At 42.6% G+C, this 63,466-nt stretch overlaps 2 protein-coding genes across 9 annotated transcripts; both read left to right on the forward strand.

Moving 5' to 3' along the window:
* The first annotated feature begins 4,088 nt into the window (after positions 1 to 4,088).
* LOC110504650 (MORC family CW-type zinc finger protein 3) lies at positions 4,089 to 17,608 on the forward strand. Of its 5 annotated transcripts, none has more exons than XM_021583415.2 (16): positions 4,096 to 4,317; positions 4,465 to 4,537; positions 6,912 to 7,044; positions 7,452 to 7,672; positions 8,057 to 8,204; positions 8,630 to 8,792; positions 9,060 to 9,188; positions 9,411 to 9,530; positions 9,795 to 9,898; positions 10,013 to 10,147; positions 10,369 to 10,485; positions 10,862 to 10,939; positions 13,216 to 13,578; positions 15,813 to 16,338; positions 16,560 to 16,720; positions 16,823 to 17,608. In XM_021583415.2, exons 1-16 carry the CDS (start codon positions 4,279 to 4,281, stop codon positions 16,980 to 16,982), a joined length of 2,670 nt encoding a protein of 889 aa, XP_021439090.2. In that variant the 5' UTR covers positions 4,096 to 4,278; the 3' UTR covers positions 16,983 to 17,608. The 5 variants fall into 5 exon arrangements, 4 of the variants coding, with proteins under 4 accessions (XP_021439090.2, XP_036826294.1, XP_036826295.1 ...); XM_036970399.1 differs by having other exon boundaries at positions 13,216 to 13,533; XM_036970400.1 differs by having other exon boundaries at positions 13,216 to 13,533; positions 15,816 to 16,338.
* Positions 17,609 to 17,743: 135 nt separating this feature from the next.
* Positions 17,744 to 57,604, forward strand: f8 (coagulation factor VIII, procoagulant component). 4 transcript variants are annotated; one of them, XM_036970395.1, is made up of 27 exons: positions 17,744 to 18,262; positions 18,501 to 18,601; positions 19,364 to 19,486; positions 24,860 to 25,072; positions 26,095 to 26,271; positions 26,351 to 26,454; positions 26,623 to 26,743; positions 26,958 to 27,219; positions 31,753 to 31,918; positions 32,011 to 32,098; positions 32,354 to 32,571; positions 32,826 to 32,976; positions 33,095 to 33,304; positions 33,496 to 34,436; positions 34,488 to 34,801; positions 35,458 to 35,623; positions 35,945 to 36,175; positions 36,363 to 36,591; positions 36,768 to 36,950; positions 37,204 to 37,320; positions 39,147 to 39,218; positions 39,607 to 39,692; positions 39,875 to 40,036; positions 40,274 to 40,418; positions 40,674 to 40,822; positions 56,509 to 56,691; positions 56,924 to 57,604. In XM_036970395.1, exons 1-27 carry the CDS (start codon positions 18,099 to 18,101, stop codon positions 57,077 to 57,079), a joined length of 5,232 nt encoding a protein of 1,743 aa, XP_036826290.1. In that variant the 5' UTR covers positions 17,744 to 18,098; the 3' UTR covers positions 57,080 to 57,604. The 4 variants fall into 4 exon arrangements, with proteins under 4 accessions (XP_036826290.1, XP_036826289.1, XP_021439089.2 ...); XM_036970394.1 differs by having other exon boundaries at positions 33,496 to 34,385; positions 34,437 to 34,801; XM_021583414.2 differs by having other exon boundaries at positions 33,496 to 34,801.
* Positions 57,605 to 63,466: the final 5,862 nt, after the last annotated feature.

Genomic DNA, 63,466 nt, shown 5'->3' on the forward strand with positions numbered 1-63,466 from the left:
AATACGCGCAAGGGTGGACCTTGTCGTCAGAGAAGGAGCGCTGAGAAAGAATGGCTCCCACGCCCACCTCTGACGCGTCAACCTCGACAATGAACTGTCTAGAGACGTCAGGTGTAACAAGGATAGGTGCGGATGTAAAACGATTCTTGAGGAGATCAAAAGCTCCCTGGGCGGAAACGGACCACTTAAAGCACGTCTTGACAGAAGTAAGGGCTGTGAGAGGGGCTGCCACCTGACCGAAATTACGGATGAAACGACGATAGAAGTTCGCGAAGCCGAGAAAGCGCTGCAACTCGACGCGTGACTTAGGGACGGGCCAATCAATGACAGCTTGGACCTTAGCGGGATCCATCTTAATGCCTTCAGCGGAAATAACAGAACCGAGAAATGTGACGGAGGAGGCATGAAAAGAGCACTTCTCAGCCTTCACAAAAAGACAATTCTCTAAAAGGCGCTGGAGGACACGTCGAACGTGCTGAACATGAATCTGGAGTGACGGTGAAAAAATCAGGATATCGTCAAGGTAAACGAAAACAAAGATGTTCAGCATGTCTCTCAGGACATCATTGACTAATGCCTGAAAGACAGCTGGAGCGTTAGCGAGACCGAAAGGAAGAACCCGGTATTCAAAGTGCCCTAACGGAGTGTTAAACGCCGTCTTCCACTCGTCCCCCTCCCTGATGCGCACGAGATGGTAAGCGTTACGAAGGTCCAACTTAGTGAAAAACCTGGCTCCCTGCAGGATCTCGAAGGCTGAAGACATAAGAGGAAGCGGATAACGATTCTTCACTGTTATGTCATTCAGCCCTCGATAATCTATGCAGGGGCGCAGGGACCCGTCCTTCTTCTTAACAAAAAAAACCCCGCTCCGGCGGGAGAGGAGGAGGGGACTATGGTACCGGCGGCAAGAGCTACAGACAAATAATCTTCGAGAGCCTTACGTTCGGGAGCCGACAGAGAGTATAGTCTACCCCGGGGGGGAGTGGTTCCCGGAAGGAGATCAATACTACAATCATACGACCGGTGTGGAGGAAGAGAGGTGGCCCTGGACCGACTGAACACCGTGCGCAGATCGTGATATTCCTCCGGCACCCCTGTCAAATCACCAGGCTCCTCCTGTGAAGAAGAGACAGAGGAAACAGGAGGGATAGCAGACATTAAACATTTCACATGACAAGAGACGTTCCAGGAGAGGATAGAATTACTAGACCAATTAATGGAAGGATTATGACAAACTAGCCAGGGATGGCCCAAAACAACAGGTGTAAAAGGTGAACGAAAAATTAAAAAAGAAATGGTTTCGCTATGATTACCAGAAACAGTGAGGGTTAAAGGTAGCGTCTCACGCTGAATCCTGGGGAGAGGACTACCATCCAGGGCGAACAAGGCCGTGGACTCCCTTAACTGTCTGAGAGGAATGTCATGTTCCCGAGCCCAGGTCTCGTCCATAAAACAGCCCTCCGCCCCAGAGTCTATTAAGGCACTGCAGGAAGCTGACGAACCGGTCCAGCGTAGATGGACCGACAAGGTAGTGCAGGATCTTGAAGGAGAGACAGGAGTAGTAGCGCTCACCAGTAGCCCTCCGCTTACTGATGAGCTCTGGCTTTTACTGGACATGAAGTGACAAAATGACCAGCAGAACCGCAATAGAGACAGAGGCGGTTGGTGATTCTCCGTTCCCTCTCCTTAGTCGAGATGCGGATACCTCCCAGCTGCATAGGCTCAGCACCCGAGCCGGCAGAGGAAGATGGTAGTGATGCGGAGAGGGGGGCAACGGAGAACGCGAGCTCCTTTCCACGAGCTCGGTGACGAAGATCAACCTGTCGCTCAATGCGAATAGCGAGTTCAATCAAGGAATCCACGCTGGAAGGAACCTCCCGGGAGAGAATCTCATCCTTTACCTCTGCGCGGAGACCCTCCAGAAAACGAGCGAGCAAAGCCGGCTCGTTCCAGCCACTGGAGGCAGCAAGAGTGCGAAACTCAATAGAGTAGTCTGTTATGGATCGATTACCCTGACATAGGGAAGACAGGGCCCTGGAAGCCTCCTCCCCAAAAACAGATCGATCAAAAACCCGTATCATCTCCTCCTTAAAGTCCTGATACTGGTTAGTACACTCAGCCCTTGCCTCCCAGATTGCCGTGCCCCACTCACGAGCCCGTCCAGTAAGGAGAGATATGACGTAGGCGACACGAGCAGTGCTCCTGGAGTAAGTGTTGGGCTGGAGAGAAAACACAATATCACACTGGGTGAGGAACGAGCGGCATTCAGTGGGCTCCCCAGAGTAACACGGCGGGTTATTGATTCTGGGCTCCGGAGATTCGAAAGCCCTGGAAGTGGCCGGTGGATCGAGGCGGAGATGGTGAACCTGTTCTGTGAGGTTGGAGACTTGGGTGGCCAGGGTCTCAACGGCATGTCGAGCAGCAGACAATTCCTGCTTGTGTCTGCCTAGCATCGCTCCCTGGATCTCGACGGCTGAGTGGAGAGGATCCGAAGTCGCTGGGTCCATTCTTGGTCGGATTCTTCTGTTACGGTGCGTGAATGAGGACCCAAAAGCGAATTAACGTAAACAGAGCTTCTTTAATAACAAAACAAAACGTAGGCTCAGATGGACCGGCAGGTTCCGACAGGACAGGACAAGGTTGCAGCAAACATGACGATAGTCTGGTTCAGGCATGAACAACACAAACAAGAATCCGACAAAGACAGGAGCAGAAACAGAGAGAGATATAGAGGACTAATCAGAGGGAAAAAGGGAACAGGTGGGAAAAGGGGTGACGAGGTAGTTAGGAGGAGACAAGGCACAGCTGGGGGAAAGAGGGGGAGAAAAGGTAACCTAACAACGACCAGCAGAGGGAGACAGGGTGAAGGGAAAGGACAGAAACAAGACACAACATGACAGTACATGACACCAAGAGTCAAGACTAAACCAATTCACCTTGGTGGTGGGCAGACTGGTTTTATACTATTCTTAACGATTTAGCACAAACCAGAAAAAAATGCAACAACATGTCTGTGAAACTATATATTCACAGTATTGTGAAAGATTTGTGGTTTATTTGGTAGCATGTAGTAGTGTGAGTCATTTGACTAATTGCAGTAGTACAGTACAGAATTAGAGGTGCACTATTTGATAGATTCCCCTGCTCACCCTACCTCGGGATCTCAAGCAGCAGCTCAAATCTGCAGGATGGGGGGTCTTGTTATTAGGAAGGATGTCTACCATGGATAGCTAAAATAATTATTATGATCACACTTCATCAATTGAAATATTATAGGGACACCTATATGTAACAGTATAACTTTAGACCGTCCCCTCGCCCATACCCGAGCGGGAACCAGGGACCCTCTGCACACGTCAACACAGTCACCCAAGAAGCATCGTTACCCATCGCTCCACAAAAGCCGCGGCTCTTGCAGAGCAAGAGGAACAACTACTTCAATGTCTCAGAGCAAGTGAAGTCACCGATTGAAACGCTATTTAGCGTGTGAATCGTCCTCAGAAATACCCACATGCCTGAATAATAATTGCATAACCAACGTCTGTAATAAGACATGTCCGAATAGGGCTATAACATGGAAAATAACAGGTTGAACCATTTAGAATGCGCCCCATAATCCCATGGGATCCGTCATGGGTGCACACAGCATAAATATGACATAAACAATTATAGTGCCTACACATCACATTCTAGATGCAAACCAAATAGGTTTTTATAGGTTAAGTTGATAAGCAAATTGGCCGCATCATGCTCATGTTAGTCCTCTAGAACGCAGGTGTAGACTTCCTAGTATGACTCTGAAATAATGAGGTGGCGTGTACGTGTGCGCGCATCCGTTTCAGCGTGTTTGGGAGTCTTCGACTCCAACCACGGGAGTCTGAGTCTACTCCAAAAACCATGGAGTCGTGCACCACTAGGGGTTGGCAGTGTGGTTACGGTTAGCGTTTGTTTAACATAATACATATATTGTAGAAATGGGCGGGGTTTGTGACTGTGGTATATAAACTAGCAGATGCGGCGTTTAAGTGCTAGTCGGAACTAGGAAACTCTGAATTTTCGGACTCGCTAACTGTTCGATTGCGTCACGTGTATAACTAGGCTACAATCATTTAGCGAGTCGAACATTTCAGAGTTTCCTAGTTTCGACTAATGCGTGAACGCGACAAGACAGACCTGTGCGAGCGGCCTGTTGCTACTCACTACGTAGACACAGTTTAAACTCTGTACTGTCTTTGACGTAGGTGTCGTTTGCCTGCTAGTGGTTTTCACTGTAAAAACATGGCGAGGTTTAGCGAGCATGGGATTCGCCTCAGTTCCGTATGTATTTTTCAAATAAGTTATTTATTGTGTGTTGTAAGCTATTTCGTTTGTAATTTGCATTCGTTCTTATATGCTAGATGTGTTGTTGACGTTTAGTTTTTATTATAAAGGAAAATAGTAAATATCGAAGTTGTTTTTTTGCAGATGAGTCCGTCCTTCCTGAATAGTAATTCAACAAGTCATACGTGGCCTTTCAGCGCAGTTGCAGAACTAATAGGTAACAACAGTCAACTTTCATTTTGATATTCTGTGTTTTCATTTCCCTTTCCGCTGAAGGCAGGAAAGTTGCAAATGTTTGTGCCTAAAAATGTACTGGTGGCATGGCTTCCGCATAAGAAAATACAATAGACGCCTTGTCTGTGTGTGTGTGTTGCCCGCACTTCATCGAGAGTCTACCATCCACCTGTTCTTTTCTCATCGCAATATGTGTCACATGTGACAGTATAAGTTATACTTTAGTTATAACATGTTAGTATATTCAAATGAAGTTCCATATTTTACAGAGGAGAAAATGTTATGCCTACAGTAACTTCATTATGACGTCGCTTGCCAGGCATTCACATCATATTTTTCTCGCGCTACTAAGTTTTTTTTTAGGTGGAAATTAGTTCCTCATTCATATCAACGCAGTAACACTACTTGCGATGCGGGTAAAATATGTTTTATATTCATGTTCGTTGTTTATTCTCATCTAAATTCGGTATATGTTTCAAGTTGTCAGAGTTGAGAAGCCTCCCCTCTGTGCATGCATAGGCCCTGGAAGTAAGGGTGCTGATCGAGAGTACTTCAGCAACCCCTGAAAAATCTGAATTAAAAAATATATCTATATTTTTTTATTATTATTATTTTAATGTAGTGCACTGGGCCTTTAATAGTCCTGTATAAGAGGACAATCTGCAGCTCGGGCAAACCCCAGCAACAAAAATATTGCAGCACCTCCACCCCTAAACTACTTCCCGCAGCTATGTGTGCATGATTATTGGTTGGAATAGACCAGTTGGTTGGTGCCGTGTGCATTGTCTGTTGGTCACCTTCAAATTTGTGAAAGCCTGCGATTTGCATACTTGGAATAACCCCGAGTGTGGTGCACACTGTAGACTTGCATTTGGTTAAGATACGCAGTGCTTAACTTGGGCAGGAACTCACCTTAGCTGAGTACCAGCACCCTAAATGTTGAGCTCCTGTTCCCCTTACAGAATATTAACTCAAAAGTATTGTGGAGCTCCTGCACCTAAATATAAACAGTACCTGCACCCAACTTGAGTACCAGCACCTATTTTAGTCCAAGTCAAGCACTGAAGATACATACTGGGCGCGTTCGAGCAGATCACTTTTGTCAACCTTACAAAGTGTGTTGCATTATGGGGATAAAAAATTGTCCGACTTGACAACTGCATGAGCTTTACAAAAACCATGTGATCAAAGGTCATGAAGTTTAGACTCTAGTCGACTGCAAATTTCTGAAGTTGCTATTCACCAACTTCATCCTGCAGCCATCACTGCATTGTGGGAGGCTGTCAACCAATCGTTAGGGTGCATTTGTTTGACCCACGTGAACGTGACCAAAGATGTGACTAAAACAGAAACCAACCTTTCTGCAGTTCATGTATAATTGAATGTGATATTTGAGGCTCTCTTTCACCAATTGATAGTACAATGTACACACCCATATTTACAACTTGTGACTGTGTGATATGGGGTTGGAGACATGTTTATTTTGACATTAAAAATACACTTTTATAAACAATGGCAACACTGCCATGTTGCACTGAGCCTTCCTGTTGGAAAACCACATTCATGTCCGGCTTTCGGCTGTTGCAGATGCACCTCCCCCGACTTCACTCCTGGACTCAAACAAGACCATTGTTTTGTAACTTTTTTTAAAGGCCCAATGCAGTCATTTTATATCAATATCAAATCCTTTCTGGGTAACAGTACCTTACTGTAACAGATTTCCATTAAAATGGGCAAAATAGCTTTTTAGAATTTTGCTAGGACTGTGTGGTAGTGAAAACTGAAAACTAGCTGTTATTGGCAGAGGTTTGGAGCTCAATTTGTTATTGGTCTATTAAGGAATTTACCGCATGGTGATGTCACCATGGAAAGCCTAAACTCCAGCCCATGCAAACCTGCTGATTAGAACGTCCCGTGTAGATTTCATGTTCAAACAGCAACTATCAGGAAATAACACTGATCAAGTTGTTTAACACTTTTACAGTGTTAGTTTCCTCAACTGTTGTACAATATGATATAAAACACAGGACATGGTTTGGAAACGTGGGGTCATTTTTCATTGGAGCAGACATTTGGTCTGAAAAAACATCTGTTCAAACCAGTCCAGTTAATCTCACGTGTGCTAGTCTGTCACAAGGGACCACTTTTACATTATGCAGGATAAGTTGGTCAACTGATTTTAATAATTACAGTACACCCCCTGTCTAGACACAGTTAATGTGAAGCACTGTGTGACTTTTTCAACTTGTTCTACAATAGTTTTTACAACCATTTTTCATGTAAAATGGGCTTTATAGATTCATTTAATGATTGATTGATTGATTGATTGATTGACTGACTGACTTTGTGCTGTGTAGATAATGCGTCAGACCCGGGCGTGACAGCCAGGCAGATCTGGATAGATGTGGTCGAGGAACAGCAACAGCTCTGTCTGGCCTTCACTGACAACGGCAGCGGCATGACCCCCAACAAACTGCACAAAATGCTCAGGTGAGAAACACAGGCTTACGTACGTTTGGCTACACACACATACACACACACTGCTGTTTGATCATCCATGTTGCAGCCTCTACACACACACACACACACTGCTATGTGAAAGGTTATACTGTAATTACCCATACATAAACAACTGAGTTGAATTACTAACATTTTGTCTTTGTTCCACACCCTTTTTTGTCTCACTATGCGACATGCCCACTCTCTCTCTCACGTAAACCCGTGAACACACAATCGCTCTCTTTTCTCCCCCTCATTCTCACATACACACATCCTACACACAAACTATCTCTCTGCACACAAATACAGACCCACTTCTCTCACTTCCACACCAATACAGACACATGTCTCCAACTAACGCTGCAATCTCACCCCACTCTTTCTCTTTGTCTGTTCAGTTTTGGTTTCACAGAGAAAGGGTCTGGTAAGGGCAGCCACCAGGCCATCGGTGTCTATGGAAACGGCTTTAAGTCTGGCTCCATGCGTCTTGGTCGTGACGCTCTGATCTTCACTAAGAACGGAGGCTGTCTGACCGTCGGCATGCTGTCTCAGAGCTACTTACAGGCTATAAAGGCACAGGCTGTCATCGTCCCCATCGTGCCCTTCAACCAACAGACCAATATCCTTACACAGAGAGAGATAGGACCCAATGCAGTATCATTGATGCTTTGGAAATGTTTCCTAAATGTTTGTCATGCCAATAAAGCAATTGAATTTGAGAGAGAGGAAAACAGACAGAGAGGAAGAAAGACAGAGAGGAAGACAGACAGAGAGGAAGACAGACGGAGAGGAAGACAGACAGAGAGGAAGACAGACAGAGAGGAAGACTGACAGAGAGGAAGACTGACAGAGAGGAAGACTGACAGAGAGGAAGACTGACAGAGAGGAAGACAAGAGTACATGCATGTGTGTGTTCAAAGGATTGATTGAAAAACTGTGTGTGTATGCGTCCGTGTGCTTGCCTGTATGTGTATCCTGGTTGCTCTCCTTAACTATGTCTTACAGGTGCTGGTAGTGACTGAGGACTCTGAGGCCAGTCTGAATGCCATCCTGACCCACTCTCTGATCCACACCCAGAAGGAGCTGCTACAGCACTTTGACTCCATCCTCTCCAAGAAGGGCACTAAGATCCTCATCTGGAACATACGCAGGTCAGGAAACACACCCACGTAATCGCTGTGAGATGGCTAGCTAGTTTGCGGTGCGAGCTATTAGTGTTTCCATCGGTGACGTATCTCGCTCTGAGACCTCAAAATAGAAGTTTCCTTTGCTCTGCAAGGGCCGCTGCTTTTGTGGAGCGATAGGTAATGGATGCTTTGAGGGTGACTGTTGTCGATGTTTTCAAAGGGTCCCTGATTCGAGTCCAGGTTGGGGCAAGGAGAGGGACGGAAGCAAAACTGTTACACACAAACACATTCTGCTTATTTGTTAGTAATGACACAGTATTGGGTATCATCTCTGAAAGCAGAAAGGATCAGTGGCCAATTAATGATTCATTACAGGCAAGTGGGATATTTTATAATTCTATGAAGAATGAAGCTGACACAAGTAATGAGTTCTACAATATCACGTACAGGAACAAAGATGGTAAGCCGGAGCTGGATTTCGAGACAGATGAGTTTGACATCCGGATGCCAGAGATCCACTCAGAGGAGACCAAGACTAGAGGCAGGAAGAAGAGCTTCCCCGGACCGCAGAGGACTGACCACACCATCCCAGAGATGGACTACTCCCTGAGAGTGAGTGATAAAAAAGATGAGTGATGATGTGTTACAATGAGAGTGAGTGTTGAGTGAGTGATGAGAGACATGTCAGGGTGGTTAAGAGAAAGTTCACTGTAAACATTTCAGTCACCTTGGAACTCTATTCAACAACTGTATACACCAGAGGATTGTGACCTTGAATGCAGCATAGCCAAACAGAGTGATAAAAAGGAAGGTGAGAAGGTCTGATGGTTTGAATATGATTCTGAACAGGAAGTCTCATTCATTCACATTCTCTCACAGGCCTACCTCAGCATCTTGTACCTGAAGCCTCGGACTCAGATCATCCTGCGACAGAAGAAGGTTCAGACCAAGCTGGTCGCCAAGAGCCTGTCGCAGATTGAGAACGATGTTTATAAACCCCAATTCAATGTATCCTTCTGTAGAACTAGAATCGGTTTGTCCATTCATTTCTATCCAAAAACGATTATTGCGTTTATCAAAGTATTCTGTAAGTAATAGAACTTAACCTTAACATACCTTAACCTAACTTAACTTACATAGCAACGATGCAAAGTACTGTGGTCACTTGTACAGGCTTCAGTCTGGGCGTATGCCCAGAAAACTTAACTTAAACTTAACCATTTCTATCAGAAAGACAGAGTTAAGGTCACCTTTGGGTTCAACCGTAAGAACAAAGACCACTATGGCATCATGATGTACCACAAGAACCGCCTCATCAAGTCCTATGAGAAGGTTGGCTACCAGATCAAGGTACATATGAATTAAAGACTGTAATGTTGAGTTTATCTGTCAACACCTGGGGCCACAAACAAGATATATTATATGAGAGATTGTGTGAGGTTTTGGTGTAATAGTTATACTATACTTCTCTCTCCCTCTAAATCTCCATCTCTCACTCCTATATACCTCACCCTCTTCCCACCTCTCCCTCTACTTCTCCTTTACTACTTTACTACTTCTCCTTTACCTCTATATCTCTCTCTTCTTCTTTTTTCCCCCCTCTCCCTGTTTCAGTCGTCAGGTCAGAGGGCAGGGGTTGGGGTTATTGGAGTCATTGAGTGCAACTTCCTGAAGCCGGCTCACAACAAGCAAGACTTTGAATACACCAAAGAGTACAGGTACAACACACACACAAATGAATCAGTATTATCATGAACCAGATGAGCAGATTGACATGCTATTTATAGTTCAGGATGTGAACATCCTCTCTGTATTTGTGTGGTTTGAAACAGGCTGACCCTGTCGTCCCTGGGGCTGAAGCTCAACGACTACTGGAATGAGATGATGGAGAAAAAGGCGAGAGAACGAGAGTTCCTGGCAGCGGAGAAGAAGAATGAAGAGGAAGATGAGGAGGAGGAAGAGGAGGAGTGAGTTTTTATGTTTGTTTAGTTTGATTTATTTTGGATGATTGTTGCTACAGACTGTCAAATATTACCGTGACATCACAGTGCAAGTACAGGGCTAACATGGATGGCTTGTGGTTAAGAAACAGGAAATGAAAAGTGTGTGTTTTGTTTAACTTGTGTGCCCACTGGTGTGTGTGTATGTGTGCGTGCGTGCGTGTCTTTGTACACTCCTACGTGTGTAGGAGTCCAGTGTGGCTGCAGTGTGAGGACTGTCTGAGGTGGAGGCGTGTCCCAGAAGGCCACTACAGCTCCACCCCTGAACACTGGAGCTGCAGCCAGAACCCCAACACCATGCTCAGGTACCAGAGAGAGACAGAGAGAGAGGGCTCTATTTTAACAAACCTAACCTGGCGTTATGGCTGGAAAATGTCAGTGCGCTGGTTTTTACATGACGCCTTAGCGCCGCCTTAACGGCAGACAAAAATAGAGCCCAGAGAGAGAGAGTAAGAGAGCGAGAGAGAGAGAGATAGCAAGTGTGCATGCATTCAAGCTTTCAGGAGTGTATTTGCATGTTAGGTTGTCTTTGTTCTCATCAACTGTACTTAATCATCTGACCTGGGGTGTGTATTTCAGGACTTTCTCATCTGACCTGTGGTGTGTATTTCAGGAGTTCCTCATCTGACCTGTGGTGTGTATTTCAGGAGTTCCTCATCTGACCTGTGGTGTGTATTTCAGGAGCTGCTCTCTGCCAGAGGAAGCAGAGGAGAGTGAAGAAGAGTTAACGCCAAGCTACCAGAAGAAGACCTACAAGAAGTAAATATACCACCACCCACCCCTACTCTCTCCTCCACCCTACTCTCACTCCCTCTCTCCTCCACCCTACTCTCTCCTCCACCCTACTCTCTCCTCCACCCTACTCTCTCCTCCACCCTACTCTCACTCCCTCTCTCCTCCACCCCTACTCTCTCCTCCACCCTACTCTTACTCCCTCTCTCCTCCACCCTACTCTCACCTCCACCCTACTCTCACTCCCTCTCTCCTCCACCTTACTCTTACTCCCTCTCTCCTCCACCCTACTCTCTCCTCCACCCTACTCTCACTCCCTCTCTCCTCCACCCTACTCTTACTCCCTCTCTCCTCCACCCTACTCTCACCTCCACCCCACTCTCACTCCCTCTCTCCTCCACCCTACTCTTACTCCCTCTCTCCTCCACCCTACTCTCACCTCCACCCCACTCTCACTCCCTCTCTCCTCCACCCTACTCTCACTCCCTCTCTCCTCCACCCTACTCTTACTCCCTCTCTCCTCCACCCTACTCTCACCTCCACCCCACTCTCACTCCCTCTCTCCTCCACGCTACTCTTACTCCCTCTCTCCTCCACCCTACTCTCACCTCCACCCCACTCTCACTCCCTCTCTCCTCCACCCTACTCTTACTCCCTCTCTCCTCCACCCTACTCTCACCTCCACCCCACTCTCACTCCCTCTCTCCTCCACCCTACTCTTACTCCCTCTCTCCTCCACCCTACTCTTACTCCCTCTCACCTCCACCCCACTCTCACTCCCTCTCTCCTCCACCCTACTCTTACTCCCTCTCTCCTCCACCCTACTCTCACCTCCACCCCACTCTCACTCCCTCTCTCCTCCACCCTACTCTTACTCCCTCTCTCCTCCACCCTACTCTCACCTCCACCCCACTCTCACTCCCTCTCTCCTCCACCCTACTCTTACTCCCTCTCTCCTCCACCCTACTCTCACCTCCACCCCACTCTCACTCCCTCTCTCCTCCACCCTACTCTCACCTCCACCCCACTCTTACTCCCTCTCTCCTCTACCCTACTCTCACCTCCACCCCACTCTTACTCCCTCTCTCCTCTACCCTACTCTCACTCCCTCTCTCCTCCACCCTACTCTTACTCCCTCTCTCCTCCACCCTACTCTTACTCCCTCTCTCCTCCACCCCACTCTCACCCCTTCTCCTCCACCCTACTCTCACCTTCACCCCACTCTCACTCCCTCTCCTCCACCCTATTCTCTCCTCTACCCTACTCTCCTCCACCCTACTCTCACTCCCTCTCTCCTCCACCCTACTCTCACTCCCTCTCTTTTCCACCCTACTCTCTCCTCCTCCCTACTCTCACTCCCTCTCTCCTTCACCCTACTCTCACCTCCACCCTACTCTCTCCTCCACCCTACTCTCACCTCCACTCCACTCTACTCTCAACTCCACTCTACTCTCACCTCCACCCTACTCTCACCTCCACCCTACTCTCACCTCCACCCTACTCTCTCCTCCACCCTACTCTCTCCTCCACCCTACTCTCACCTCCACCCTACTCTCTCCTCCACTCTACTCTCACCTCCACTCCACTCTACTCTCAACTCCACTCTACTCTCACCTCCACACTACTCTCACCTCCACCCTACTCTCACCTCCACCCTACTCTCTCCTCCACCCTACTCTCTCCTCCACCCTACTCTCACCTCCACCCTACTCTCTCCTCCATTCTACTCTCACTCCCTCTCTCCTCCACCATACTCTCTCCTCCAGTCTACTCTTACTCCCTCTCTCCTCCACTCTACTCTCACTCCCTCTCTCCTCCACCCTACTCTCTCCTCCACTCTACTCACTCCCTCTCTCCTCCACCCTACTCTCTCCTCCACTCTACTCTCACTCCCTCTCTCCTCCACCCTACTCTCACCTCCACCCTACTCTGCTCTTCATGCACGCCAGATGCACAGCCAATTAATATCTGTACTGACACTTTGTTTGATGTGTGTGTGCATGGCTGTGTGTGTGGCTAGTGGCTACGCATGTGTGGGTGTGTGGGTGTGTGTGTGTATATGCAATGCCATGTATTTGCACTCTCTGTGTGCATGTGTCAGTTTGTGGTTTGCCGCCTGTGAGTTTTACGTTGTTATTCTCAGTAAAAACCACAGTGTCAGAGCAAACCTGACTTCCTCCTTCAGTTGAATATTTTCTTCATATTTATACTTTAGGCCTACTCTACTGTGCCTATCTATACTGTACTGAGCCATGTATCTCGGTTGTTCCATTCACTGCTGTTTCCATTCTGTGTCTAAAAAGGGACCAAGGCCTGGTCAGAAAACGAGGCCGTCCGCGGAAGCACCATGTACTCCCCCAAGGCCTGTCTGAGCCGGTCCTCCTCCGCCCTCTACCCCGTGATGCCCCCCTGCCTCTGACTGAACCGGTCCTCCTTCGCCCCCTACCCCCTGATGCCCCCCTCCCTCTGACTGAACCGGTCCTCCTCCGCCCTCTACCCCCTGATGCCCCCCTCCATCTGCTCACAGAGGAGACTGAGAACAGCGAGCAGAATAAGCCAGTGGCTCCACTGGTGGCCACTTTAGAGGATGACGAGGACAACATGGCACCGTCCAAGTCTGGGTCAGAGACATGCGCACCCACACGCGCATGCAAACGCTCATACAGGTAACTGCCAAAATAAAGGAAACACCAACATAAAGCATCTTAATAGGGCGTTGGACCTCCACGAGCCAGAACAGCTTCAATGCACCTTGGCATAGATTCTACAAGTGTCTGGAACTCTAGTGGAGGGATGCAACACCGTTGTTCTATGAGAAATTACCATTATTTGGTATTTTGTTGGTGTTGGAAAACACTGTTTCTGGCACTGCTCCAGAATCTTCCAGATTTTGGGTTGAGATCTGGTGACTGAGACACACACACACACACACACACACACCCTTTAAACTCTCTATGCTCCTTTGAGACCCCTCTTTCCAAGTCACTGCGATCTCTTCTTCTAGCCATGATAGCCAAAATTATGGGCAACTGGGCATTTTTATACACCCTACGCATGATGCTATTGCTTAATTAACTCAGGAACCACACCTGTGTGGAAGTATCGGCTTTCAATATATTTTGTATCCCTCATTTACTCAAGTGTTTCCTTCATTTTGGCAGTTACATGTACATATACACTCACTCTTATTCGAACACACACACTCTTACACACACACACAAATGCACATATACAGTGCCTTGCGAAAGTATTCGGCCCCCTTGAACTTTGTGACCTTTTGCCACATTTCAGGCTTCAAACATAAAGATATAAAACTGTATTTTTTTGTGAAGAATCAACAACAAGTGGGACACAATCATGAAGTGGAACGACATTTATTGGATATTTCAAACTTTTTTAACATATCAAAAACTGAAAAATTGGGCGTGCGAAATTATTCGGCCCCCTTAAGTTAATACTTTGTAGCGCCACCTTTTGCTGCGATTACAGCTGTAAGTCGCTTGGGGTATGTCTCTATCAGTTTTGCACATCGAGAGACTGACATTTTTTCCCATTCCTCCTTGCAAAACAGCTCGAGCTCAGTGATGTTAGATGGAGAACATTTGTGAACAGCAGTTTTCAGTTCTTTCCACAGATTCTCGATTGGATTCAGGTCTGGACTTTGACTTGGCCATTCTAACACCTGGATATGTTTATTTTTGAACCATTCCATTGTAGATTTTGCTTTATGTTTTGGATCATTGTCTTGTTGGAAGACAAATCTCCGTCCCAGTCTCAGGTCTTTTGCAGACTCCATCAGGTTTTCTTCCAGAATGGTCCTGTATTTGGCTCCATCCATCTTCCCATCAATTTTAACCATCTTCCCTGTCCCTGCTGAAGAAAAGCAGGCCCAAACCATGATGCTGCCACCACTATGTTTGACAGTGGGGATGGTGTGTTCAGCTGTGTTGCTTTTACGCCAAACATAACGTTTTGCATTGTTGCCAAAAAGTTCAATTTTGGTTTCATCTGACCAGAGCACCTTCTTCCACATGTTTGGTGTGTCTCCCAGGTGGCTTGTGGCAAACTTTAACTGACACTTTTTATGGATATCTTTAAGAAATGGCTTTCTTCTTGCCACTCTTCCATAAAGGCCAGATTTGTGCAATATACGACTGATTGTTGTCCTATGGACAGAGTCTCCCACCTCAGCTGTAGATCTCTGCAGTTCATCCAGAGTGATCATGGGCCTCTTGGCTGCATCTCTGATCAGTCTTCTCCTTGTATGAGCTGAAAATTTAGAGGGACGGCCAGGTCTTGGTAGATTTGCAGTGGTCTGATACTCCTTCCATTTCAATATTATCGCTTGCACAGTGCTCCTTGGGATGTTTAAAGCTTGGGAAATCTTTTTGTATCCAAATCCGGCTTTAAACTTCTTCACAACAGTATCTCGGACCTGCCTGGTGTGTTCCTTGTTCTTCATGATGCTCTCTGCGCTTTTAACGGACCTCTGAGACTATCACAGTGCAGGTGCATTTATACGGAGACTTGATTACACACAGGTGGATTGTATTTATTATCATTAGTCATTTAGGTCAACATTGGATCATTCAGAGATCCTCACTGAACTTCTGGAGAGAGTTTGCTACACTAAAAGTAAATGGGCTGAATAATTTTGCACGCCCAATTTTTAAGTTTTTGATTTGTTAAAAAAGTTTGAAATATCCAATAAATGTCGTTCCACTTCATGATTGTGTCCCACTTGTTGTTGATTCTTCACAAAAAAATACAGTTTTATATCTTTATGTTTGAAGCCTGAAATGTGGCAAAAGGTCGCAAAGTTCAAGGGGTCCGAATACTTTCGCAAGGCACTGTGGATAGATACAGACACAAACACACACTCAGTCTCTCTCTGTCTCAGCAGAAACAAGCGGAAGTCAATATGGCCGCCCAGGGACATGGAAAAGAGACCACAACCATGGGCGGGTCCACACCCATTCGCTGACGAGATCCAAGATGTGCAACAACCTGGGAAAGACTGCAACGAACCACAGACACTGATTGGGCAGACAGAGAAGACCAAGGGGGAAAAGGCACCACTCGGGGCCACCAGAGGAGGCCTTTCCCAGCCCAGCTCCAGCCTTGCCTGGCCTCCCTCCCTCACTTCAGCCCAGACGGTGGTGGTGTCCCCCCTGAGTCGTCCGGAGGGCCCCTGGCCCCGGGCTCTGACCCTGGAGGGAGCTGGTTCAGAAAGGGGAGCCCTGGTCCAGAGACTGGCTGGACTGGAGAAGGAGGCTCAGAGGCTGAGGAGGATACTGGGTTCCAACGCACCCCCAGCAACGCAGGACACTGTGGTGATGACAGAGGCTGCCTCTGGGGATAAGGCATCTGGTGGGGTGGGGGCGGAGACAACAGTGGCCATGGTAACCAAACAGGACCAAAGGGAGGTCAGTAGGGTTAACTGTGAATTTAGTAAAGTTCTGAATGTTTTTCAAGATTAGTGAAATCAAAAGACCTACTATCCCCATTAGGAGGATACATGAAGAACATTATAAAATGGTTAGTTCCAAGCTTTCTTATTAGTTCAAACTGGTATTCTAGCTGTCAATTCTTCTGAATTTAAACTTTTATAGAGACATATATCCCATTACCTCTTTTCTCACTACAGTGTGAGAGCTCAGCTTCCCCTGGCACACCAGGGCTGGTTGTGGATGGCATCCAGTCCCAGAGAGAGCAGCCTGAGCTGGGCAGGCTGAGGAGGGAGAAGGCTGACCCCCAGAGCAGGCTGAGACAGACTGACAGCCCAGTGACCAGGGACCAGAGCTCCCGGTGTGTTTACCCACGCAGAGACAGAAACACACACACCCTATAATCCATCGCTTCTTTAGATTTGCATTCTCTCTATAACTTTCTGCTCTCTGTATTTCCCAGCATTGTGCAGGAGAACCTCCTCAAAATCCGAGGGAACGTGGTGGCTCTGCTGTCAGCCATCCTGCCCCACCTGGACCTGCAGGGCATCAGCCTGGATACGCCAGACGTAGACAGCATCCTGCAGCAGATCATAGACGCCAACTCACTGTCTCCACTCTAGAACCCACTCTCAGTGCTCTAGAACCCGCTCTCAGCACTCTAGAACTCACTCTCACCACTAGTACTTATGCTCACCACTCTACTGTAGGTAACATATCGTTTATTTTTCCATACCAACCTGGAACCCCTATGTCCACAACACATTATCCACACACTGACTCACATTGTAATGGCTGACCCATCTTAATAGTCATAATAATGACTATCACATTGTAAATACTTTATCCCCAATTGACCCTGCCTAAGTTCAGATGCGTTGTACTGTACTCATTGAGTGTGAGATGTTGTAATACTGTACTCAGATCAGCTTGCTATGCTGTATGTTTTACCTTCACCATATGGGAAGGATCCACATAAGTAACCAGCAGTCTGCTTCATTTAATATCATGTGTTATTACTTGTCAATCAGAGACCCTGGCTTGTGTGAGAGAAGCTGAGAAGCCTATTACTGTTTGCTTTTCATCCTTGCTACTGTTTTTAATACGTTTGTTAATTATTTTGTCATTTTAATGTATGAACATGTTCCTTGATAGTGTTAGGGCTGGACTTAAACAACCCTGTCATTACAATGTTTTATAGTTTCACCGTTTGTTTGCTTGCATATCTTTTTAAAGAAAATCAACCAGGTATCATGATTTTGTGATCTTTTGTCTGACGTTTAACAGGCACCACTTTTGTTCTAAACACCATACCCCTCGTCTTGTCTGAAGCATGTTGTTATGTGTGTTTTGAGTTCAACCAATGAGAAATACCTAACAAAAGTTTATAAAATTCGGCAGTAGACAGTATTGACCACAGGGAGGCAGAGTGGCCATCATCATTTTTCCTATATTTTACTGTGAGCAGCACTGAAACGGACACGTCTAACTTCACTATTTCCAACTCACTACAAGCTCTACACATACACACACTCACTCCCCCTGTCTCTCACATTCATACACACTGTCTTTCTCTCTCTCTCCCCCTGTGACTATCTCTAGTTTTGAACGTTCCCTTTAAATACCCTCCCTAACGGGAAATAACGGTAGTAAGCTGCCTGCTACCGTCCGGTCAGGCTATCCGATTTCTCTACGGTCAGTGAATTTACGTGCAGGCGGACAGGTGCTCGTGCTTTGCGATGAGAACGCTGTTGATATCACTCCTCTGGGTCCTCGGCGGGGTGGAGGAGACGGTGGCCGTACCTGCCGTAGGCCGACATGCCACGAGAGAGTTCTACATCGCCGCGGTTGAGATTGGTTGGGACTATCTTTACTGGGGCAGCGCTGACTCGTCGGAACAAAGGTGAAGTTCTATCAAGTCATTACCTAACATCTATCCCTTATTTGTTTTTCTGCTTTGAAGACTAGGTTTTTTATGTCTGTCGGGTTAAACGTCAATATTGTAGTATACTGTTCTATGCAATTAAAAGTTGAAGATGTATATAACCTTGTAGGACATTTGATTTGTTTTCATGTTTAAATCATTGCATTATACATTCTTTAAAAACATTTAAATATCCATGTTGATTATGAACTTCTAGGAGGAGGACCAAGGATCCCCCTCAGAAATACATAAAAGCTGTTTATAGAGAATACACTGATTCCACATATTCAGTCCCCAAACCTACATCAACATGGGCAGGTATGTGTACTCATTTTATGTATTAATTATTAATTACTTTAAGTAGGTATATCTTTGAAATAAAATATATGCTACCACACACAGTGGTGTGAAGTACTTAAGTAAAACTACTTTAAAGTACTACTTAAGTAGTTTATAGGGGTATCTGTACTTTATTATTTATATTTTTGCAAACTTTTATGTTTACTTCACTACATTCTTAAAGGAATTATGTACTTTTTACTTCATACATTTTCCCTGACAGCAAAAAGTATTCGTTACATTTTAATGGGAAAATGGTCCAATTCACACACTTATCAAGAGAACATCCCTGGTCATCCTACTGCCTCTGATCTGACGGACTCACTAAACACATGCTTCGTTTGTAAATTATGTCTGAGTGTTGGAGTGTGCCCCTTGCTATCCGTCAATAAAAATAACAAAAATTAAATGGTGCCGTCTGGTTTGCTTAATAAAAGGAATTGGAAATGGTTTATACTTTTACTTTTGATACTTAAGTATATTTTAGCAATTCCATTTACTTTTGATCCTTATATTTAAAACCAAACACTTTTAGACTTTTACTCAAGTAGGATTTTACTTTTACTTGAGTCATTTTCTATTAAGGTTTCTTTACTTTTACTCCAGTATGACAAGTGAGTTATTTTTCCACCGCTGACCACCACACACACACACACACACACACACACACACACACACACACACACACACACACACACACACACACACACAGAGAGAGAAACAGAGTGCTTTGTGTTGCAGGTATCCAGGGTCCGGTGATCCATGCCCAGGCCAGTGACAGGGTGGTGGTGCACTTTAAGAACCTGGCGTCCCAGCCCTACAGCATCAGCCCTGTGGGGGTCAGCTACTGGAAACAGTCTGAGGGTAATGTCTTTATGTCTACCTACTAACTTACTACTGGAAACAGTCTGAGGGTAATGTCTTTATGTCTACCTACTAGCTTACTACTGGAAACAGTCTGAGGGTAATGTCTTTATGCCTACCTACTAGCTTACTACTGGAAACAGTCTGAGGATAATGTCTTTATGTCTACCTACTAACTTACTACTGGAAACAGTCTGAGGGTAATGTCTTTATGTCTACCTACTAACTTACTACTGGAAACAGTCTGAGGGTAATGTCTTTATGTCTACCTACTAACTTACTACTGGAAACAGTCTGAGGGTAATGTCTCTATGTCTTTATGTCTACCTACTAACTTACTACTGGAAACAGTCTGAGGGTAATGTCTTTATGCCTACCTACTAGCTTACTACTGGAAACAGTCTGAGGGTAATGTCTTTATGTCTACCTACTAGCTTACTACTGGAAACAGTCTGAGGGTAATGTCTTTATGCCTACCTACTAACTTACTACTGGAAACAGTCTGAGGATAATGTCTTTATGCCTACCTACTAACTTACTACTGGAAACAGTCTGAGGGTAATGTCTTTATGTCTACCTACTAACTTACTACTGGAAACAGTCTGAGGGTAATGTCTTTATGCCTACCTACTAGCTTACTACTGGAAACAGTCTGAGGGTAATGTCTTTATGTCTACCTACTAGCTTACTACTGGAAACAGTCTGAGGGTAATGTCTTTATGCCTACCTACTAACTTACTACTGGAAACAGTCTGAGGATAATGTCTTTATGTCTACCTACTAACTTACTACTGGAAACAGTCTGAGGGTAATGTCTTTATGTCTACCTACTAACTTACTACTGGAAACAGTCTGAGGGTAATGTCTCTATGTCTTTATGTTTACCTACTAGCTTACTACTGGAAACAGTCTGAGGGTAATGTCTTTATGTTTACCTACTAACTTACTACTGGAAACAGTCTGAGGGTAATGTCTTTATGTCTACCTACTAACTTACTACTGGAAACAGTCTGAGGGTAATGTCTATGTTTTTATGTCTACCTACTAACTTACTACTGGAAACAGTCTGAGCGTAATGTCTTTATGTCTTTATGTCTACCTACCAACTTACTACTGGAAACAGTCTGAGGGTAATGTCTTTATGTCTTTATGTTTACCTACTAACTTACTACTGGAAACCGTCTGAGGGTAATGTCTTTATGCCTACCTACTAGCTTACTACTGGAAACAGTCTGAGGATAATGTCTTTATGTCTACCTACTAACTTACTACTGGAAACAGTCTGAGGGTAATGTCTTTATGTCTACCTACTAACTTACTACTGGAAACAGTCTGAGGGTAATGTCTTTATGTCTACCTACTAACTTACTACTGGAAACAGTCTGAGGGTAATGTCTCTATGTCTTTATGTCTACCTACTAACTTACTACTGGAAACAGTCTGAGGGTAATGTCTTTATGCCTACCTACTAGCTTACTACTGGAAACAGTCTGAGGGTAATGTCTTTATGTCTACCTACTAGCTTACTACTGGAAACAGTCTGAGGGTAATGTCTTTATGCCTACCTACTAACTTACTACTGGAAACAGTCTGAGGATAATGTCTTTATGCCTACCTACTAACTTACTACTGGAAACAGTCTGAGGGTAATGTCTTTATGTCTACCTACTAACTTACTACTGGAAACAGTCTGAGGGTAATGTCTTTATGCCTACCTACTAGCTTACTACTGGAAACAGTCTGAGGGTAATGTCTTTATGTCTACCTACTAGCTTACTACTGGAAACAGTCTGAGGGTAATGTCTTTATGCCTACCTACTAACTTACTACTGGAAACAGTCTGAGGATAATGTCTTTATGTCTACCTACTAACTTACTACTGGAAACAGTCTGAGGGTAATGTCTTTATGTCTACCTACTAACTTACTACTGGAAACAGTCTGAGGGTAATGTCTCTATGTCTTTATGTTTACCTACTAGCTTACTACTGGAAACAGTCTGAGGGTAATATCTTTATGTTTACCTACTAACTTACTACTGGAAACAGTCTGAGGGTAATGTCTTTATGTCTACCTACTAACTTACTACTGGAAACAGTCTGAGGGTAATGTCTATGTTTTTATGTCTACCTACTAACTTACTACTGGAAACAGTCTGAGGGTAATGTCTTTATGTCTTTATGTCTACCTACCAACTTACTACTGGAAACAGTCTGAGGGTAATGTCTTTATGTCTTTATGTTTACCTACTAACTTACTACTGGAAACCGTCTGAGGGTAATGTCTTTATGCCTACCTACTAGCTTACTACTGGAAACAGTCTGAGGGTTATGTCTTTATGTCTACCTACTAACTTACTACTGGAAACAGTCTGAGGGTAATGTCTCTATGCCTACCTACTAGCTTACTACTGGAAACAGTCTGAGGGTAATGTCTTTATGCCTACCTACTAGCTTACTACTGGAAACAATCAGAGGGTAATGTCTTTATGTCTACCTACTAGCTTACTACTGGAAACAGTCTGAGGGTAATGCCTTTATGTTCCCCTTTCTAACTTTCTGCTGGAAACAGTCTGAGGGTAATGTCTTTATGCCTACCTACTAGCTTACTACTGGAAACAGTCTGAGGGTATTGTCTGTATGTCTACCTACTAACTTACCATAAATACTAAATCTGCGTGTCTACCTACTAACTTACAGTAAATACTAAATCTGCGTGTCCATCTACTAACTTACCGTAAACACTAAATGTGTGTGTCTACCTACTAACTTACCGTAAATACTAAATATGTGTGTCTATCTACTAACTTACCGTAAATACTAAATCTGTATGTCTATCTACTAATTTGCCGTAAATTGTAAGCCACTGTCACATCTTAGAACTAGTGTTATAAAGTATACTGAACCCAATAAAGGGCTTCCCCACTGTTGTACACTTGAATTAAGTGTGTGTGTGTGTGTGTGTGTGTGTGTGTGTGTGTATCAAATCAAAGCAAATTTTATTTGCCACACGCTCCGACTACAACAGGCTTACTTACAAGCCCTTAACCAACAACGCAGTTTCAAGATTTTTTTTTTTAAGTAAGAAAGAAAAGTAACAAATAATTAAAGAGCAGCAGTAAATTACAATAGCGGGGCTCCATACAGGGGGTACCGTGACAGAATCAATGTGCGGAGGTACCGGTGTCGAGGTAATTGAGGTAATATGTACATGTAGGTAGAGTTATTAAAGTGACTATGCATAGATAATAATAGAGAGTAGCAGCAGCGTAGAAGGGGGGGAGGCAATGCAAATAGTCTGGGTAGCCATTTGATTAGATGTTCAGGAGTCTTATAGCTTGGGGGTAGAAGCTATCTAGAAGCCTCTTGGACCTAGACTTGGTTCTCCGGCACCGCCTGCCGTGAGGTAGCAGAGAGAACAGTCTATGACTAGGGTGGCTGGAGTATTTAACAATTTTTAGGGCCTTCCTCTGGCACCGTCTGGTATAGAGGTCCTAGATGGCAGGAGGCTTGGCCCCAGTGATGTACTGGGCCGTACGCTCTACCCTCTGTAGTGCCTTGCGGTCGGAGGCCGAGCAGTTGCCATACCAGGCAGTGATGGAACCAGTCAGGATGCTCTCGATTGTGCAGCTGTAGAACCTTTTAAGGATCTGAGGACCCATGGCAAATTTTTTCAGTCACCTGAAGGGGAATAGGTTTTGTCGTGCTCTCTTGACGCTTGTCTTGGTGTGTTTGGACCATGTTAGTTTGTTGGTGATGTGGACGTCTAGGAACTTGAAGCTCTCAACCTGCTCCACTACAGCACCGTCAATGAGAATGAGGTCATGCTCGGTCCTCCTTTTCCTGTAGTCCACAATCATCTCCTTGTCTTGATCAATCAAATCAAATCAAAATCAAATTTATTTATATAGCCCTTCGTACATCAGCTGATATCTCAAAGTGCTGTACAGAAACCCAGCCTAAAACCCCAAACAGCAAGCAATGCAGGTGTAGAAGCACAGTGGCTAGGAAAAACTTTGAGGGAGAGGTTGTTGTCCTTGTACCACACGGCCAGGTCTTTGACCTCCTCCCTATAGGCTGTCTCGTCGTTGTCAGTGATCAGGCCTACCACTGTTGTGTCATCGGCAAACTTAATAATAGTGTTGGAGTCGTGCCTGGCCGTGCAGTCATAAGTGAACAGGGAGTACAGGAGGGGATGAGCACGCACCCCTGAGGGTCTCCTGTGTTGAGGATCAGTGTGGAGGATGTGTTGTTACCTACCCTTACCACCTGGGGGCGGCACGTCAGGAAGTCCAGGATCCAGTTGCAGAGGGAGGTGTTTAGTCCCAGGGTCCTTAGCTTATTGATGAGCTTTGAGGACACTATGGTGTTGTACACTGAGCTGTAGTCAATGAATAGTATTCTCACATAGGTGCTCCTTTTGTCCAGGTGGGAAAGGGCAGTGTGGAGTGCAATAGAGATTACATCATCTGTAGATCTGTTGGGGCGGTATGCAAATTGGAGTGGGTCTAGGGTTCTGGGATAATGGTGTTGATGTGAGCCATGACCAGCCTTTCAAAGCACTTCATGGCTACAGATGTGAGTGCCACCGGTCGGTAGTCATTTAGGCAGGTTACGTTAGTGATCTTGGGCACAGGGACAATGGTGGTCTGCTTAAAACATGTTGGTATTACAGACTCGGTCAGGAACAGGTTGAAAATGTCAGTGAAGACACTCCAGTTGGTCAGCGTATGCTTGGAGTACACGTCCTGGTAATCCGTCTGGCCCTGCGGCCTTGTGAATGTTGACCCGTTTAAAGGTCTTACTAACATCGGCTGAGGAGAGCGTGATTACACAGTTGTCCGGAACAGCTGATGCTCTAATGCCTGTTTTAGTGTTACTTGCCTGGAAGTTATTGAGTTTGTCTCGTAGGCTTGTGTCTCTGTGCAGCTCTCGGCTGTGCTTCCCTTTGTAGTCTGTAATAGTTTGCAAGCCCTGCCACATCTGACGAGCGTTGGAGCCGGTGTAGTATGATTCAATCTTATTCCTGTATTGACGCTTTGCCTGTTTGATGGTTCGTCGGAGGGAATAGCAGGATTTCTTATAAGCTTCCGGGTTTGAGTCCCGCTCCTTGAAAAATGATTTGTTCAATTTGAGGTGAGTAATCGCTGTTCTGATGTCCAGAAGCTCTTTTCGGTCATAAGATACGGTAACAGCAACATTATGTACAAAATAAGTTACAAACAATGCGGAAAAACAAACAAAACAGCACAGTTGGTTAAGAGCCAATAAAACAGCAGCCATCCTCTCCGGCGCCAAATGTATCAAATGAGTGTGTTCCCGCAAGCATGTATCTGCACACGTATATTCATAGCAGTATATCTCTTTCTCTCTAGGGGCCGGATACGATGACGCCACTTCTAGCCAGGAGAAGGAGGATGATGCGGTTGCTCCAGGAGGATACTACAAGTACGTCTGGGACATCAACCCTAATGACGGTCCGACCGTGGGAGACCCAGAATGCCTCACCTACTCCTACTCCTCCCAGGTGGACACTGTACAAGACTTCAACTCTGGGCTCATCGGGGCTCTGCTCATCTGCAAATCAAGTTAGAGACACAACTTTATTCCTGCTATGTTGATCCCACATACCTTACATCCAGATACATCACAACTTTATTCCTGATATGTTGATCCCATATACCTTACGTCCAGATACATCACAACTTTATTCCTGATATGTTGATCCCACATACCTTACGGTCAGATACACCACAACTTTATTCCTGATATGTTGATCCCACATACCTTACATCCAGATACATCACAACTTTATTCCTGATATGTTGATCCCATATACCTTACGGTCAGATACACCACAACTTTATTCCTGATATGTTGATCCCACATACCTTACGGTCAGATACACCACAACTTTATTCCTGATATGTTGATCCCACATACCTTACATCCAGATACATCACAACTTTATTCCTGATATGTTGATCCCACATACCTTACGGTCAGATACACCACAACTTTATTCCTGATATGTTGATCCCACATACCTTACATCCAGATACATCACAACTTTATTCCTGATATGTTGATCCCACATACCTTACGTCCAGATTACATCACAACTTTATTCCTGATATGTTGATCTCACACACCTTCCACAACTTTCTCTCTACGTATCACACTCCCCTTACAGTACAGTCAGACCCACTGTGACACATATCTGCCTGGTAAAGGAGGAAATGAATGTGGCTGCTGGACTCATAGCTGACTGGGACTTATTATGTGCTCTGCTCTCAGTCATACAGTGATCCTATCCTACCTAATGGAAAGACTATGTGAACAGAAGGAGGTCTGAATCATGTAAACGCCGTACTAAGTAGGGATTGTCAATAGTTTACTGCACATTATGAAGCTTAATACCCAGACTACCACATGGCCTGACTATTAAACAAATGAGTAATCTGACCAAATAAGTCATTTGAACAAATGAGTAATTTCACCAAATGCATCATTTCACCAAATGCGTAAATTCACCAAATGTACCCTGTGATATTCAGATCAATCAACTAATGTGTTATCTGTATTCTCTGCTTCCCTTGGGTTCTCACAGCTGCATTTACAGATAATGGAGTTCGGAAAAGCAGAGAGTTTATTCTGCTCTTTGCTGTTTTTGATGAGAGTAAGAGCTGGTACGGAGAGGTGGGGAGTTTCCGGGAAAGATTTAAGAAGGCCAGTGCAAGAAAACAGTACCACACTATCAATGGATACGTCAACTCAACTCTACCAGGTCAGGAGCTAGTTTAACATGTTACTGTATAGAGTCAACAGTTTAGTCCTGTTGTCAACTATGTTTGGTATGTGTGTAGGTCTGACGATGTGCCAGGGACGAGATCATGTGTTCTGGCATCTCATTGGAATGGAAACGTCTCCAGAGATCCACTCTATACAGTTCCAGGATCACACTCTGCAGGTACAGCAGATAATTCAAGTTTAAATCAGGGTTTACTTAAAGCTGTCAACAAATCATTACTAATTTCAGAAGGTTTTGACAATGAAGTTGTTATAAAACATTTGTAAGAATGTGTAACCAGTTCAGCAGCATTTCAGTCTGAGCCTAACTCTACCCTTGTCATTCCAGGTGATGGCCCACCGTAAGGTTACTGTGGAGATGACCCCTATGACCTTTACCACGGCGGAGATGAAGCCCAGCACTCAGGGGAAGTTCCTCATCAGCTGTCAGATCCAAGCAAACAGCCACGGTAAGAGTATGTTCTTGCAAAGTTGTGAAATAAAGTTTTGATAAATTTGAAAGTTCCCAATTTGATTTGACACTCCTGTGTGAGGTACCAGAGTGAGACTTATACATTTGAGCCCGAGTTGCATGAATAATTATGTTGTTGAGAATGTGCTCTAAGGTGTTCATAAGGTGTCTTATGAGGTGCTATAAGATGTCTTTGTATATTTTTGTTCCAGTGGGCATGAGTGCAGTCTTTGAGGTGGAGGACTGCCCAGAGCCTGTGACGGTGCCCGGTCCTGATGTGCGTCGGGTCCAGCAGTCTGAGAATGAGGAGGACTATGAATATGGAGATGACATGTTTGAGTTATTTGTGTTTAAGCCTGTGAAAAGTCGGGCTGTGGGGCGCTCTCGAGGGGGGAAGAACAAAGTCTGGGTCCATTACATTGCTGCTGAGGAGATCAGTTGGGATTACGCACCCCACCTCAGCCAGGGAGACAGGTACGAAACCTCACTTTAAGGAGACAGGTACAAAACCCCAACTCAGTTAAGGAGACATGTACGAAACCCCACCTCAGTTAAGGAGACAGGTACAAAACCCCACCTCAGTTAAGGAGCAAGGTACGAAATCCCACCTCAGTTAAGGAAACAGGTACAAAACGCCACCTCAGTTAAGGAGACAGGTATGAAACCCCACCTCAGTTAAGGAGACAGGTACAAAACCCCACCTTAGTTAAGGAGCAAGGTACGAAATCCCACCTCAGTTAAGGAAACAGGTACAAAACCCCACCTCAGTTAAGGAGACAGGTACAAAACCCCACCTTAGTTAAGGAGCAAGGTACGAAATCCCACCTCAGTTAAGGAGACAGGTATGAAACCCCACCTCAGTTAAGGAGACAGGTACGAAATCCCACCTCAGTTAAGGAGACAGGTGTGAAACCCCACCTCAGTTAAGGAGACAGGTACAAAACCCCACCTTAGTTAAGGAGACAGGTACGAGATCCCACCTCAGTTAAGGAAACAGGTACAAAACCCCACTTTAGTTAAGGAGCAAGGTACGAAATCCCACCTCAGTTAAGGAAACAGGTACAAAACCCCACCTCAGTTAAGGAGACAGGTAAGAAACCCCACCTCAGTTAAGGAGACAGGTACAAAACCCCACCTTAGTTAAGGAGCAAGGTACGAAACCCCACCTCAGTTAAGGAGACAGGTATGAAACCCCACCTCAGTTAAGGAGACAGGTATGAAACCCCACATTAGTTAAGGAGACTGGTACGAAATCCCACCTCAGTTAAGGAAACAGGTACAAAACGCCACCTCAGTGAGGGAGACAGGTACAAAACTCCACCTCAGTGAGGGAGACAGGTACAATACCCCACCTCAGTTAAGGAGTCAGGTACGAAACCCCACCTCAGTTAAGGAAACAGGTACAAAACGCCACCTCAGTGAGGGAGACAGGTACAAAACTCCACCTCAGTGAGGGAGACAGGTACAATACCCCACCTCAGTTAAGGAGTCAGGTACGAAACCCCACCTCAGTTAAGGAGCTAGGTACAAAACCCCACCTCGGTGAGGGAGACAGGTACAAATAAAATTGTATTTGTTACATGCGCCGAATACAACAGGCGTAGAACTTACCGTGAAATGTTTACTTACAAGCCCTTAACCAACAATGCAGTTTAAGAAATAGAGTTAAGAAAATATTTACTGAATAAACTTAAGTAAAAAATGTAATAAAATTGGGGGTAGAAGCTGTTAAGGAGTCTTTTGGTCCTAGACTTGGCGCTCCGGTACTGCCTGCCCTGCGGTAGCAGAAAGAACAGTCTATGACTTGGGCGACTGGAGTCTTTGACAATTGTTTGGGTATGTCTCTGACACTGCCTAGTAATATGGGTCCTGGATGTCAGGAAACTTGGCTCCAGTGATGTACTGGGCCGTATGCACTACCCTCTGTAGCGCCTTACGGTCAGATACCGAGCAGTTGTACCAGGCGGTGATGCAACCGGTCAGGATGCTCTCGATGGTGCAGCTTTAGAACTTTTTCACTTTTTCAGGATCTGGGGAGCCATGTCAAATCTTTTCAGTCTCCTGAGGGGGAAAAGGTGTTGTCGTGCCCTCATCAAAATTGTCTTAGTGTGTTTGGACCATGGTACTTCGTTGGTGATGTGGACACCAAGGAACTTGAAACTCTCGACACTTCAGCCCTGTCAATGTTAATGGGGCCCTGTTCAGCCCTCCTTTTCCTATAGTCCACGATCAACTCCTTTGTCTTGCTCACATTGAGGGAGAGGTTGTTGTCCTGGCACCACACTGCCAGGTCTCTGACCTCCTCCCTATAGGCTGTCTCATCGTTGTCGGTGATCAGGCCTACCACTGTTGTGTCGTCAGTAAACTTAATGGTGATGTTGGAGGCGTGCCCGGCCACACAGTTGTGTCTGAACAGGGAGTACAGGAGGGGATGAGCACGCACCCCTGAGGGGCCCCAGTGTTGAGGATCAATATGGCAGATTTGTTGTTGCCTACCCTTGCCTACCCAAGTCCGGGATCCAGTTGCAGAGGGAGGTGTTTAGTCTCAGGGTCCTTAGCTTAGTGATGAGCTTTGTGGGTAATGTGGTGTTGAATGCTGAGCTGTAGTGAATGAACAGCATTTTCACATAGGTGTTCCTTTCATCCAGGTCGTAAAGAGCAGTGTGGAATGCGATTGAGATTGCATCATCTGTGGATCTGTTGGGGCGGTATGCAAGTTGGAGTGGGTTTAGGGTTTCCAGCATGATGGTGTTGTTGTGAGCCATGACCAGCCTTTCAAAGCACTTCATGGCTACCGGCGTGAGTGCTACGGGGCGGTAATCATTTAGGCAGGTTGCCTTCGCTTTCTTGGGCACATGCTGGTCTGTTTAAAACATGTAGGTATTACAGACTGGGTCAGGGAGAGGTTGAAAACGTCAGTGGAGACACCACACATGCTCTGAGTACACGTCCTGGTAATCCGTCTGGCCCCGCGGCTTTGTAAATGTTCACCTGTTTAAAAGTCCTGCTCACATCGGCTACGGAGAGCGTAATCACACAGTCGTCTGGAATAGCTGGTGCTCTCATGCATGCTTCAGTGTTTCTTGCCTTGAAGCGAGCATAAAACGCATTTAGCCCGTCTGGTAGGCTTGCGTCACTGGACAGCTATCGACTTGATTTCCCTTTGTGGTCCATAATAGATTTCAAGCCTTGCCACATCTGATGAGCGTCAGAGCTGGTGTAGTAAGATTCAATCTTACTCCTGTATTGATGCTTTGCCTGTTTGATGGTTCTTCTGAGGGCATGATTGGATTTCTTATATTAGTGTCCTGCTCCTTGAAAGCGGCAGCTCTGCCTTTAGCTCAGTGCAGATGTTGTAATCCATGGCTTCTGGTTGGGATATGTATGTGTGGTCACTGTGGCGACGACGTCGTTGATGCACTTATATTGATGAAACTGGTGACTGAGGTGGTATACTCCTCAATGCCATTGGATGAATCCTGGAAAATATTCTGGTCTGTGTTAGCAAAAACAGTGCTGTGGCGTCGCATCTGTGTCATCTGACCACTTCCGTACTGAGGGAGTCACTGTAACTTACTGCTTTAATTTTAGCATGTAAACAGGAATCAGGAGGATAGATTTATGGTCAGATTTGCCAAATGGAGGGGGTGGGAGAGCATGCTTCTCTGTGTGTGGTCTAGAATTTATTTTCCTCTTGTTGCACATGTGACATGCTGGTAGAAATGAGGTAAAACAGATTTAAGTTTACATTAAAGTCCCTGGACACTAGGAGCGTCGCTTCTGGATGAGCATGTTCTTGTGTGCTTATGGCTGAATACAGCTCGTTGAGTGCGGTCTTAGTGCCAGCATCGGTTTGTGGTGGTAAATAGATGGCTACGAATAATATAGATGAGAACTCTTTTGGTAGATCGTGTGGTCTACAGCTTATCATGAGGTATTCTACCTCAGGCGAGCAATACCTTGACACTTTAATATTAGACATCGCTCACCAGCAGTTATACGTCTTACCAGACGTAGCTGCTCTGTCCTGCCGATGCACGGAAAAGCCAGCCAGCTCTATACTATCCGTATCATTGTTGAGCCACATCTTGGTGAAACATAAGATATATACAGTTTTTTACTGTCCCATTGGTAGGATAGTCTTAATTGTCCAGTTTGTTTTCCAATGAATACATGTTGGCCAATAATACGGAGGGTAGTGGTGGTTTACCTACACTTCGGCAAACTCTTACAAGGCACCCCGCCTTCCACCCCCTTTTTCTCCGTCTTTTCTTCACACAAATTATGGGGATTTGGGCCTTGTCTCTACAAAGCAGTATATGCTTCACGTCGGCCTCATTAAAGAAAAAATATTTGTCCAGTTTAAGGTGAGTAATCGCTGTTCTAATGTCCAGCAGCTCTTTTCGGTCATAAGAGACGGAAGCAGCAACATTATGTACAAAATGAGTTACAAACAATGCAAAAAAAAAACATTATCACAAAACCCCACCTCAGTGAGCGAGACAGGTACAAAAACCCACCTCAGTGAGCGAGACAGGTACAATACCCCACCTCAGTGAGCGAGACAGGTACGAAACCCCACCTCAGTGAGCGAGACAGGTACGAAATCCCACCTCAGCCAGGGTGACAGGTAGGAAACCCCACCTCAGCCAGGGTGACAGGTAGGAGACCCCACCTCAACGAGGGAGACATGTACGAAATCACACCTCAGCCAGGGTGACAGGTAGGAAACCCCACCTCAGCCAGGGTGACAGGTAGGAAACCCCACCTCAGCCAGGGTGACAGGTAGGAAAGAGGGTACAGGGGCGACAGAGTGGGGTGAGAGAAAGGAAGACTGGGAGTGAAATGGAAAAAATAAGAGTTCAGATAGGAGGGAGGGAGGACCGAGAAAGGGAGAGGGTCAGAGAGAGTGTGTATAGCCAGAAAAAGACTAGGACAGGAAAGGGAGAGAGTTCATGATCCTAAAAATACTGATACTACCCTCCTACTACTGTCTCTGTGTTCCAGTCAACTGTTATCGGAATACTTTCCCAGGGGGCCTCATCAGCTGGGTCATGAATATAAGAAGGTGGTGTATGTAGAATACACTGACCAGACCTTCACCAAGAGGAAATCACCTGTTAAAAGACTGCTGGGACCACTGCTCAGAGGACAGGTGGACGAACACTTCCAGGTGTGTACCACAATCAACAAAACAAACAAGCAAAAAATATGTATCTGAATAGATAGTAAAGAAAGTAAAGATCATTCTAATTGTTTCTTCAGATAGTGTTCAAGAACCTGGCAAGTCGTCCTTTCAACATGTATCCAACCGGCCTCACCAGGATTTCTCCACTGAGGAAAACAGAGAACGGTAAGAACTGGCATTATGATAATATTACTGACTATGCATTTAGGTTTGGAATCATAAGTAAATCCTTTATGGAATAGTCATCATATCCGGTGTGTTAATATGTTGAGGTCTGGAGAAACTCATAAAACGTTTTATTAGTCTAATAGTCATTCTAATAGTCATAATAGTCATTCTGTTAGACTAATAAAATCTCTTAGTCATTCCTAAGTCATTAGTCATCAGTGTTCCCCCCGGTGTCTATGTGTGTGTGTGTAGAGGGTGAAAAAGACCTACGCTCCCTGGCTGTACCCCCCAACGGGACATATGGGTATGTGTGGAAACTAACAGCAGAGGATGGGCCCCTGGAGGGAGACCCCCAGTGTCTGACCCGTCTGTACCAGAGTACCATCAACCCTGAGAGAGATCTGGCCACTGGCCTCATAGGACCCCTCCTCATCTGCAAGAAGGACTCCATGGACACCAGGGGGCGGCTGGTGAGAATCGACACTTAATATGTCCATAATGACACACAGGGTTGGTTTTTCAGACACAGATTAAGTCTAGTCTTGGAATAAGAATAACTTTCATTGAAGAATAGAGATGTGTCCCTGAAACTGGCCCAATATGACATATCAGTGCATTATTTCTCTTGCAGCTTGATCAAGTCATACACTGATAACTTAGATGTTGTTGTTTGTAGCAGTGTGAGTTCTTGTGGTTATCATAACCTAAGATGTCCAACTTGCAGGTGGGCCCAGATAAAGTGAAGCAGTTGATGTTCGCTGTGTTTGATGAGAACAAGAGTTGGTACATCAATGACAACATTCAGAAGTACAGCAAAGACCCCTCCATGGTCAACCCTACAGACCCTGACTTCTACAACTCCAATGTCATCTACAGTAAGTAAGGTTTTCCTGCCTGGTTATCTTGGTTCTTGATGAAAGTGGTGACACATGTCTGCTCTGTCACCCTTTTTGTGTGCTATGTTTTTTATCTTGATCTCATTTTTGTTTACAGACGTGAACGGGATTATGTTCAACGAGCAGAGGGTCCAGGTGTGTAAGGATGACGTGACCTTCTGGCACCTGTCCAACGTGGGGACGCAGAGCGACTTCTTGTCCGTCTACTTCACAGGAAACCCCTTCATGAAGGACAATGTGTACGAGTCCGTCCTCACACTCTTCCCAATGTCCGGGGAGACCGTTACCATGGAGTCTCAGCTAATCGGTAAGGTCAAAGGTCAAATGATCCTACTGCAGTTGTATTCAGTAGGCATCAAATGGAAGAACATATTTTAAACAGGGAGGTGCTACAGGTCCATTAAGAACACAGGTTTTCACTACGGTGCGTCCTACTAAAACCTGACCCTGAGAGGTGTTTTCTGGAGCGTTGTGAGCTGATGTTTTTTTCATCCTAAGGTGAGTGGGAGATCAGTGCGTTCGACAGCCGCCTGAAAAGCCGTGGCATGAGCGCCCGTTACTCCGTCCTGTCTTGTAACATTGAACTGCTGGTGGACAACGAAGATGTAGAGTATGGCCTGGAGGACGTCCTGCCTGACTACGTAGACCACTTCTTCAAACCCAGATCCCTCCACCCCCAGCCACAGAACAGGACCGTAGCTGTCAGAGTCTGCAGGAAGCAACCTGGCTTAAACCAGAACACAACAACACCGCAAACAGGAAATGACACAGATAACGAAGTCGCCATCGGAGAATCAGGGGACCACGGGTCTGATAACAATGTCACATTTAAGGCAGGGGACCAGAGGTCAATTTGTGAGGTCAGGTATGTGACGGTGTCGTCTGCTGATGAGGAGGCCAACCTGCTTTCCCAGGGAGGGATCCCCACAGATGTTCTGGAGCAACTGGAGAAGGATGGGGAGTGGAAGGCTTCAGAGAACCAGGAGGGAGGGGACCTGGGTGGGGAGCAGGGGGGGAACGGGAGACAGAGACGCCAGGCCGAGTTGGAGGGTGGAGAGAATGGAGAGCGCAACAAGCTGGTGGATAACTGTGAGGAGGAGGTGCTGAAGGAGTGGAAGGGTCGGGTGTATGGGGAGGCACTAGAGCAGGAGCAGAGAGAGGAGCAGAAGGTGGAGGTGTTGGATCAGCAGGAGGAGCAGGAAGCACAGGGTGAGGGGTTCTTAAAGGTGCAGGAGCAGAGGGAGAGGCAAAAGGGGGAGCTGGATCGAGATTCACATCCCCTAACCACCAATCATGCAGATAAGGACCCTCTACTCTTGGAGTTAGACGGATGGATGGATCTAGACCCCCTGAACAAAACTTTGGAAGCTCTCCCGGATCAGCTGAAGGTGCAGCAGCAGAGGGAGGAGCAGAAGGTGGAGGTGTTGGATCAGCTGAAGGTGCAGCAGCAGAGGGAGGAGCAGAAGGTGGAGGTGTTGGATCAGCTGAAGGTGGAGGAGCAGAAAGCTGGGGATGTGCATCCCCTAAGCAACAACACTCACACAGAGCTGGACACACCTCTACTGGATTTGTTGGATCTAGACTTCTCCAATGTCTCCAATGACAACAAAACGGCTCCCAGGAACGCAGTGTCTCTGGAGTATGATGACTATAGTGAGGAAGACACTGGGACAGCCTACATAGGGACAGAGGACAACCTGGACCTGAGGACCACAGATGGACAATACCGCAGCTACTACATCGCTGCACAGGAGATCACATGGGACTATGGGATCAGGAAACCACATCAGCTCATAAAAACAAGGTAGTGTTTGGCTTTTGTAAGTATCTGGTTTCTTGGACACTTATGCTTAGTCTTTGGGGAGCACTTCAATGGAGAATCTCAATTGAATATGCTCTTTAGTCCAGAACTAGGCTTAATCTGTGTTTGGCCCCATCTCTTTGACTATTCATTTTAGATAGATTTCTAAATAAATCCGGTTTCTGATTGATCAGCTCAGTTTAAAAGTAAAGGAAAAGCTGCTCTCTAGTAGCTCCAATGCAATCATATATTTACCAACGTTTCAACGGCAAGCTGTCTTTTATCAGGGTATTGATTAACGGGAAGCGGTCTTTTATTAGGATATTGATCAACGACAAGCTGTCTTTTATTAGGATATTGATCAACGGAAAGCTGTCTTTTATCAGGGTATTGATCAACGGCAAGCTGTCTTTTATCAGGGTATTGATCAACGGCAAGCTGTCTTTTATCAGGGTATTGATTAACGACAAGCTGTCTTTTATCAGGGTATTGGTTAACTGCAAGCTGTCTTTTATCAGGGTATTGATTAACGGCAAGCTGTCTTTTATCAGGGTATTGATTAACGGCAAGCTGTCTTTTATTAGGGTATTGATTAACGGCAAGCTGTCTTTTATCAGGGTATTGATCAGCTAATCAACTGTCAACTGTTCACTCCCCAGAGAGAGGCGTAGGGGAATGAGGAAGTTCCTGGCGGAATATAAGAAGGTGGTGTTCAGGGCCTTCAGTGATAGAGACTTCCAGATCCCCGTCACCAGAGGAGAGCTGCAGGAACATCTGGGACTCATGGGCCCTATCATTAAAGCTGAGGTCAACGACCTCCTTACCGTGAGTGGAGATCAATGATCATCTTATTAATTCACAGATGTTTCAAATCAATTCATATTTTAGTGGCCTTAGCTCAACTACTACTAACCTCGTCAAGGTGTTTCGGAGTTCTTGGTGTAGTGGCTAAGGTTCTGGACAGTTGCAGGAACCCTGGTTTTAATCCCGGTTGTGTTACCCCCTGAATTCACTGCAATATTATTTTCATGGCATCTCATCAGATTCTGTGTGTTCTGCTGTTAAACATTCACCCGATCTTAATCTTGATCCTGTTTTTAATCTTGATCCTGATCTTGATCTTGATCCTGATCTTGATCTTGACAGGTGACCTTCAAGAACATGGCGTCCAGGCCGTACTCCCTGCACCTTCATGGGGTGTATGATAAGAGCCAGGGTGATGGTCAGTCCTCCGGGGCTGGGGTGGCGGGGGTCCCTGGGGAGGCGGTCCAGCCTGGAGAGGTCAGGGTCTACACCTGGAGGATCACCAGGAAGCAGGGGCCCACCGCTGCAGAGTTTGACTGTAAGGCCGGGGCCTACTATTCTACACAGAATAAGGCAGGTGGCACTGTCAACACTTACTGTATATTACAAAGCTAGCTCATAGTTAGGCCTCATAAGTGTCTTTTATTTTCCTTAGATAGCTTATCAGTGTTTTGACATGCTTTTCCCTGCATGCACGTATTGTTCTGGCGTGGCGTATTTGACTGTGTGGCTTTGTGTTCTGTTCTCACCCCTGCAACAGGAGAAGGACCTCCACTCTGGTCTGATTGGCCCCTTAGTAATCTGTAAACCAGGCACCCTCCACCCCCAACTGAATCTACAGCCCAACCTACAGGAGTACGCCCTCCTCTTCCACACCTTCGACGAGACCAAGAGCTGGTACCTGGACGAGAACATCCGTCGGTACTGCACCCCACCCTGCCAGGCCCAGAAAGATGACCCCTGGTTTCAGCTCAGCAACAAGTTCGCAGGTACAGTAGAGTTATTCAGACTCCCTCCTAATGTCAATAATAGTTTCATGATAAATTTATAAAAATTGATTTCTAGTGAATTTCTCTGTTTGTTTAGGTTCATACTCATACAGTATCTGATCGATTGTTTGTGTTTGAGATTACTTTATCTGGAAAATCTTTCCATGTTACCTTAGCCATAAACGGCTACGTGGCAGAGACACTTCCTGGTCTGATGGTTGCCCAGCACCAGCAAGTCAGGTGGCACCTGCTGAACGTCGGGGGTGACGGGGAGTATCACACCGCCCACTTCCACGGTCTGCCCTTCAGCATTCACAAGGAGCAGGAGCATCGCATGGGGGTGTACAACCTCTATCCTGGTAAACACACACACTAAGAAACACACACACAACCACACAACCACAGTTACCACACACACACACAACCACACAACCACAGTTACCACACGCACACGCACGCACACACACACACACACACACACACACACACACACACACACACACACACACACACACACACACACACACACACACACACACACACACACACAATAAAATAATAGTCAATCAAGAATGTCACCTGTCACACCTTGGTCTCTGCCCCCCTCTCCAGGTGTGTTTGGAACAGTGGAGATGAGGCCGGCCACGGTGGGGACCTGGATGGTGGAGTGTACAGTAGGAGAGCACCAGCTGGCCGGCATGAGGGCTAAACTACTGGTCTACAACCCACGTAAGTAGCCTACCACACCTCACAACCCATGTAGGAACCACAAATCCCAACTTATGTAGGTACCACAACTCCCAATTTATGTAGGTACCACAACTCCCAACTTATGTAGGTACCACAACTCCCAACTTATGTAGGTACCACAACTCCCAACTTATGTAGGTACCACATCTCCCAACTTATGTAAGTACCATATCTCCCAACTTATGTAGGTACCCCAACTCCCAACTTATGTAAGTACCCTAACTCCCAACTTACAGTATGTAGGTACCACAACTCCCAACTTATGTATATACTACAACTCCCAACTTATGTATATACTACAACTCCCAACTTATGTAGGTACCACATCTCCCAACTTATGTAGGTACCACAACTCCCAACTTATGTAGGTACCACAACTCCCAACTTATGTAGATACTACAACTCCCAACTTATGTATATACTACAACTCCCAACTTATGTAGGTACCACATCTCCCAACTTATGTAGGTACCACATCTCCCAACTTATGTAGGTACCACAACTCCCAACTTATGTAGGTACCACAACTCCCAACTTATGTAGCTACTACAACTCCCAACTTATGTAGATACTACAACTCCCAACTTATGTAGATACCACAACTCCCAACTTATGTAGAGACCACAACTCCAAAATTATGTAGATACCACAACTCCCAACTTATGTAGATACCACAACTCCCAACTTATGTAGATACCACAACTCCCATTTGTGTAGAGACCACAACTCACAATTTATGTAGATACCACAACTCCCAACTTATGTAGATACCACAACTCCTAACTTATGTAGATACCACAACTCCCAACTTATGTAGATACCACAACTCCCAACTTATGTAGATACCACAACTCCCAACTTATGTAGAGACCACAACTCCCAACTTATGTAGAGACCACAACTCCCAACTTATGTAGATACCACAACTCCCAACTTATGTAGATACCACAACTCCCAACTTATGTAGATACCACAACTCCCATTTGTGTAGAGACCACAACTCACAATTTATGTAGATACCACAACTCCCAACTTATGTAGATACCACAACTCCTAACTTATGTAGATACCACAACTCCCAACTTATGTAGATACCACAACTCCCAACTTATGTAGATACCACAACTCCCAACTTATGTAGAGACCACAACTCCCAACTTATGTAGAGACCACAACTCCCAACTTATGTAGATACCACAACTCCCAACTTATGTAGATACCACAACTCCCAACTTATGTAGATACCACAACTCCCAACTTATGTAGATACCACAACTCCCAACTTATGTAGAGACCACAACTCACAACTTATGTAGGTACCACAACTCACAACTTATGTAGATACCACAACTCACAACTTATGTAGATACCACAACTCACAACTTATGTAGATACCACAACTCCCAACTTATGTAGGTACCACAACTCCCAACTTATGTAGGTACCACAACTCCCAACTTATGTAGGTACCACATCTCCCAACTTATGTAGGTACCACATCTCCCAACTTATGTAGGTACCACAACTCACAACTTATGTAGATACCACAACTCCCAACTTATGTAGGTACCACATCTCCCAACTTATGTAGGTACCACAACTCACAACTTATGTAGATACCACATCTCCCAACATATGTAGGTACCACACATAGTTACCTCACAAGAGCCTTACTCAGTAGACTGAAGAGACAGAAGTGTGAAATGTGTTCTTTGAAATGTCTTAGAATGACATTGTTGGCTATTCTTTTGTGAAATGTGGACAATAGAAATAATGGAATGTAATTTCCTGTGATTGCCTGGCAGGATGCATCCAGCCTCTGGGGTTGAGGTCAGGAAGAATAGACGATTCCCAGATCACTGCATCAGACCACATAGGTAAGCAAGCTTCAGCAATGCAAGAATGTAACCACAAGAATGTTACTACACACCTCTCAATCATTATAGCTGATGTGTGGTGAGCGTTTTGACAGAAAAAAGTTTACCATGCATTACCTTAGGGTGTTTCACATCGGTGGTAGAACAGGTGAGTTTCCCTCCTTACTATGGAAAAGCGTTGTGTAAATCCAATAAATTATTATTATTAATTATTAAGTTATTTCACGTCAGAAAGTAGGCTCGTACACAGTAAACGCATAAGTGAGCCTCTAGAATGGAGAAATATTGCCGTGATGAATCAGTGACTTACTGTTTATGAAAACTTTACTCTGTGTTAGGCCTGCATACAGTTAGCCAGTGTGATTGAATGCATATATGTGTTTTCCAGGTAACTGGGAGGCCAGGCTGGCAAGGCTGGAGCTATCTGGTTCTGTCAACGCCTGGATGGGCGCGGATCAGAAATCATGGATCCAGGTTCAACAATAAAATTCCTGTTCTCCTGTGAAAGATCTTGTAGATTGAAATGCCCTCTGATTTAGCTGCCCAATTATACTCATGAGAAAAATTGGAATTGGGATTTCAGTTCACTTCCTGAATTGACTGAATTGAAATGGAACTGGCCCCAACCCTGGTCTCCTGTTATGTCTTATATGCAGGTGGACCTCCAAAGACCCACACTGATCCATGGGATCCAGACCCAGGGTGCAAGAGCCTCTCTGGGCCTGAAGGACTACTTCATCATGTACTTCACCCTCTCCTACAGCCTAGACCAGGAGACCTGGACTAACTACAGGGGGAACAGCACCACACCAACTTACGTCAGTACCTTACATGTACCTTAACCATCTGTACCAGTACCTACTGGCTAGTACTGTACCCACAAAGCATGAGCTTAATTGTTTACCATACAAACCAGCAGTCAGAGAGCAGATGCATTTATCTTTTTGTTACTGTAAATGTCATCAATGCCTAAAATATCTCAGGGTAGTTCTATGCAATACTACCATGCTACCTCTTGTACTTACTGTTAATGATATAACTTTTGTTTAATTCAGATATTTAACGGTAATCTGGATGGCTCCAAGGTGAAGGAGAACCATCTGTCTCCCCCCATCCTGGGGCGCTACATCAGACTGCAGCCTGTCACCATCCAGAGGAACCCTGCTCTTCGCATGGAGCTGCTGGGCTGTGACGTCAACAGTGAGTCCCTGTGGCAGTTAGGAACACCTTTGTAACAGTTTGTAACAGCTCAGATCACATTTAGTGGTGGTGTATGTTGTGATTAGATGTTGTAGCTGAGGTTGAGAGGTACATAATCAGGTAGTCCGTGATCGGGGTCAGGGGCCGGGGGAAGGGAGGAGGTGCAGGGACGGACAGATCTCAGGTGCTGGTGAATAGAATCCCTGAGAGAAGGAAGAAGGGAAATAAAAATGTCTGTCTGTCTGTCTGTCTCAGGCTGCTCCTTCCCCCTGGGTCTCCAGAGGAGGTTGGTTCCAGACAGCAGCTTCAGAGCCTCCTCCTTCCTACAGACTTGGAGGCTCTCCTGGGGCCCCGCCCTCGCACGCCTCCACCAGGATGGCAGCGCCAATGCATGGCGCCCCAAGGTACACACACACATATACAACAACACATAAGCTCACAAGAAACACACACACAAAGTCAAACCACACACACCTTCACCTCCCTCTGTTACCGGCACTTCTATTTTTTCATGATGTGTCAAGTCTCTCTCTCTCTCTCTCTCTCTCTCTCTCTCTCTCTCTCTCTCTTATCGCTCTCTCTCTCTCTCTCTCAATTCAATTAAATTCAAAGTGGCTTTATTGGGAAACGTGTTTACATTGCCAAAGCAAGTGAAATAAACAATAAACAAAGTGAGAAGAATTTAACAGTAAATATTGCACTCAAAAAGGTTTAAAAAATATTTCAAGTATTATATTATCAGTTATATAGCAGATATGATCAGTTATATAGCAGATATGATCAGTTATATAGCAGATATGATCAGTTATATAGCAGATATTATCAGTTATATAGCAGATATTATCAGTTATATAGCAGATATTATCAGTTATATAGCAGATATGATCAGTTATATAGCAGATATTATCAGTTATATAGCAGATATTATCAGTTATATAGCAGATATGATCAGTTATATAGCAGATATTATCAGTTATATAGCAGATATTATCAGTTATATAGCAGATATTATCAGTTATATAGCAGATATTATCAGTTATATAGCATATATTATCAGTTATATAGCAGATATGGTCAGTTATATAGCAGATATTATCAGTTATATAGCAGATATGGTCAGTTATATACCAGATATTATCAGTTATATAGCAGATATTATCAGTTATATACCAGATATGGTCAGTTATATAGCAGATATTATCAGTTATATAGCAGATATGGTCAGTTATATACCAGATATTATCAGTTATATAGCAGATATGATCAGTTATATACCATATATGATCAGTTATATACCAGATATGGTCAGTTATATACCAGATATTATCAGTTATATAGCAGATATGGTCAGTTATATACCAGATATGGTCAGTTATATACCAGATATGATCAGTTATATACCATATATGATCAGTTATATTGCAGATATTATCAGTTATATACCAGATATTATCAGTTATATACCATATATTATCAGTTATATACCAGATATGGTCAGTTATATACCAGATATGGTCAGTTATATACCATATATTATCAGTTATATACCATATATGATCAGTTATATACCAGATATGATCAGTTATATACCAGATATGGTCAGTTATATACCAGATATGATCAGTTATATACCAGATATGATCAGTTATATACCAGATATGATCAGTTATATACCAGATATGATCAGTTATATAGCAGATATGGTCAGTTATATACCAGATATTATCAGTTATATACCAGATATTATCAGTTATATACCAGATATGATCAGTTATATACCAGATATGGTCAGTTATATACCAGATATGATCAGTTATATACCAGATATGATCAGTTATATACCAGATATGATCAGTTATATACCAGATATGATCAGTTATATACCAGATATGGTCAGTTATATAGCAGATATTATCAGTTATATACCAGATATTATCAGTTATATACCAGATACGATCAGTTATATACCAGATATGATCAGTTATATACCAGATATGATCAGTTATATACCAGATATGATCAGTTATATAGCAGATATGGTCAGTTATATACCAGATATTATCAGTTATATAGCAGATATTATCAGGTATATAGCAGATATTATCAGTTATATAGCAGATATGATCAGTTATATACCATATATGATCAGTTATATAGCAGATATGGTCAGTTATATACCAGATATGGTCAGTTATATACCAGATATTATCAGTTATATAGCAGATATTATCAGTTATATAGCAGATATGATCAGTTATATACCATATATGATCAGTTATATAGCAGATATGGTCAGTTATATACCAGATATTATCAGTTATATAGCAGATATTATCAGTTATATAGCAGATATGATCAGTTATATACCAGATATGATCAGTTATATAGCAGATATGATCAGTTATATAGCAGATATGATCAGTTATATACCAGATATGATCAGTTATATACCAGATATGGTCAGTTATATACCAGATATGGTCAGTTATATACCAGATATGGTCAGTTATATACCAGATATGGTCAGTTATATAGCAGATATGGTCAGTTATATAGCAGATATGATCAGTTATATACCAGATATGGTCAGTTATATAGCAGATATTATCAGTTATATAGCAGATATTATCAGTTATATACTAGATATGATCAGTTATATAGCAGATATGATCAGTTATATAGCAGATATTATCAGTTATATACCAGATATTATCAGTTATATAGCAGATATGGTCAGTTATATAGCAGATATGGTCAGTTATATAGCAGATATTATCAGTTATATACCAGATATGGTCAGTTATATAGCAGATATTATCAGTTATATAGCAGATATTATCAGTTATATAGCAGATATGGTCAGTTATATACCAGATGTTATCAGTTATATAGCAGATATGATCAGTTATATAGCAGATATGGTCAGTTATATAGCAGATATTATCAGTTATATACCAGATATGGTCAGTTATATAGCAGATATTATCAGTTATATACCAGATATTATCAGTTATATAGCAGATATGGTCAGTTATATACCAGATGTTATCAGTTATATAGCAGATATGATCAGTTATATACCATATATGATCAGTTATATACCAGATATGGTCAGTTATATACCAGATATTATCAGTTATATAGCAGATATGATCAGTTATATACCAGATATTATCAGTTATATAGCAGATATGATCAGTTATATACCATATATGATCAGTTATATAGCAGATATTATCAGTTATATAGCAGATATTATCAGTTATATAGCAGATATGATCAGTTATATAGCAGATATTATCAGTTATATAGCAGATATTATCAGTTATATAGCAGATATGATCAGTTATATAGCAGATATTATCAGTTATATAGCAGATATTATCAGTTATATAGCAGATATTATCAGTTATATAGCAGATATTATCAGTTATATAGCAGATATTATCAGTTATATAGCAGATATGATCAGTTATATAGCAGATATGATCAGTTATATACCAGATATTATCAGTTATATACCAGATATTATCAGTTATATACCAGATATGATCAGTTATATACCAGATATGGTCAGTTATATACCAGATATGATCAGTTATATACCAGATATGATCAGTTATATACCAGATATGATCAGTTATATACCAGATATGATCAGTTATATACCAGATATGGTCAGTTATATAGCAGATATTATCAGTTATATAGCAGATATGATCAGTTATATACCAGATATGATCAGTTATATACCAGATATGATCAGTTATATACCAGATATGATCAGTTATATACCAGATATGATCAGTTATATAGCAGATATGGTCAGTCATATACCAGATATTATCAGTTATATAGCAGATATTATCAGTTATATACCAGATATTATCAGTTATATAGCAGATATTATCAGTTATATAGCAGATATGATCAGTTATATAGCAGATATGATCAGTTATATAGCAGATATGGTCAGTTATATACCAGATATTATCAGTTATATAGCAGATATGATCAGTTATATAGCAGATATGATCAGTTATATACCAGATATGATCAGTTATATACCAGATATGGTCAGTTATATACCAGATATGGTCAGTTATATACCAGATATGGTCAGTTATATACCAGATATTATCAGTTATATAGCAGATATTATCAGTTATATAGCAGATATGATCAGTTATATACCATATATGATCAGTTATATAGCAGATATGGTCAGTTATATACCAGATATTATCAGTTATATAGCAGATATTATCAGTTATATATTAGATATGATCAGTTATATAGCAGATATGATCAGTTATATACCAGATATGATCAGTTATATACCAGATATGGTCAGTTATATACCAGATATGGTCAGTTATATACCAGATATGGTCAGTTATATACCAGATATGGTCAGTTGTATAGCAGATATGGTCAGTTATATAGCAGATATGATCAGTTATATACCAGATATGGTCAGTTATATAGCAGATATTATCAGTTATATAGCAGATATTATCAGTTATATACTAGATATGATCAGTTATATACCAGATATGATCAGTTATATACCAGATATGGTCAGTTATATACCAGATATGGTCAGTTATATACCAGATATGGTCAGTTATATACCAGATATTATCAGTTATATAGCAGATATTATCAGTTATATAGCAGATATGATCAGTTATATACCATATATGATCAGTTATATAGCAGATATGGTCAGTTATATACCAGATATTATCAGTTATATAGCAGATATTATCAGTTATATAGCAGATATGATCAGTTATATAGCAGATATGATCAGTTATATACCAGATATGATCAGTTATATACCAGATATGGTCAGTTATATACCAGATATGGTCAGTTATATACCAGATATGGTCAGTTATATACCAGATATGGTCAGTTATATAGCAGATATGATCAGTTATATACCAGATATGGTCAGTTATATAGCAGATATTATCAGTTATATAGCAGATATTATCAGTTATATACTAGATATGATCAGTTATATACCAGATATGATCAGTTATATACCAGATATGGTCAGTTATATACCAGATATGGTCAGTTATATACCAGATATGGTCAGTTATATACCAGATATTATCAGTTATATAGCAGATATTATCAGTTATATAGCAGATATGATCAGTTATATACCATATATGATCAGTTATATAGCAGATATGGTCAGTTATATACCAGATATTATCAGTTATATAGCAGATATTATCAGTTATATAGCAGATATGATCAGTTATATACCAGATATGATCAGTTATATAGCAGATATGATCAGTTATATAGCAGATATGATCAGTTATATACCAGATATGATCAGTTATATACCAGATATGGTCAGTTATATACCAGATATGGTCAGTTATATACCAGATATGGTCAGTTATATACCAGATATGGTCAGTTATATAGCAGATATGGTCAGTTATATAGCAGATATGATCAGTTATATACCAGATATGGTCAGTTATATAGCAGATATTATCAGTTATATAGCAGATATTATCAGTTATATACTAGATATGATCAGTTATATAGCAGATATGATCAGTTATATAGCAGATATTATCAGTTATATACCAGATATTATCAGTTATATAGCAGATATGGTCAGTTATATAGCAGATATGGTCAGTTATATAGCAGATATGATCAGTTATATACCAGATATGATCAGTTATATACCAGATATGATCAGTTATATAGCAGATATTATCAGTTATATAGCAGATATGGTCAGTTATATACCAGATGTTATCAGTTATATACCAGATATTATCAGTTATATACCAGATACGATCAGTTATATACCAGATATGATCAGTTATATACCAGATATGATCAGTTATATACCAGATATGATCAGTTATATAGCAGATATGGTCAGTCATATACCAGATATTATCAGTTATATAGCAGATATTATCAGTTATATACCAGATATTATCAGTTATATAGCAGATATTATCAGTTATATAGCAGATATGATCAGTTATATACCAGATATGATCAGTTATATAGCAGATATGGTCAGTTATATACCAGATATTATCAGTTATATAGCAGATATGATCAGTTATATAGCAGATATGATCAGTTATATACCAGATATGATCAGTTATATACCAGATATGTTCAGTTATATACCAGATATGGTCAGTTATATACCAGATATGGTCAGTTATATACCAGATATTATCAGTTATATAGCAGATATTATCAGTTATATAGCAGATATGATCAGTTATATACCATATATGATCAGTTATATAGCAGATATGGTCAGTTATATACCAGATATTATCAGTTATATAGCAGATATTATCAGTTATATAGCAGATATGATCAGTTATATAGCAGATATGATCAGTTATATACCAGATATGATCAGTTATATACCAGATATGGTCAGTTATATACCAGATATGGTCAGTTATATACCAGATATGGTCAGTTATATACCAGATATGGTCAGTTATATAGCAGATATGGTCAGTTATATAGCAGATATGATCAGTTATATACCAGATATGGTCAGTTATATAGCAGATATTATCAGTTATATAGCAGATATTATCAGTTATATACTAGATATGATCAGTTATATACCAGATATGATCAGTTATATACCAGATATGGTCAGTTATATACCAGATATGGTCAGTTATATACCAGATATGGTCAGTTATATACCAGATATTATCAGTTATATAGCAGATATTATCAGTTATATAGCAGATATGATCAGTTATATACCATATATGATCAGTTATATAGCAGATATGGTCAGTTATATACCAGATATTATCAGTTATATAGCAGATATTATCAGTTATATAGCAGATATGATCAGTTATATACCAGATATGATCAGTTATATAGCAGATATGATCAGTTATATAGCAGATATGATCAGTTATATACCAGATATGATCAGTTATATACCAGATATGGTCAGTTATATACCAGATATGGTCAGTTATATACCAGATATGGTCAGTTATATACCAGATATGGTCAGTTATATAGCAGATATGGTCAGTTATATAGCAGATATGATCAGTTATATACCAGATATGGTCAGTTATATAGCAGATATTATCAGTTATATAGCAGATATTATCAGTTATATACTAGATATGATCAGTTATATAGCAGATATGATCAGTTATATAGCAGATATTATCAGTTATATACCAGATATTATCAGTTATATAGCAGATATGGTCAGTTATATAGCAGATATGGTCAGTTATATAGCAGATATTATCAGTTATATACCAGATATGGTCAGTTATATAGCAGATATTATCAGTTATATAGCAGATATTATCAGTTATATAGCAGATATGGTCAGTTATATACCAGATGTTATCAGTTATATAGCAGATATGATCAGTTATATAGCAGATATGGTCAGTTATATAGCATATATTATCAGTTATATACCAGATATGGTCAGTTATATAGCAGATATTATCAGTTATATACCAGATATTATCAGTTATATAGCACATATGGTCAGTTATATACCAGATGTTATCAGTTATATAGCAGATATGATCAGTTATATACCATATATGATCAGTTATATACCAGATATGGTCAGTTATATACCAGATATTATCAGTTATATAGCAGATATGATCAGTTATATACCAGATATTATCAGTTATATAGCAGATATGATCAGTTATATACCATATATGATCAGTTATATAGCAGATATTATCAGTTATATAGCAGATATTATCAGTTATATAGCAGATATGATCAGTTATATAGCAGATATTATCAGTTATATAGCAGATATTATCAGTTATATAGCAGATATTATCAGTTATATAGCAGATATTATCAGTTATATAGCAGATATTATCAGTTATATAGCAGATATTATCAGTTATATAGCAGATATTATCAGTTATATAGCAGATATTATCAGTTATATAGCAGATATGATCAGTTATATAGCAGATATGATCAGTTATATACCAGATATGATCAGTTATATACCAGATATGGTCAGTTATATACCAGATATTATCAGTTATATAGCAGATATGATCAGTTATATACCAGATATTATCAGTTATATAGCAGATATGATCAGTTATATACCAGATATGATCAGTTATATACCAGATATGATCAGTTATATACCAGATATGATCAGTTATATACCAGATATGATCAGTTATATACCAGATATGGTCAGTTATATACCAGATATGGTCAGTTATATACCAGATGTGGTCAGTTATATACCAGATATGATCAGTTATATACCAGATATGATCAGTTATATACCAGATATGATCAGTTATATACCAGACATGATCAGTTATATACCAGATATGGTCAGTTATATACCAGATATGGTCAGTTATATACCAGATATGATCAGTTATATAGCAGATATGATCAGTTATATACCAGATATGATCAGTTATATACCAGATATGATCAGTTATATACCAGATATGATCAGTTATATACCAGATATGATCAGTTATATACCAGATATGGTCAGTTATATACCAGATATGGTCAGTTATATACCAGATATGGTCAGTTATATAGCAGATATGGTCAGTTATATACCAGATATGGTCAGTTATATACCAGATATGGTCAGTTATATAGCAGATATGGTCAGTTATATACCAGATATGGTCAGTTATATACCAGATATGGTCAGTTATATACCAGATATGGTCAGTTATATACCAGATATGATCAGTTATATACCAGATATGGTCAGTTATATACCAGATATGGTCAGTTATATACCAGATATGGTCAGTTATATAGCAGATATGGTCAGTTATATACCAGATATGGTCAGTTATATACCAGATATGGTCAGTTATATACCAGATATGGTCAGTTATATACCAGATATGATCAGTTATATACCAGATATGGTCAGTTATATACCAGATATGATCAGTTATATACCAGATATGGTCAGTTATATACCAGATATGATCAGTTATATACCAGATATGATCAGTTATATACCAGATATGGTCAGTTATATACCAGATATGATCAGTTATATACCAGATATGATCAGTTATATACCAGATATGGTCAGTTATATACCAGATATGGTCAGTTATATACCAGATATGGTCAGTTATATAGCAGATATGGTCAGTTATATACCAGATATGATCAGTTATATACCAGATATGGTCAGTTATATACCAGATATGGTCAGTTATATACCAGATATGGTCAATTATATAGCAGATATGGTCAGTTATATACCAGATATTATCAGTTATATAGCAGATATGGTCAGTTATATAGCAGATATGATCAGTTATATACCATATATGGTCAGTTATATACCAGATATGATCAGCTATATAGCAGATATGGTCAGTTATATAGCAGATATGGTCAATTATATAGCAGATATGGTCAGTTATATACCAGATATGGTCAGTTATATAGCAGATATTATCAGTTATATAGCAGATATTATCAGTTATATACCATATATTATCAGTTATATACCAGATATGGTCAGTTATATACCAGATATGGTCAGTTATATACCAGATATGGTCAGTTATATACCAGATATGGTCAGTTATATACCAGATATGGTCAGTTATATACCAGATATGGTCAGTTACATACCATATATTATCAGTTATATAGCAGATATGGTCAATTATATACCATATATGATCAGTTATATACCAGATATGATCAGTTATATACCAGATATGATCAGTTATATACCAGATATGGTCAGTTATATACCATATATGGTCAGTTATATACCAGATATGGTCAATTATATACCATATATGGTCAGTTATATACCAGATATGGTCAGTTATATACCAGATATGGTCAGTTATATACCAGATATGGTCAGTTATATACCAGATATGATCAGTTATATACCAGATATGATCAGTTATATAGCAGATACGATCAGTTATATACCAGATATGATCAGTTATATACCAGATATGATCAGTTATATACCAGATATGATCAGTTATATAGCAGATACGATCAGTTATATACCATATATGATCAGTTATATAGCAGATATGATCAGTTATATACCATATATGATCAGTTATATAGCAGATATGATCAGTTATATACCAGATACGATCAGTTATATAGCAGATACGATCAGTTATATACCAGATATAATCAGTTATATACCATATATGGTCAGTTATATACCAGATATGATCAGCTATATAGCAGATACGATCAGTTATATACCAGATATGATCAGTTATATACCAGATATGATCAGTTATATAGCAGATACGATCAGTTATATACCAGATATGATCAGTTATATACCAGATATGATCAGTTATATAGCAGATACGATCAGTTATATACCATATATGATCAGTTATATAGCAGATATGATCAGTTATATACCATATATGATCAGTTATATAGCAGATATGATCAGTTATATACCAGATACGATCAGTTATATAGCAGATACGATCAGTTATATACCAGATATGATCAGTTATATACCATATATGGTCAGTTATATAGCAGATACGATCAGTTATATAGCAGATATGATCAGTTATATACCATATATGATCAGCTATATACCAGATATGGTCAGTTATATACCAGATATGATCAGTTATATACCAGATATGATCAGTTATATACCAGATACGATCAGTTATATTAGCTATGTTGCCTTCTTCAAAATACTAGTGGAAAGTCCTTAATCCTATCGAATTTTTTACACTTTGCAAATATTTGTGATACGAATACTATGGGAAGATAAATAAACAGATAAATATTGGTGGTATTTAAAATGTTGTTTGTTCTTCACTGGTTGCCCTTTTCACATGGCATTAGGTCACAAATATTGCTGCTGTAATGGCACACTGTGGTATTTTACCCATTAGAAATGGAAGTTTAATGGGAGCTAAAACAAGAAGCTCCCACGCTGAGGTCTGTTCAACGCTGGTCCGACCAATCTGATTCCACGCTCCAAGACTGTTTCCATCACGTGGACTGGGATATGTTTCATATTGCGTCAGACAACAACATTGACGAATACGCTGATTCGGTGAGCTCATTAGAACGTGCGTTGAAGATGTCGTTCCCATAGCAACGATTAAAACATTCCCAAACCAGAAACCGTGGATTGATGGCAGCATTCGCGTGAAACTGAAAGCGCGAACCATTGCTTTTAATCAGGGCATGGTGACCGGAAACATGACCGAATACAAACAGTGTAGCTATTCCCTCCGCAAGGCAATCAAACAAGCTAAGCGTCAGTATAGAGACAAAGTAGAATCGCAATTCAACGGCTCAGACACAAGAGGTATGTGGCAGGGTCTACAGTCAATCACGGATTACAAAAAGAAAACCAGCCCAGTCACGGACCAGGATGCCTTGCTCCCAGGCAGACTAAATAACTTTTTTGCCCGCTTTGAGGACAATACAGTGCCACTGACACGACCCGCAACCAAAACATGCGGACTCTCCTTTACTGCAGCCGAGGTAAGTAAAACATTTAAACGTGTTAACCCTCGCAAGGCTGCAGGCCCAGACGGCATCCCCAGCCGCGCCCTCAGAGCATGCGCAGACCAGCTGGCTGGTGTGTTTACGGACATATTCAATCGATCCCTATCCCAGTCTGCTGTTCCCACATGCTTCAAGAGGGCCACCATTGTTCCTGTTCCCAAGAAAGCTAAGGTAACTGAGCTAAACGACTACCGCCCCGTAGCACTCACCTCCGTCATCATGAAGTGCTTTGAGAGACTAGTCAAGGACCATAGCACCTCCACCCTACCTGACACCCTAGACCCACTCCAATTTGCTTACCGCCCAAATAGGTCCACAGACGATGCAATCTCAACCACACTGCACACTGCCCTAACCCATCTGGAGAAGAGGAATACCTATGTGAGAATGCTGTTCATCGACTACAGCTCAGCATTTAACACCATAGTACCCTCCAAACTCGTTCCTGGGTCTCGACCCCGCCCTGTGCAACTGGGTACTGGACTTCCTGACGGGCCGCCCCCAGGTGGTGACGGTAGGTAACAACATCTCCACCCCGCTGATCCTCAACACTGGGGCCCCACAAGGGTGTGTTCTGAGCCCTCTCCTGTACTCCCTGTTCACCCATGACTGCATGGCCACGCACGCCTCCAACTCAATCATCAAGTTTGCGGACGACACAACAGTGGTAGGCTTGAATACCAACAACGACGAGACGGCCTACAGGGAGGAGGTGAGGGCCCTCGGAGTGTGGTGTCAGGAAAATAACCTCACACTCAACGTCAACAAAACTAAGGAGATGATTGTGGACTTCAGGAAACAGCAGAGGGAACACCCCCCTATCCACATCGATGGAACAGTAGTGGAGAGGGTAGTAAGTTTTATGTTCCTCGGCGTACACATCACAGACAAACTGAATTGGTCCACCCACACAGACAGCATCGTGAAGAAGGCGCAGCAGCGCCTCTTCAACCTCAGGAGGCTGAAGAAATTCGGCTTGTCACCAAAAGCAAACACAAACTTCTACAGATGCACAATCGAGAGCATCCTGTTGGGCTGTATCACCGCCTGGTACGGCAACTGCTCCGCCCACAACCGTAAGGCTCTCCAGAGGGTAGTGAGGTCTGCACAACGCATCACCGGGGGCAAACTACCTGCCCTCCAGGACACCTACACCACCCGATGTCACAGGAAGGCCATAAAGATCATCAAGGACAACAACCACCTGAGCCACTGCCTGTTCACCCCGCTATCATCCAGAAGGCGAGCTCAGTACAGGTGCATCAAAGCTGGGACCGAGAGACTGAAAAACAGCTTCTATCTCAAGGCCATCAGACTGTTAAACAGCCACCACTAACTTTGAGTGGCTGCTGCCAACACACTGACTCAACTCCAGCCACTTTAATAATGGGAATTGATGGGAATTGATGTAAAATATATCACTAGCCACTTTAAACAATGCTACTTAATATAATGTTTACATACCCTACATTATTTATCTCATATGTATACGTATATACTGTACTCTATATCATCTACTGCATCTTTATGTAATACATGTATCACTAGCCACTTTAAACTATGCCACTTTGTTTACATACTCATCTCATATGTATATACTGTACTCGATACCATCTACTGCATCTTGCCTATGCCGCTCTGTACCATCACTCATTCATATATCTTTATCCCTTTACACTTGTGTGTATAAGGTAGTAGTTTTGGAATTGTTAGCTAGATTACTCGTTGGTTATTACTGCATTGTCGGAACTAGAAGCACAATCATTTCACTACACTCGCATTAACATCTGCTAACCATGTGTATGAGACAAATAAAATGTGATTGATTTGATTTGAGTTTATCTATTTTTTATTTGTTTTCTAATTCTTTGTGGGTCTGTGTGATCTGTGGGAAATATGTGTCTCTAATGTGGCCAGACATTTGGCAGGAGGTTAGGAAGTGCAGCTCAGTTTCAACCACATGTTGTGGGCAGTGTTCACAGTTTCTCAGTTTCTCTGTTTCTCTGTTTTTGTAGAAAAACTTTTTGTGGAAGGTACTACACCGCACACAGACCCCTTCACACACTCAATGTTGTCGAGATACATTGAGTTTCCTTGTAGGCCGATTTGTCAGGGAAACTGTGAAGCCAGCTCTACAGCCTGTTTCGGAATGAGTCTTTTATTAAACAATGTGAAACAAGGTTTCTGTTTGATCCTTTTCATGACATCATGCATAGCTGTTCTTTATATGGCCTAAAATAAATGTGTTCATATGGTCACAGTATTATCTATAGGTTTTAATGAAAAACAATAAACATACACATTTAATAACAGACTCAGGTATTCTGCCACGGTGTACTCTCTGTTTAGAGACAGATAGCATTCTAATTTGTTCCGTTTTTGGGTTGATTCTTTCCATTGTGTTAAATAGTTAACTTTCTGCTTTCTCATAATTTGGTTGTGTCTAATTGTGTTGCTGTCCTGAGGCTCTGTGGGGTCTGTGTTTGTGAAGGGACTCTTCTCTCTGTAGGTGAGGGCTTTGTGGTGGAATGTGTGGGCATCGCTTGCTTTTAGATGGTTGAAGGATTTAACAGCTCTTTTCTGGATGTTCATAACTAGGTAGTATAATCTTAATTCTGATCTGCATTGTCTGGGTGTTTGCGTTCTACACAAAGTATATTTTTGCTGAATTCTGCATGCAGAGTATCAATTGGGTGTTTATCATATTTTTTAAATTATTGGTTGGTGAGTGGACCCCAGACCTCACAACCATAGAGGGCAATGGGTTCTATAACTGATTCAAGTATTTTTAGCCAGATCCTAATTGGGATGTTGATGTTGATGTTCCTTTTGATGGCGTAGAAGGCCCTTCTTGCCTTGTCTCTTAGATTGTTCACAGCCGTGTGGAAGTTACCTGTGGTGTTGATGTTTAGGCCGAGGTAGGTGTAAATATTTGTCTGCTCTAGGTCACCAGTGTGTAGATTGAATTTGTATTTGTGGTCCTGGGAACTGGACCTTTTTTGGAACACCATTATTTTTGTGTTACTGAGATTTACTGTCAGGGCCCAGGTCTGGCAGAATCTGTACAGAAGATCTAGGTGCTGCTGCTGTAGACCCTCCTTGGTTGGTGACAGAAGCACCAGATAATCTGCAAACAGTAGACATTTGACTTCTGAGTCCAGTACAGTGAGGCCGGGTGCTGCAGTCTGCAGCCATTTTAACATTTGCTCAGTACATTGTTTTCACTGAGGAAATTAGAGTCTGCCGTTAATGATAATGCAGAGGATTTTTCAGAGATTGGTTTTGACGCAGATTCCACTGTAATTATTAGGGTCAAATTTGTCTCCACTTTTATGGATTGGGTCCTTGGTTCCAAATATTGGGGAAGATGCCTGAGCTGAGGATGATGTTAAAGAGTTTAAGTATAGCTGTCAAGGGGTGTGTAACTGGTGGCAGGGAAGTCAAACTCAGGAGAGCAGAACTTGGTAAATGGCCAGAGCTGTTTAATGCACATAACTACCAGTTTACAAAAATAACAAAACACACATGGGCACAAAACAATCAACAATTCCCGACAAGGACATGAGGGAAACAGAAGGAACATATACAACATGGAATTAGGGAATTGAAACCAGGTGAGTGTGAAAACAAGACAAAACAAATGGAACGACGATGGCTAGAAGACCGGTGACGTCGACCGCCGAACACCGCCCGAACAAGGAGAGGAACCGAGCCAATTGGAATTTGTGATCTGTATATTTTATAATTTTATTTAGAATACCATCAACATCACAGACCTTTTTGGGTTGACTGCTAGCTGCACTGCTGTGCACGGTGTTAACTATCATCTGGACCTAGCTGCTCTGCTGTGCACAGTGTTAACCAGCATCTGGACCTAGCTGCTCTGCTGTTCACAGTGTTAACTATCATCTGGACCTAGCTGCTCTGCTGTGCACAGTGTTAACCAGCATCTGGACCTAGCTGCTCTGCTGTGCACGGTGTTAACTATCATCTGGACCTAGCTGCTCTGCTGTGCACAGTGTTAACCAGCATCTGGACCTAGCTGCTCTGCTGTGCACAGTGTTAACTATCATCTGGACCTAGCTGCTCTGCTGTGCACAGTGTTAACTATCATCTGGACCTAGCTGCTCTGCTGTGCACAGTGTTAACTATCATCTGGACCTAGCTGCACGGCTCCCGAGAGGCGCAGCAGTGTAAGGCACTGCATCTCAGTGCTAGAGGCGTCGCTACAGACCCTGGTTGTATCCTGGGCTGTATCACAACCAGACGTGATTGGGAGACCCATAGGGCAGCGCACAATTGGCCCAGCGTCGTCCGGCGCTAGGGTTTGGTCGGGGGAATAAGAATCATTGTAAATAAGAATTTCTTCTTAACTGACTTAACTACTTAAATAAAGGTTAAATAAAAAGTATATTTAAAAAACGCTGTGCACAGGGTTTCTATTAATGTATTGCACCTCCTATAACCCACCCCCACTTCCTCCCTCCTCCTCCAGGCCAATAACCCCCATGAGTGGCTGCAGGTGGACTTCCTGGTTATAAAACGCATCACAGGGGTCATCACTCAGGGGGCGTGGTCTATTCTGACTCAGATGATGGTGACAGAGTTCTCTGTAACCATTAGCGACAACGGCAACTCCTGGTCCAACGTGGTTAACGAGGGAACGCAAAGAGAGAAGGTATCACACACACATCACTCATTATCATCAGATTTATCACAGGCTACATTTCAGTACACACACACCTTCCTTAGCATGCAGGGAAAATGTGATCTGCAACCAAGCAGATTTACGAGACCTGATTTTGTAAAGAGCACAAACAGTGACAACGCTGTAACATGTTTAACTTTGAGTTTCCGAACTGGGTTTTGTGAGCCAGCTCTGTTTGACTCTGCCTCCTCCTTCCTCCCAGATGTTCTTGGGGAACATTGAGCCAGATGAGGAGATGCTGAACCTCTTTGATCCTCCTCTGTTTGCCCGCTTCATACGGATCCACCCCAGAGGCTGGCTCAACGACATAGCCCTGCGCCTGGAGTTCATGGGCTGTGACACCCAGCAGCGACACTGAGAGACAGGGCAGGGGTCCCCACTGTGCAGCTCCACACTCAGGCCCACCTCATCTTTGTCTCTTCTATTTAATGAGCATAGCAGTGACGTGATGATCATGAAATAGTCATGTCATTGATGGATGAACAGAGTGAGTTTAAAAGGTTTGTTTAGCTAGGATCAGAGTCATAAATGATATGCTGTTGTAGTATGTCTATTGATGAGCTTCAACTGAGAATAGCTCTTAGGTCTGGTCACTCCACTATCAACAGTATAACACATTACGTCAGTTTATGAAGACTGAGTCTCAGACGGTTTGTCTCATGTACAATATATACTACTACAAACACTATGACTTCAGACATTCCGGATGTGATCCAATACATGTCAATAGTACAGTATAACAGTTATTTCTGTCTGGATGTGACCGACTACAGTAATCTGTACAGTACTGTATGTATATGCAATGTATCATATGCACTGAGGGGAGAGGGATAGAGTTTATATTGTTAAATAAAATTGGAATTATATCAAGCCTGGTCCCAGAGGTCAGTGTTGCGACACTTCCCTGCATGCACACACACACACACACACGTCCTCCCATGCTTTCTCATCATGTCCTGTTCACCATCTCCCTTCCGTGACAGGAAGCAGTTTTGTCTTTGCTTTTGTTTTGTTCCTTTGCTCCAGCCCAGGGGGACATTGGCAGTGGCTCGGTGTTTCTCTACGATTAGGGATGGTTGTTTCACCTTCCTTTGCCTCATTCCCGTCTCTCCAGACTGTTATTTAGTCTTATCCACTTCTCACAGTCTCTCAAGCCATTGGCAAGTGTGATTCATTTTGTATAAAAACAGACACAGAGAGAGAAAGACAGCAGTGTGTGTGTGAGAGAGGAAGAGAGACAGCAGCATGTGTGAGAGAGGAAGAGAGCAGTGTGTGTGTGTGAGAGGGAGTACAGTGAGCAGTGTGTGTGTGAGAGAGGAAGAGAGCAGTGTGTTTGTGAGAGAGGAAGAGAAAAGTGTGTTTGAGAGAGAGGGAGTACAGTGAGCAGTGTGTTTGTGAGAGAGGAAGACAGCAGTGTGTTTGTGAGAGAGGAAGACAGCAGTGTGTTTGTGAGAGAGGAAGACAGCAGTGTGTTTGTGAGAGAGGAAGACAGCAGTGTGTTTGTGAGCGAGGAAGAGAGCAGTGTGTTTGTGAGAGAGGGAGTACAGTGAGCAGTGTGTGTGTGAGAGAGGAAGACAGCAGTGTGTTTGTGAGAGAGGAAGACAGCAGTGTGTTTGTGAGAGAGGGAGTACAGTGAGCAGTGTGTGTGTGAGAGAGGAAGACAGCAGTGTGTTTGTGAGAGAGGAAGACAGCAGTGTGTTTGTGAGAGAGGAAGACAGCAGTGTGTTTGTGAGAGAGGAAGACAGCAGTGTGTGTGTGAGAGAGGAAGAGAGCAGTGTGTTTGTGAGAGAGGGAGTACAGTGAGCAGTGTGTGTGTGAGAGAGGAAGACAGCAGTGTGTTTGTGAGAGAGGAAGACAGCAGTGTGTTTGTGAGAGAGGAAGACAGCAGTGTGTTTGTGAGAGAGGAAGACAGCAGTGTGTGTGTGAGAGAGGAAGACAGCAGTGTGTTTGTGAGAGAGGAAGACAGCAGTGTGTGTGTGAGAGAGGAAGACAGCAGTGTGTTTGTGAGAGAGGAAGACAGCAGTGTGTTTGTGAGAGAGGAAGACAGCAGTGTGTTTGTGAGAGAGGAAGACAGCAGTGTGTTTGTGAGAGAGGAAGACAGCAGTGTGTTTGTGAGAGAGGAAGACAGCAGTGTGTTTGTGAGAGAGGAAGACAGTGTGTTTCTGAGAGAGGAAGACAGTGTGTTTGTGAGAGAGGGAGTACAGTGAGCAGTGTGTTTGTGAGAGAGGAAGACAGCAGTGTGTTTGTGAGAGAGGAAGACAGCAGTGTGTTTGTGAGAGAGGAAGACAGCAGTGTGTTTGTGAGAGAGGAAGACAGCAGTGTGTTTGTGAGAGAGGAAGACAGCAGTGTGTTTGTGAGAGAGGAAGACAGCAGTGTGTTTGTGAGAGAGGAAGACAGCAGTGTGTTTGTGAGAGAGGAAGACAGCAGTGTGTTTGTGAGAGAGGAAGACAGCAGTGTGTTTGTGAGAGAGGAAGACAGCAGTGTGTTTGTGAGAGAGGAAGAGAGCAGTGTGTTTGTGAGAGAGGGAGTACAGTGAGCAGTGTGTTTGTGAGAGAGGAAGACAGCAGTGTGTTTGTGGACACTGGGCACATAAATCCTCTCGTTATCAGCGCCTCACTGAGGAAGTTGACCACAAAGCCGTGTTGTTTGGTTTGGATGAGGAGAACAAACAGACAACTCTGCTGGACAAATGTTGGCAAAAACATCCCACGAGGCACAAACTGGTTGAATCAATTGTTTCCACGTTATTTAAACTCCAAAAATCTGTGATGACATTGAATCAATGTGGAAATCTGATTGGATTTGAGAGGGGAAAAAAATCAGCGTAAGGGCATGTATTTTTTTCACCCAATTTTTTACCTAAATCCAATGACATGTCTGGAATTTTGATTGATTTCAAGTCGAATTCACATTAGTTGACAACTCAACCAAATATAGATCCAAACTAGACGTTGAACTGACGTTTGTGCCCAGTGGGATGACAGACAGAAAGTAGCATGTCACACTTCATCCCTGTCCAAACAATAACAGAACACAATCCCTATCACCATAGGAACAGAAACATGTATATTCAGCTGGTTTTCACTCCAATAAAACCTTAATAGGTCTTAATCATACTAGCATCCTGTCCAGGGGATGTACTTGTACATGAAGCTTCCTCACGCTACAGAAACAGGACATAGGCCCTAAGAGGACAGGAGACCGGCCCGTAGGGGCATGTTGGGGCCTTTCTGGTTCAGACAAGGCAGAACTTACTTTACTTAGTCATGTAAGCAATGATGACTGGACTCTGTTTTATATTTGGCAAACCCTCCTCTCTGTGTGTGTAAGTTAGTTTGTAACAACAATACAAATCATGTGACACCATCAAAGGAGCCTTCGTGTCAGATTGGTGTGAGAGAAGTTTCAGAACAGAGAAGCAGTTAGTAGTCCCTGGTGGTATGAGTCACACCTACTATGGAAACACCCATATGATTTCTATTACATCTCTTCCTCCTGGAACCTCAGGCCCCTTGTCCACAGAACAATCATTCCCCTATAAATAAAATGTGCCAAAATCGTAAGTAGATTTCACAATGTGTAAAAACTTTATGGTTATGCAATCTGAGATGATTCCATTGATCTGTGTGTGGTAATACTGTACTATGGCATAGTGGGGTTTTATTTTATTTTTGTGTGCTCCTTTACATAGTGAATATGAAGTGTCATATCTAGGTTGTCCCTAGAAACAATAGGGTTTAGTTGTGTTCAATAGTTCTACAGTATGACTCACTGTGTTCTGAAGGGGAGAAGACGCCCTCTTCTGGAGACACTGTGCAAGTGCATTACTTAGCTACTGTTCGGTCCCTACAGGCCAACCAAGCAACCTATCCTTCCTACAAGAGCCATCTTGTAGCCCCTTCCCCATTCACACACAGGAGAAAGCAGATAGTAACAGAAAACCATCTGTGCAACATTTTGGCAACAACCCCCGTGTCCAGCCACACAGTCCCCTGCTCCCCAACACTGTACTTAAAACTAATTCCCTCAAACTAATTATCCACCCATCCATCCATCCATCCATCCATCCCAGGCCAGGCTCAGACCTGCTTAGCCTGAATGTAGCCACCAGAGAGGGGTGCAACAGGGTAGTACAACATGCCTGACTGCTGGTAGTTCTAAGACCTCACCAGAATTCTGGTGGTTATTTTCTGGTGCATTCAACGGCGCATGCTCGCTAACTCATTTTTGATTGGCAATTACGGTGATGCGGCCTCTGCAGAAGTCAGCCCATTCAAACGTCTTGCGCTTCGCTTAGCAGCGCACTGAGCGCAGTTGAGAAGTTGTCAAGGAAGTGAGTTTGTGTTTAAACAAGACCTCACACCATCACCTACCGTCAACCAATCATGTCAATGCACAGCTATTAGGAGTCCTCCACATGCGTCACCGACCGCCATATGCTGCCTCTGACCACATTTTTGGATCAATCATAAATTGTATTTCAGTGAGTAAAGTGGGTCAAATGGGAGAGCGGGGAGCAGAGGGAGAGTCTACATTCCAAATGGCACCCTTTTCCCTATGTAGTGTACCCTATTTATTATGTGTAGTGCACCCTAACGGCTCTGTTCAAAAGTAGGGCACAATAACAGACAATTTATGCTTGATACGAAAATGTGGTCAGAGGCGCCATATGGATGGTGTTGCACAATCGCGGAGTCTCTGGAGGCATGCAGAGGCCACATTGAGTTCCATACTGAATCGCTGTATAAACACAAACTCACTTCCTTGACAACTTCCTTCACAACAGATCTGCGCTGCTCTGCGAAGCGCAATAAGTATGAATGCCCTTATTTCTGCAGAGCCCATATCACCGTGAATGCTGCACTGCCAATGCAGATGTGAGATTGACCGTATAGCGATTTTAAAGGGAATAGGGTACACTACATAGGGAATAGGGTACACTACATAGGGAATAGGGTGCCATTTGGGATGTAACCAACAGCTTGACACTTGGCTGCACTGATCCGGGGTCATGGAAATATGTCGCAGTCAGGGCACGGATAACAGGCATCATTTAATTTCTCCCTGAGTCATACTGAGACTGAGCTAACAGAACATCACATCATTTAACATCACATAACACATTTACGGTAATCATAGCTACTGTCAGACATAACTAAACCATGTTCATATGCAAATATGGAAGTTAGTCAGAGGGCTAAAATATACACTGTTTCCCAATTAGTCAGACATAATATCACATAGTTTAAACTATAGCATATAGAAATATGCCAGTTAGTCAGAGGGCAGTTAACACACACCATGATGCTCAGCCTCAGTGCATTTTGCAATGAGTCATACTGTGTCTCACACACACACACACACACACACACACACACACACTTACTAGAAGTATGTTATTTCCAGAGACATACAGTATAATGCTGTGGATGGCATTACTCAGCTGGCCAGAGAAAACTCATGCAGTTCCCATCATTTTACACGATAACAAACTGTGTTTTATTACAGATCCGAAATAACTTGACATGTATCTAGCAGCATCTTCATTTCAAATCTTGTGGTTCCAATTGTTAGAACATTTCTGGAAAAAATACAATGGAAAATATACATATCTGAAAAGTTGAGGTTCAGGAAGAGATTGGTGACAGTTGGTAGGAAATCTGAGGTGAGAGTTGTGATGAAAATAACAGCAGAAACATTGTGCAAGAGATGAGATAAAATATTAAACAAGAGCAGCACAGTCATGTACAGTCTATGAGTGACACCGTCAGGGGGGTGTACAGTCTACGGGTTGTACAGTCTTCGGGTTATACGGCAAAAGCTAAAAGAAGAAGAAACTAGGTAGGTGTGGTCAGAAGTATGCAGATGTGGGATACGTCCCAAATGGCTCTCTATTCCCTATATAGTGTGTTTGTTTTTTTACCAGGATCCATAGGGCTCTGGTCAAAAGTAGTCCGCTATAAAGGGAATTAGGGCTCCATTTGGGACAGACCCTTGGTGTACACCAGCCCAAGGACGTAATAAAAAGAGGACTGTAATTTGACCTTATCTAACAGCCCTGTCTAACACACACTGGGCTGGATCAGACTAAAAAATGACATTGTTTGGGAGAAAAGTCCCAAAAGATCACCGGGGTTCAGAATGCTATGGCTGCTATGGGGTGAGATACAATTAAAATACCAACAATATTAGGAAACAAAATGTAATAATGTAGTTATTTAAGCCGTGTACATATGAAGATGTATAATGAGATTCTACTCTCATTGAGTACATGCAAGCCTATGTGACCCTATCTGTGACCGTTCCTTGAACTGGTACTGGGCCTAAAGATTTCAGGTGCAATATGCACTAGTGCCCACTCAGAAAACACTGCAGAGACAACAGGACTTTGACTAACCAAACAGTGTTTAAGCAAACAACACCATGAAGGCTGCATGTTTCACTGTCAGTCATTAACCACTCCTGTCCAAATATGTCTCAGCGGTTAAACATCTAATATTTCAATAGCTGATCTCATCAAAACAGAAACAGAATAATGACCAGAGTTAAACTAAACAAGATAATGAACAAAAGTACATCTTGTAGTGTTTGATTACTCATCTACAGTATAAGAATAAGGATGCTTGATGAGCCAACAGCACTCACAATGGTTCAATCTGGTTTAAACCAGGCTATATCCAGCAAGCTCTCTGACCAACTATAGGAGAATGATCTAAATAAATCATCAAAAATGACATATTGTATT

The sequence above is a fragment of the Oncorhynchus mykiss genome, chromosome 31 (genome assembly GCF_013265735.2).
Source record: "Oncorhynchus mykiss isolate Arlee chromosome 31, USDA_OmykA_1.1, whole genome shotgun sequence".
NCBI classification, from domain to species: Eukaryota; Metazoa; Chordata; class Actinopteri; order Salmoniformes; family Salmonidae; genus Oncorhynchus; species Oncorhynchus mykiss.

What these genes read in the sequence shown, in the direction of transcription:
- LOC110504650 (XM_021583415.2), top strand. Translation starts at nt 4,279, where the DNA reads ATGGCGAGGTTTAGCGAGCATGGGATTCGCCTCAGTTCC. An exon ending in AAACTGCACAAAATGCTCAG is followed by an intron (nt 7,045 to 7,451) that starts GTGAGAAACACA and finishes TTGTCTGTTCAG; the next exon opens with TTTTGGTTTCACAGAGAAAG. An exon ending in TTTATAAACCCCAATTCAAT is followed by an intron (nt 9,189 to 9,410) that starts GTATCCTTCTGT and finishes CATTTCTATCAG; the next exon opens with AAAGACAGAGTTAAGGTCAC.
- f8 (XM_021583414.2), top strand. Translation starts at nt 18,099, where the DNA reads ATGAGAACGCTGTTGATATCACTCCTCTGGGTCCTCGGCGGGGTGGAG. An exon ending in CACCTCAGCCAGGGAGACAG is followed by an intron (nt 27,220 to 31,752) that starts GTACGAAACCTC and finishes TCTGTGTTCCAG; the next exon opens with TCAACTGTTATCGGAATACT. An exon ending in ACTATTCTACACAGAATAAG is followed by an intron (nt 36,176 to 36,362) that starts GCAGGTGGCACT and finishes CCCCTGCAACAG; the next exon opens with GAGAAGGACCTCCACTCTGG.